This window comes from Seriola dumerili, unplaced genomic scaffold, assembly GCF_002260705.1.
Source record: "Seriola dumerili isolate Sdu_G_001 unplaced genomic scaffold, Sdu_1.0 BDQW01000309.1, whole genome shotgun sequence".
Lineage (NCBI taxonomy): Eukaryota > Metazoa > Chordata > Actinopteri > Carangiformes > Carangidae > Seriola > Seriola dumerili.
This window is the reverse complement of record NW_019174564.1, coordinates 1,740,756-1,812,844: the sequence shown is the minus strand read 5'-3', so window position 1 is coordinate 1,812,844 and position 72,089 is coordinate 1,740,756. Positions and strand designations below refer to the sequence as shown.

The 72,089-nt window shown below is 39.6% G+C and overlaps 1 long non-coding RNA gene across 1 annotated transcript; it reads left to right on the top strand.

The window, feature by feature from the left end:
* Positions 1–22,377: 22,377 nt before the first annotated feature.
* LOC111231640 lies at positions 22,378–54,575 on the top strand. The gene is made up of 4 exons (XR_002665504.1): positions 22,378–22,452; positions 26,059–26,168; positions 35,878–35,921; positions 54,551–54,575. It is a non-coding gene; the product is annotated as an uncharacterized LOC111231640 (long non-coding RNA).
* The last annotated feature ends 17,514 nt before the right edge of the window (positions 54,576–72,089 follow it).

Sequence of the window (72,089 nt, the reverse complement as noted above, 5' to 3'; positions counted from 1 at the left end):
AATAAAAGGGAAAATAAATGGTCTCTTTGCTCAGAGGGGAAGTTTTGTAATATCCATTTGGGTGTTTAAACAAAAAATTCCACTTGATGTTTAATAGCTTGAAATGTCTACACCACATTAGGAAATCAAAATATTTACTCAAACCTTTTGTAACTCAACATCAATTGACGAAAAAACAAGAGGTGTTTGGATTAAATGAAAGCATACTTGATTTGGTGATATAAACATCTTTTCCTATGTAAGAACTGAAGCCGACCACGTTGCAGTCGGTATCAGCTAGTCAGAAGAGAAGGAGGTGAACCCGCATCCTCTTTTTAAGTGCTGGGCATAATGGTTGTACCTGCCTCATCTGTGTGATATATCCACATCGGCTAACTCAAAGCAAGGCCTTGAACTCAGTCAATGCCATTTTTCAAACCTGTGGCTTTTTAAGCAAACGAAGTGCCACAGGGACATGAGGAGAGTTCCTATGGGACAGGTTGTCCGTGACAACTGTCAAATGACTCTCCAGCCGATCAAAAGTAGAGTTCTGCATCCTGGTGGACATAATGTATCCTCTTTTTTTTTTTTTTTTTTTATGAAGGTGGAATATACAGATGTGGAGTCAGAAGTGGTGGATGAGTGTGTAGTTCATCCGACTTCATGCAGGAGACTGGAATTCGCAACCATTCATAAAGCAGATGTTGTAGAAATATATATTATACAGCCACTTCTTTAGGTAAGATGTAGGCTGCAGATACTAGAACTGATTATTTTGATGGCATCGCTAGTGTATTTTCCAGGGGTAATAATATCATAAACTGTCAACAGTCTCTGCAATGTTGTCCCTATAACTGTTATTGTTTTAATCTTGGCAACACAACACACTCTCTGAGGTGAAATTAGTAGAATATACTGTGTTATACGTGACTTTATGGAGACCTCTTTAACTGATTAGCTCTCATCAGCTACAAGTATGATACTATGTAAAATCTGAGTAATGGATACTATTATACCGAGCGAGGTGCCAACAAATTTTAATGAATGCCATTATCTCCAGATTAACCGTGTTAACACAGAGGGCGAAAGCAAACAGCTAGTAGACTTCCAAGCATGAATTCTGTGCTTCTGCTTAACCACTGCTGGGTGTTGAGTCCCTGCACAGGTCTGTGAAGATCTAGTCTCAGAGGTGTATTATTCACATAGAAATGGGGCTTAATACCACAGCCCTCATCCAACACTCACTTTAAAAGGTGTGTGCTCATGGTGTAGTGTTCCCTCCTGCTCTAATGCTTACCCTCATACTCTCTCCCACCCTCTCACCGTCTGTCTTATAGTATATTTTTCCCCACTTCTTGTCTCTCATCTTATTCTCATTGGTTGCGATTCTTTCATTGCTATTTTTACTGTGAGTCTCAGACAAGGCTTTTCTATAATAAAATGCCACCCAATCAAATCATTATTATTCCCTGATTAAACTTGGAAAAAAAAAACAACAAAAAAAACAAAAACACCCCAGTCACTCAAGCTCTATTAATAAGATTGAGTATCCATGTTTAACACAACCTAATGGATGAGTGAAATAAGCCCCTGCTATTAATGTTTAATGTATAATTGAATGTTCTACATGGCCAAACTTGTTTACTGGAATAATTGATTCTGATTTCCCATTTTCCCTGCAATACAAGAAGGGACTCAGACAGTGGGGGGAAGAGACAGAAACAAAGAGAGAGAGACCCACTTGGCTTACCCTCTGCAATTGGTGGTGAGGTCAAGCCACAGATGTTAGCAGTAATTATCACACTTACAGCAGGGCACATTTGATGATCTCTCAAAAGCTTGCGACAGATCTTTTATTTCAACAGCAAGCTGCCGTCTAAAAAAAAATAAAACCTCAATGGACAAATTTGTGTTACACAACTTATAAACTCCTCGACCACCAGTAAAAGAAAAACAAATGCACCTTCCTGTTGTTTCCTTCCCCACATCTGCAAAAGGCCTCCACGAAGGCTCTGAACTACAGCGTGAAAGGTGCTCGGTTTATATTTTTGGATGTGTGTGTGTGTGTGTTTGTGTGTGTGTTTTCCCATTTCATCCATCGGGTTTAGTTTGCGTGTTTACCTGAGAAGAACAGCAGGGTGTGACTGAGGTGGAGAGAGCAGTCTCATGGTCCGGTGCACATTAGACAAAGCAGTCTCTAGAGTGAGCCTTCAAGCTTTCACTCTTTCTTTCTTGATTTTTCTCTGAACAAGCCTGAGTGATTTGAGGAATATATCTGATTGTGATTATTCTGATCAATAATGCGGTTTTGTTTAGCTGTATTTCAGCTGTGACCTTTTCCACAACTTTTTTTCACCCACTGTTTTGTCTTTTGGCGTTGTGGCTGTAGCCATAGGATTCTAATCATCTTTGTATAGCCGTTAAAAGTAAGATCCTTCAAAAATAAAAGTTGTTTTTCATCATTTCATTTCCCAAGTGGATGCCTTGGATAAAGAATTTTGGATCAAAATTAATTTAATTTCCTTTTTAGTATCCTGCCAGAACCCCTGCAGCTTTGGACAGGCCCGTAATGCGTGTGAAAGGTCAGCTCTCTGGCCACAGCCACTCCAACACAATCCTGAAGAGTTTCCATGTTTAGTCAGTATGGCAGGAGTTCTGAAATATCTGTTTCTGACCTCCCAGTCAAACTCCCTCCAATTTGGACGAGTCGATAATTTATGGCCAGACAAGCATGTTTCTTCCCATTCGTTTTCAGAAATGACAGTATTCATTTCTAGTTCCCATTTTTCTTTACTTTGTGAATCTTTATGATTGAAATCATGTTGCAATCCTGTTTAAAACTCAACTTTTCATCCTCATGTCTTATGAAAGGCCAGTTACAGTATGTTAATGATTATAAACTGCTGGTAAGTCAAGTCTCACAATGTTTTGATGTCAGACTGATGACACCTAAAGTGACTGATGACAGCTCTGCACTGTAGCTGCTAACGCTAACATTAGCTCCACAGACTGACACGACAGGACGAGCTGCTTCGATCCTCAGAGACTCGTTTCAAAAACATTTACGGTTATAAAATTAAAACGATATGTTGTGCTTAAAAAGTTTAACAGGGAGGATCCGGAAACTCTGCGCACCAGCTGTCTGACATTTACATTCAACAACTGCAAAGCTACCTGCTGGCAACCTGTCATGTGGTGTGCCAGCAAAGGCAGTGAAGAAGAAGGCTGCAAGATAGTAAAGATTGATGGAAACCATGTCTAGTTAAACAGCTGTCCTTGCAAATATTTAATGGAGAAAGGAAATACATTCAGGTTGCTTGTTAGACCTCATGTATACGCACAATGCATTTTGGTGAGTAAAACTGAAGATAAATACACTGTAGCTAACTTTTGTTTGTTCTCAGGAAACACTCACAGTAACTTAGCAACAGTCAGGCTTTCTTTTTTATGTTTATTTAGGTTATTTATTGCCAACTCACAAAATTAATTTTCATTTGAACATTAATTTAACATTAATTTTAATAGTAGCTGTTAAATTTGCAGGCGACAAGTGTCATAGCCGATAAAATCAACGGTCTCCAACTTAAACTTGATACAGCTTGTTAACACGCTGTTAACGAAGCAAGTTACAATTAAAATCATGGCTTTTTTCAAATTGTGATTTTGATATAAAAACAATTCACCTTTCAGCCCTAGTTTTCTGTCTAGTTATCAATGTAGTTTAATGTACCGTTTCACTGAGCTCTTTCATGTTTTTTCCTCTCCTCCCCTCTTTCCATTCCCTCACACACTTCCACTCACATCACTCTAAGCAATCAATAATCAATGTGCGTGGCCTGCCAAAGACAACTCACCTGTAACACTGTTTACAGTGGATGGACTACAGCCAAGCCTTGATCAACACACACAGAAGCGCTCTAGCCTGCTGGTGTGGCAGAGCCTCACACTTGGGGGGGCCACTCTCCTCTCTCCTGCCATTCCTTTCCCCTCCTTGCACAATCCTTCGACGCCGGCTGCTTAACCATGCAGCCTTCGAGTCATTTAGATTTCTCCCAGGTGGTTCAAATTTAGTTTGAACTTACAGGCGGGTTTAAGCTGATGAATAGCTTTTATTGAACATGAATAAATTTAAGGATTGAGATTAGTCAGCTCCTTCTCTCTGATGATCTGAGTCCACTAGAGGATGTGCTCAGCATTAAAAAACTGCACAGAAGGAAACAAAAATTGGCGCAGCTTTCATTGAGCAAATGAGAGGGAGGGAAGGCTCGTCCTGTTCTATGTGAGCTGATAGCTGATGATCATGTACACCTGCTTGTGAAAACACTATTGCATGACTAAGGTATCCCAGAGAATTTTGTTACCATGTTGATGCAGAGCTCAAAACTGTTCTTGGGTCAGCACTCACTCTTCCAGCTCTTAATCTCTTGCGCTTGTGCCGTCTTATCGCTGGTGTCGATCTACCCCAACCTTGTCCATAAACTATCCCTATTATTTAGCCTCTTCAAAATTAAAGCCCCTGACACCAGATCTCCCCCAACGTGAGTAATATCACAGCCATTGACCTTCCCATCCTTCAAGCAGCCACCGGCCGGCGCATTGATCGATCCTGCTGATGGCCTTGGTGCTAATCTTCCAAGGGACCGACAGGAGGTGACGGTATTTCACTGTTCAATCTGATGCAATTACCCTCAAAATAAACACATTTTGGATAGCAGCTGACCTTTCAATGAAGCAAGGTGTGTGGGCGGGGATGCCTGTGTGCTTGTACATGCCTGTGTGAGTGTTGTTATTTATCAATCAAGCTGCATCGTAAACAAAACATATCCTGAGTAAGGTGTCAGAGATAAGTAAAGAATAGTGGGGTCAGGTCTGTTGGTAATGAAGCTCCTCTTCCTCTAAAGCCTTTAATGTCCCGCAAGGTTAAACACGCTCAGTGCAATTTCACCTGCCGCCATTTCACCACTTATTTCCTAATTTTATTTCTGACTCTAGGTAAGACCCTTCAGCCCATTTCACAATAACATGAAGCATTTAACTTATGAAGTTAAATCCCCTCTGGGAAGATTATTACAGAGGTTAAAATGAAAGTGATGTGATGAGATCACATGTGCTAAATTGAATAATGAAATGCGCCGTAATCACTATGGGTTTAAGCAGCAGTAATTACAGTAGATATGATTCTTTACGTACATACTAACACTGATAACAGCACTGTTCGACCTAGGTCTTGTCTTTGCCATAGGGCAAAGCAGACTGGCCTGTAAATACTACATCGCTGAAGGATGAACCATCCGAGCATGGAAAGACATGCATCACTTCTCTTTTAAGTATTCCACAACTGACTTTCTACAAAGATATCCCTCTGAGCTGATCTCTTATATTTACCCGTAAAAGCATCAGCACAACAAACACCAGCAAGCAAAATCAATAGTTAACAATAAGGGTATAGAAATGCATTTTCTGTGTGCGAGTTTTAGTGCTCCTGAGGGCCCAAAAGTACAGCAAGTGTTTATTTGGGAAATCTGTCAGGTAGTTTATTCAAAAAGTGTCAGTGATCAATGCTTATGTTTAAATTCTACAATTTAGTATTTCACTTCTATGTAGTTGTGGGACTCATAAAAAAAAAAACAGTGCAGGCAGATATCCTGACTTGTAGTCGCTATTGTACACAAACACATTTCCCATAATGCAGCTGGATAGCGTCTTTAATTACATCCTCCCTTTCAAATCCTCCAGTTTGTAGCACAGAGTCTCTGTCAAACATTTCAAGTCTCTGCTCCAGGCCGAGGTCACCAACATGACATCATCAGTTATTTTTTCAAACTTTTTCAAAAGCTCCCTACAGAACCGCAACAGACATTATACAGCTGTTTTAACAATCCTCGTGATAAGTAAACTGAACTTCATGTGTAGAAATTGTCGAGTGCCCCAAAATAATATAGGATCATACTTGATGGGTTACTTTAGTGAACTTGCACAGACTGTTCTCACAGGATATCATCCGAAGAGTTCACAGGGACTGAGTGCATTGCTCAAGGACACTCCAGCAGGACAGAGGTTAGCCCACATACGGGCATGAACCTGACTGTTCTTGTTGATGGACACTCTCTCTAACCGCTTATTCTACCCGCCACTTCCATGAGATAAAAATTCTTAAGTGAGACAACTGAAGCGCAATTCCCTTCCAAACTTTATACACACTTTCATCAACCTTGCTCTCCAACTACCCATTTGGGAATGAACCCCATACACAGCTGATTGTAACGAGATGGGCATCTGCCTGTCCAGATGCACTATAGCCGCCTGCTGTTGGAAAGCCAAAGGGACAGCGACAAGCACTTAGCTGGTCCCTCAGCAACCAGTCCCATTTCCTTCCTCTTATCTAAAGTGACAAGAGGAGTCTTCCAGCCCTCCTATGCCTGAGGCTCATCCTGCATTATCTCCCAGTGTACCAGCACCACTAGCTATCTTGTGTCCCTGATTCCCTCCGTCTAAAAATATGCTAAAAATGGTGATGGCATTGCTAGAAATTCAGAAGTGTGAACAAGTTGTGCTGCTCGGATGTTTTTCACCGATCATATCGCGGAGTGATGGACTCGGAGCAAGTGTGTGGAGAGCATGTGGAGATCAGCGCAGGTCCATTTTCCTGTATCTTGTGCCATGTACTGCATTGCCCTTCCCACCAAATGGCTGTAGTTACTGATCCGATAAAGTGTGCGTGGAGAATGCAAAGCGACAAAACATGAACTAAAGCAGACACCCTAATGAGATATTGATTGCCCACACTGATGTTTACACTTTTGCCTGTCTAATACTCTCCAAGTCCACTATAAACAATCAGCCATCTGTTCAAGCACATTCTGAGCTCTACATACATCTGATGATTGAGTGAATTTACTGGAAGTTTTCATACGTAGTGCAGCTGATATAACTCATACACATAATTAATACATTTTTACATACATTTCATACTTTTATATACTCCCACTGCACGCAGTGGACCTAGAGTGAACCCAAAATAACTAAATGAATATGCATCCTTTTTAAGCAGTTTCATGCTGAATGACTTCACCGTAGCAGACTCACACAACTAAATTTGACACTTCACATATACAGCACAAACAGCACCCGAACAAAGCACATGAAAATGCAAGATTTTTAGCTGTTTTGACAAATCTAAAGACTCAAAGGCTACACGCAGAAAAACAGTTTCTCCTTGAGAGACAAGCTTGAGAAAACCTCAGCAATTACATCTTGGCCCCATCCTCCTTTTCTTTTTTTCTTTTTTTTCCTTACTGCTAAGCACCAAATGGTCCAATTTTTCTGTGCTCAATTAAAATGTGTATTAATTGTGAAAAAGCCCCAGGCTCTGGAGTCATTCTGATAGTATTCATTAGCCATGGCTTATACTTTATAGCCAGTGAATGCAAAACAGCAAATTATTGAAAGACAGTTTTTGTTCTAAACAACAAAGCAACGCTCACCCCGAGCTCCCTGTTGTTTGTGCAGTGGCCCCCGCTGCCTAAAGTAAGGGCTGAAAGCTTCCATATAATAAACCTGGGAAGCTACTCTTCGTGTAAAATCAATAGTGACGAGCTCCTTTAAAATTCTCAACTTTGAGCCTTTGATGCCCAAGAATACATTACCGCCGTTAACTAGGGCTCCCGTCCAGGCAATAAGCATGCAGCTCACTCTGCAGGCTCCATTTGCCCCCCTCCACACACAGACTTGCACCATTGCTATTACAATTACAGTGTATACCAAAGCTGTCGTCTACTAGTAGCTTTATTTATCACCCTGATCATTCCCACTCAGCAAATTTATCAAATGTTACAGTTTTATTAAGGGTCATCGATAAATCTATGGACTGGGCATGACAGTAGCTATGAAGTAAAAAGCCGTTGGGGAAGGTCTGACGTGTGTGTTACGCTCTGTGCATTCTGAGCACTTCATCTCTACACAAACCCTGCTCATTCTATAACCCCTTCAAACTATATCATGCATGTAAACCACACACAATCATCATGAAGCCTTCACTTTTCATTTAAAGCAGCTTTCCACATCGGTATTTCAGTGATTACAATGGTAATCATGCAGGAAAATACATGTTTGTGAACACTTTTGTGTGCCTTGAACTGCACTCTATGTGTGGAAATGTGTGTGTGTGTGTGTGTGTGTGTGTGTGTGTGTGTGTGTGTGTGTGTGTGTGTGTGTGTGCATTTACAGAAATGTAAAGAAGAAATAATATGCCTCTGAATAGTTTTGGCCCTGTCCACAAAAGCATCAAAGCGACCATGAATTAAGATACATCCTGCCATATGCTCCCCCATTTGCTGCTGTGCTCATTTCCACAGTCACACTGCATCGCTTTGGCTGTCAAGTGCAGGTGAATCTGCTTTCAAGTGTTTGCACATATGTGTATGTGTGGTATGGTTTGAACAAGCAGTGCCTTCCATGCTACCCATCACTGTCATATGCTGGGCCGTAATCATATATGTGACAGACTTGTTAAGTTCTTTCCCACTTTCTGTGCAGACTTGAATTGCAAATGTGAAGAATTAAATCTGAAGCAAAAGGTTGGATCTAGGCTTACTGTCCGCCATTAACTAATTGGCAGCAGTGTGCGCATAGCGAGGACAAAGAAAAAAAAAAAAAAAAAAAAAATGAAGAAAAGGAAACAGTCATCTCCAGAGCGTGAGAGTGAACCAAACTCTGAGTAAGACAAGCCGACACTGAAGAGAGAATTCCCATGTGTCTACGCTCACATTTTTTGCTTTAATTTAGTGATGCAAAGCTTTAAATGGTGTACTGAATCACTTTTATGAACAAAAGGATGGTAATTTTAGCAACAAGATGATGGAGGCAGCTGAAACTGGCACATGGATATGTGAAATAGCCTGTTCCATTAAACACGTGTGGGGCGGTACACCTACACTGTGGTAACAGACTGATACGTAGCATGCATAGATTATAGCTCTATTATATGGTAAATCTGTCTGTGCATTCACACATTAGAATTGCAAAAATGCAATTGTGTAGGTCGCAAGCCTTTACATATTTAGAGATGCATGGAGCTCATGGCCTGTTGATTGCATAAAGGGAAGCTTGTCCCCAGCAGTGATATGTGTGAGATTATGTCTGTGCTGCAGAGCCCTTAAGTGTAAGAGAATTATGCGTGTCGGATCTCATGTGGGAGGACACAGGAGCTGAAGGCTATTTATACAGATTATAACAGTGAATAAGGTGTAGAAGGGGATATACTGAATGTAAGAGTGAATAAAGTGACACCGTCCGAAAAAAATCCAGGGTTAAAATAAAAATCCAGGTTTAATTTATGACATTTTTTAAGCAGAAAATTATTGATAACGAAAGTAATCAATAGTTGCAGGCCCTAAGTGATGCGTTTTTTTTGTGTAATTAAACTGGTGAACCTTTCTGTCACTTCTTGAACCCAGTCCATTGGTTTCATCCTGATATTTATCTTAAAATAGTGCAGTAGAGGACCTTATCTTTGAATACTGGAGCATAGTAGAAAAGTACACCTCAGTCAGGAATGTGCTGCTGTAGAATGACCTCATATTACCGACATGTCACACTACAACTGTGCTGAGAAATTGCTGGGTTTAATAACACCCACTAGATGGCTGCCAATACCTTTAAAGCATTACTGTCATGGGCAAGAACTAGAAAAGCATGTTGTGTGTTAAAGGCAACCTTTGGGTGCAGCTCTCTGGGTGAGGGAAAGCAGTGCAGTGGTGTATATCAAAAGTCTTCCTATGATCCTGCAGGGAGTTATTTGTGCATGCAGGTTAATGTTTATTCTGCACAGGCCTTGGAGACAATTTCTGAGTAGTAGCCTGCGCACCTCCTAGCATACTGCACTTGTTAAGATGATGTATAACTGGCTGCGTTAAGCGACTGCAAATGCCTGGTGGTCAGTTTTACACACCGTTTTAATTTCACAATGGTATTTGCAATTTGTGAGCACACTATGCAGCGTCTTGGTACTCAGCTAGATGCATTTCATGGCTTTGAACACTTCTGAAAAAGAGGTGATAGTCATACCTCTCTTCATGCTGACACGCTGCTAATGGGGATTTAATTTAGCATAACTTACTTTTGCATAAGCAGATGCAAAATGTTTTTGGTGACCTTCATGTTAAAGTCTGCTTTCTGTCTTCTAGGAGCATCGTTGACCAAGACAGTTAATATATCTCAGCTGAGCTATCATAACTTTTATTATGCATTATTGTCATTATTGCTATATTTGTTATTATCCTGAACTAACGAACTGAGAAGGCATTAAGGATGCCACAATGAACGATGAACACAATGAAAAGCTGTTATTGGTCTGTAAACTAAGGTATGAACTCATCAGTAGTAGTAATGATGAATAGTATGTTATGCTTGACAGAGAGAAGTAGGCCTCTCCTTTTTACATTTTCTCAAGCCCAGTCACTGTGCCAGTACTGGTTACAGTCATACTTGTCATTTATCTCATAGATAGTGACACTGTAAATCAGCAATTACAAACTGTCAGTAATCAGAGCAGAAATTATGTTTGTCACAGGCTTTCAAAATACAGAGTGTTTTGGAGAAACATGGCGCTTCCTTTTTTCAAGTTCAAGTGTGGCCTTTTAAAACACATTTAAGCAGCAAGCTTCTACTGGACGGAGCTAATGCATCACTACATCATTATTTTCCTGTTTGCACAGTTTCCATATACATTTTCCCCCCATATCCTCTCACCTTCTCTGTATCTGTTCTGTATCATTACTAAAATACTTTGGAGACATGTGTACTTGAAAAAGCATGACCTATTCAGTGACTTTTGCATCTGTTAAAATCTACAATATATCTCAGATTACAAATGAATGGACTCACAACCTGCTCTTTGAAGTTTATGGTTCAGCCGGAATGACTCTGTGGGGCCTTTCCTTTTTAATGTTTCACATCTGTTGTGGTATTTAAGCCCAATTTAAATAATTTATTCCATATTTGCTCAATACTGTGGTGTTCAAATTATCCAAGGGATGTTTTGCACGTATTGGTGCATAAAACACTTGCAAAAATAACTTTTTTGGATTTAACAGTTTAACAGTAAGATGGCTTTACATGCTAAAGTAATAATTTGACATTTTAGGAAAGATGTAAAGATACTAATTCACTTTATTGCAGAGAGTTAGATGGGACACCAGCACTTCTAAAGCTCACTTGGTAACATGTTGTACAGGGTTGGTTTGAATTTTTACAGAATGTAAAATTAAAGATGCATATTTTTAAACTTTGGACAGAGCCAGGCTCACTGTAGCCCCCATCCCCCCTTTTTTATGCTAAGCTAGGCTAATCTCCTGCTGGCATTAGATTCATATTTAATGTACAGACATGAGAGAAGTATAGATCTTCTCATCTAGCTCTTGGAAAGAGAAACATAAATTACAAAAATGTCAATATATTCCTTTAAGATGCTACTTCATCTACAGACTTGACTTAAAGTCCCTGATGACTCTTGTGTTAACACTCCAGCTATCTCAGAACACACTGCTCTTTGTTCAGCAGCAAACACTTCTTTCCCTGACAATGTGAGAATAGCATGTTCTCCACCATAAAAAGGGCACTTAGTTTGGTTATGTTTGGTTTGTTGGAAGACACTTGCCTCCAGGAAGGAAATGTATTATGCAACTGCCTGTTCTGGTTCATCTCCCTCCTGTAACTCCCCTTCACCTATTGTTCTTTTGATGTTAAGTAAATATTACATACACTCGAACCTTGCTCAAGATGTGATATCTCTGTCACTGCCAATCCGGCCATGTTTTTTCTGGCTCCAAGTAGCCACATCCTTGTGTTCTCAGGCCTGTTCCCTAATGAAATGCAGTGTCAAATCTAAACAGGGCAAAACTCTGGTGCAAAACTTTGCAGTAAAAGCAACATTTTGTCTTTATACTACATGCTGAATCACCACACCACTCCCCCTAACAGCACCTGGGAAACTCTTGACCAGACACAACACATCCCTCTTCACTAACAAAAAAAAAAGAAAAAAAGAAGTAACAGCAGCAGCACAATCAGCAAAGCCATTTTTAATGAGCTTCTTCCCCTCTCCATCTATCAGAATGGAATTAGGACAGCACTCAGCGACTGAGGGGAGGGAAGCTGCTAGAATGGGGGCACATGGCAGAAGGAAAAAGTCTTCATTAAGGACAGTGAAGTGGAGGTAGGAGGAGAGAAAGAGGGAGAAAAAAGAGAGGAAGAGAGACTTAAGTGATCCAGAAATGCTTCTCTCCTCCTCTCTCTGCCACCTAATCAGGGAGACAAAGTTATGCCGGTCAGAGCGTTTGTTATTCCAGCTAATCCCTCATCACGGTATTTCATCAGGTTTGGCATTTGGCTATCTGCATTAATTAGATATTCGACTGGACACTGCGTTAATAACTGACGCACGGCAGATAATGAGAAATTGTCTGCGCGGCTGTATCCTCTCACCATCACACTCCCTTGTCAGCACTGGTACCTCTGTGCTTGAAACACTGCGTCGTGTTTACCTGCACCGGATTTCATTTATTGATGATTCGGGCTGTTTTTAGTGCCAGTGGTGATAATGTACTGTCTGCACTTTGGGAGATAAGTGTGTTTTTTTGGCGCGATAGTTCGGACTTGTTCGAAATGTCTCTCCTTCTGTCTCCTTCGCTATTTTTATCTCGGCTCTCCTTCCCAAAATTTTTCTTCTGGTCTCTTCCTTTCTTTTATCCCACATTTCTCCTTAGTCTCCTCCCCATTCGCTCCCATTCACTCTTCCTCTATCTCACCTGTCTTTCTCATTTTTTTTCACAGCTTCCCAGAGGACAGTAAGAACCCCTATCTCTCTTTTGCACACTCTCCTCACTCTTAGACCGTCTCCTCCCTCCCCACCTCCCCTCCCTCCCTCCTTCCTGCCTTCATCCATATCAACACTGGGTGAATAGCCCCTCTTCCTAATATCCATTCACACTGTTTCCCTTCTTCTTCTTGACTGCCTCTCCTTCTCTGGCTGTGTTTCTGTCTCGCTGTACCACTTTCAGGTTACACCCTGCGCTTTAATATTCTTCCATCCATCCTCATGCTGCCTCTCGACACTTTGTCTCTCCACCCCGCCTTCCTTCTCTTCCTCCCTCCTTCCAGTGACGCGACTTTCTCTTTAGTATTCAGTCAGTTGCTGGCGAGTGTATGTTGATGCGCCTCACTTGGTCACAGGTCTCAGATCAGCTGCAATCATGGAAGGCATAATGTCCTTGGCCTTACCATCCTGTCTGATGTAAATGCATGTTGCTTACTGTATCTCAAGCTAAAACGATATCACGTTCTTTGTTACTTTCTCTATTTCCTCATTTTTTAAGTGATTTATTTTGCTGTCGTTTCTGCACTCCACTGCTCTCACTCCATCTTTCCAGCTCTGAGTTGCTCTCTTTAAAGCTTAATCATTTATCAGACAAGGCATGTTGACTAAGAAAACACTCTTATTTACTGGAACAGCCTTGGGGAGTAGTTGCAAAGAGAGAAAGGGGTCGTACTCATTCACACCTTCACACATGGGAGCAGCGCAGCAGTGCACTGTTTGCCACTCGGCAGCTTCATTGGAGCGGTCAGAGTGCCTTGCTAAAGGGCATATGAGTAAACGTGGAAGAATTCTGAGGCCATGTGGACACTCTGTCCGTTTACTGCTTTCCTCTCACACCTTTTCCTCCTATATGCCTCCCTCAAACAGTTCGTCTCTTCCTTTATCCTCCCTCTCCTTTCGTCTTTACATTTATTTCTCCCTTTGCTTTTTCCATCTGTCCCTCGCTGTCACACATCAGGAGTGTGTCAGCGAAGATTCAGAATATGTCAGCCCACCGTCTGGTCATTCTCAGGGTTTTTTGAACCTTCCCTCATATGTGAAGGTTTCTCTCCGTCTCCTTCCTCCTCTTCCACCCTACCCTGCAATTGTAAACAACTTATTACGCTTTTTGACTTATTCCATCTGCTTTTTTTTTTTTTTTTTGTAGCCTAATGATTCTTGTCATGGCACAGAGCTGGAAATTGAGGCACTCATAGATCCTCAGTGTAACAGTCTTTATCTTTCAACTTCCAAATCCCAGAAGCTCCTTAAGTCCTGTCTTTGGAGAGTCAGCACCAAAACCCAAATCTCGCAGTCAATTTACCAGGCGGCCAAGTCGTCATTATTTTGTGCATACTGCCATGATCTTACCATCATTAAAATTCATCCCTTACATAACCACCAAGGACGCAATGTGTCTTGCTGAGAAGGACAGAATACACCATGCGTGCATATACAAGCACCCACACGAACACACTCAGAGTCTATTTATTTATATGCTTTCATATACAGTACGTATTTACTTTCCTCTCTCCATTTTGGAAGGAGCGACAATTCAAAAGGAATGAATGCTCACTAAGCACAAGCCGTGTGTGAAATATTCAAATGGTGCCCTATTTACAAAGGCTGGAGAGTTTCTCTCCTACTGCCGTCACATGTTTGTTATGTGATATAAAAAGAGAGGAAGCAGCAACTCCAGAGACCTCATCCACAGAAATTATGCACCAAGTGGAGTCTTTTTATAGCGAGTGTAAACACATTAGTTTTTCCACATTAAAATCTACTCAAAATGTAGGCAGTTGTCAAGGTTTGGACAAGAGATACGCCATGTCTTCATTTAACAGAAGTTGGAGGACGCCTTTGCGTGTGTATGCGGGTCTTTTGGGTTAAGGATAGGACATTTGGCGAGTGTGGTGAAAGAGGGTTTGTGTGTACTTATGCAAAATCCAGCGTGCTCCCACACCTGTGTGCAAAGGAGCGCAGCTGTGTGTGTGTGTGTGCGTGTGTGTGTTGTCGGCCAAGCTGCCAGACGGCTGCTATCTTTGCGAGTCAGACGGGCAGGGAAGCTGGCGAGGCACGCCGATCGTTTGAAGTGCTATTCTCTCCCGGAAGTTCGATCCGCCCCGAGGAAATTTGTCATCTTGTTCCACCTTTCTGATTCCCGTATGGTAGGGGTGAGGGGAAGGGTATTTGTTCTAATTTGCTGTTGACATCTCAATACACACACTCTTGTGTGTAACAGACCGGTAAAGGTAACTAAGAAATTTGTTTGGCCTTGCTCTGAAATCCTCTTATCTGCCCTTTCTCTGTCTGGTTTGGGACAGAAGTGGGCCAAACAGTTGTTCTGCAATTCATGACAGCACATACTTCATCTATCCACCCATCCCTTGGCTATACACTGAAGTGTTCTGCCTTTTGCCAAATCTCTGATTTTGTCTCATTCTCTCGTTCAAACTAAATCTGCCTATCATTCATTCTAGCTTTTTTTCCTCCACCAGATCCACATCCCACTGCCTCTGAAACCTGATATGTCTGTGCACCTCCTCATCAGCTTATCTCTACACATTCTCCCCCCTGATTTCTCCCCCCTTCTACTCAACAATATCCACTCAAGGCGTACAGTATAGCTATGCTGAGGGAAGCTCTTGTCATTCCATCTGAATTGAATACCTTTTCTTTCACTGGTTAATTAAAGCCACTCTCTCTCACATTATTAACATGACTCCTCTAAGACCCATCAAATCCCCTGGCCAGTAAGTGAAAATGAGGCCGAAGGGGGAAGATAGAAGGAGAGAGAGAGGAAGAAGGTGAGAGAGCATATTGTGTAGAGACAGAGAGCCTCAAGAGTGATTCAGCCATTGTTACTCATCCCCTCCTTTTTGCAAGAGGACTCATGTCATGAGTATTTTAAGTGCTCTCCATTCCGTTGTTCTCCTTTAATCCTGTTAGATAACTCTCTTCCTCCCTCCTCCTTCTGCGTCTTTCTTTCTATTTCTCTTCTTTCCTCCTCCGCTCCCCGCTGCCCACTCAGCAAGCGGTGAGTCTTATGCTCTCTGCCACAAGAAAGGCTAGAGTGTGCCTAAACAAGGTAGAAAAAAAGGGAAAAAAAAATGAAGCGAGAGGGAGAGGGGGGGAGAGAAGATGACAAAGATGTGGCAGTACTGGTAGGTGTTGGAGAAATCTGCTAGCCAGAGCGGGCTCATTTGTTATGAGGAGGGATGAGTGTGGATGAGAGCCAAGACAGTGGCGAGTGAGTTGTGAAGTGGAGCCCGCACACGGCTTGTAGTTAAGACACAGATGGGAAAAAAAAAAAGAAAAAAAGAAGGAGTTTGGTTTGTTTTGAAATGCATGTGATACAGGAGGTATTGTAACATCCCAATTTCAATATCTGAAAAAGCTGCCAAACAGAGGAACATACTTTGTATTTTAGTCTATATTCTGTCAGGTGTCCAAACAAACTTACACTCAAGGCTTATGCACACACACAACTTACAGAAAGAATGAGTGTTCTGACATAAAAGTGCATTTTGTAGCCTCAGAACAGAGTCTCCTTTCCCCATTCCTTGCTTTTTATAGCGTCTGATGATAAGAGGTTGAATCACACTGGATTCACACTTGTATGCCAAACAAAACGTGATGCAATGTTTCAAACCTGCCTTGTAACAGCTATGCAAAACAAGCAACACTCCATCAACCTCACTGAAGCCGCGTCTACTTCACAAGAAATACATTTCCCACAAGCCCACATGCCCAGCCCGTCATTTACATGAGGACAATTACAAATGAGGGAGTTGTAGAGCAGGAGCCTGGCACGGTAGTCCCTTTGTCAAGCCACTTAGTGCAGGTGAGGTGGGGCAGCCACATTCCTGCAGCTTACATGGAAAAAATGGGTCACAAGAGCAGAGGAGGAATTTGCTAGACCAATAGCACAGACTAGTGGTGAAAACTTATGATTGCATAAAAGCGTTCAAGGCATGTCTTAGGTTTGTGCTCTGGATTTCAGAGTCTGTTTGAGGAACATTCTGTCAAATCCAACAATCAAAACATCTGCCATCTCTGAAAGTGGATAATCCCCTCTGATGCATGGCCAGTGCATTTACGCAGCACCATCATTACCCCTCTCTTAGACAAGCGTGACCGTCTCATTCACTCTCCAACCACCTGATTTACTTACAAATTCCACTCTCCCTCTCACTGCCAAAGAAATTAATTCAACACAGAGAGGAGGGAGGAGGGGCAGGTACTTGTGCCGAGAAGAATTTGCATGACCCAAAAATGCCCTGCCTCTCTTCCCACTCCATAAATCAAAGGGATAGGGAGAATCCCCCGGTGCCTCCATTCTTTGTCCTCAAAGGTGATAAATTGATCCCTGGTTGGCTAATAAGCAGAGGCACAGGGCAGCCCAAACTTCCCAAAGATTTATTCGGAGACAAGTGGATTTATAGAGGAGGAAATGTGAGCAATCTGGAGAACAAAATCTATTTACTTTATTTATTCTCCAAGTACTCATGAGATTCCAGATGGGAAGTCCTTAGGGAAACCCGGGGGTGTGAGCATCAAAGAAGTAATGCATCAGGACAGTAGAAATAGAATATCTGTCATGGAGGAAATGAATGTGATGGAATTACCTGGTTTTGATTGATGAACATGTGTTTCCAATTACAAAGAATCTCAATCCATGTGAATACGCCCACCACCTTTGGATGGGTCATTCATTTTGTTGCCAGACTTTGCTCCCCTTTTATTGAATCTGATCTAAAAACAGAGCCGATTGCTAAAAAATCAATATGACGGACACTTAAGCAGTCTTAGGTTTGTCAGCAGTCTTACCAAATGAAGGGAGGCAAGAATGTGGAAGGCAATCTAACAGCTTGCAGCCTTTGCCAGACATAAGAGAAACCTTTTGAGGCAACCCAACCAGTCATCTTAATGACGTGAGGTGATATGGCGACAGGAAAAGCGGTCTTTTAAGAAGATGATCAATGCTATCATCTTTTCCGAAGCTGACTGGAAAAAGGGACAGAATATAGTGGCGTAGAGTTTCCTAAGAGTGCCAAAGGCAGATGGAGCTACGCTCCTTTCCCTTCTTTTCCTCCCTCCTTCTCTTTATCTAATCCTCCTTTTTAGCCTTAATGTGCTTTCCCTCTTCCCATCCTTCCTCACTGCATCTTCCTGTTCCGTACTCAGTTTCATCATCTCATCTGATCTCTCACCCTTTACCCTCTTCATCACCTTGCCCCTTCCTTCTTTTCTACTGTACATCCTCTCGTTTTCTGTCTGCCACACACTATCTCACTCACTCCCCCTCTGCACTGACAGCATGCTTATCCTGTTGTGTTGATGAGATATTTGAACGATTAACATTATGCATGCTGAGCAGATTATGATAGCCTTCGGGGAGGACCAGTTTCAGCTTGATGGAAAGTTTTCAGCACGGTAGAAACCTCTGCTGATAAAAGAGAGAGGTACCATACAAAGATGAAGTCTGTACTTACCTTTTCTTCACCACCAAGGCAGTAGCCTTCCACGTTCTTCATTCTAGGAGAAAGATGGACAAGAAAACTAGCTTGCTTTAAAACTGTCAATAGTACTTGTATGCAGAGGAATACAAAAAATTGCATTAAAGGAGGCATCACTGGTCAGTTTTAGTAATAACGCACGTCTACTTTTCATGACAAATAGGCACATAACTCATAAATGAAAGTTGCTGCTTTATGAAGTGATTTTTAGAATTTGTATCTTTGAGTTTGGATGAAAACATTTCTCCCTGTGACAGCTCACATGGCATGTGTGATATGCCGTCAACATCAGCCTGACTATTGCAAACCTATGCAAATGTGTCTAAAATATCAAACCGCCTCTCACCCAAAGCGTGTCTTTTTGGGGTTTGCATGACGCCAATTCTAAATAGACATATGACGTACTATATAACTAATTCCATCTATGTCTGACAGTGACGCTACCCTGTGCCACTGAGGCAGCTGTGGGTACTGAGAGAGAGAGGGATGCGAAAGGCAGATCACTTCCCAAATGCTCATTTTTAGCTGGCTTGTTTGGGCACAGCGCACCAGAGCTGACGAGCTGAGCACAGAGTTTTTGACACAATGGTGTCAAACTCGGGACTATGATGTTCAGCTCGCACAAGTGAATAGCATCGCACCTGCTGGCAACATGCAGACACAGACATAAACAGACTGTTATCAAGTCTCTGTGTGCAATTAGTGTGTTTGGGAGTGCTGTGAATCTTAATGACACATTTGCCTTACATTGTTTTCATTAAAGAGGCTTTCAGGGAGATGGCATATGGATTGTGGAACTGCTGAAACAATTTGGAAATGGCAGAGCTGTGTATTGTTGTTTAATTCTGGTATATTATATTACTTCAGTAACTTTTAACTATGACTAAATACTAATGCTTGAAACAAGTAGCAAAGTAAAGTAAGTCTGCTGATTTATACTGAGCACCTGCGTAATTTGAGACTTGCTGTCTTGGGAGTTTTGTTTCACCTCTTCGCACCCACTCTTTTAAATGATCTAACAAATGTAGGGCTCACTGTTTTCTGTGCCATGCTGTCTCAGCAGCGCTGTCATGAAGTCTCTTCATCCTTTTTAATTTAGCTTCAATAATAAAGTTTTTTCAAACTGTTCCTAGTAGTGATGAACTCACAGCCAATTATCACCTGACTTTGCAGGTTCCCTAAGCTCTATGCAGCATTTTAGCATCTTTCAGCTCATTGTTTTGATTTTATGGCAACTTTACTGTTGGCTCACTCTCACTGTTCTGATCATCCTTGTTTCTAGTCACAGCAGGCAGCTGCTTTCAGTGCAAAAGAATGAACCCACCCCTATCTGCTTGCCACCAAACTAAAAGTACACTAAGCTGGCAACTAGCTGCTAAACTCAAGAGTGGAGCAATTAGCAGCTAAACCAAAACAGAATAAAAAGGACTGTGAATACTGGGCTTTTGCTAACTGGTAACCAGACACACGACTCTCTTTTGTGTCTGTTGGATATACTGAATAGTCAACTATTTGCTAACCATTCATCATTAAGGTGATGATGTTAACACCTTGTTTCTGCTGATCCCAAGTGGCAAACAAAGGAAGTTAGTTGATGTAGGTTTAATTTCAGCCTTAGTCCCTCTTACTGAAATATTTCATTGATTTTTATTATTTTGTCAATAACAAAATTAGGTTCAGTATAATGTTTATAATCAGGCAGGATTTACATGATTGAATTTAATCACTTCAAAAGAATGAATGAACAACTGAAGTGCTATCCCAACTAGTATTTACACTAGCTTTCAGTATTCAGTGCTAGACTGCATTCCTAACCAGATAGTATTTTAGTTGACATTTCTAAAGTATCAAACCAACCCAGGCTTGGAGCTGGTTTTTACAGTAGTCTTGCAATAAACACTGAACCATCTCTCCATACCACAGTCCATTTCCTGTGCTGTTTGTACAAGCCCAATGGTGCCATAATTCCTATGCTTTGTCAGCAACAAAGTGCGTAGTAAATTACAAGTCATTTATGACTGGGTGTGATCTTTGCAGCATTCAATCACAGTACTAAAAAAAAATAAACAAATAAGGATTAGATTTTTTTCTAACTGCTCCCACTTGACTGCTGTTTTAGAAGTCATGTATGGATAAGTAATATCTTCACTTCCAACTCAACATCCTGCTGGTTTTATGAGTCGAGCTTGTGTCTCTGTTGGTTACTGTTCAGGGTAAGGTCATAAACGGGCGATTAATGTATGAAGCGCGGCCAGGATTGCTGATGCTACAGTCAGAGAGCAGAGATATGGTCTGGTTCGACTCACATTTAATGGAAACTGTAAAGTCTACAGCAGCACGTTCTAACTCATGCACTTTACAGTATGTGCTCACTCAGAGGAGTTAACATAACTGGCGGTGAGAAGATATATCAAATGGAATAATAAGATAGATGGAAGATGAATTTGCTCCTTGTGACACTAAAATCAGGTTTCACACTTTCAGCATCTTACATCATATTTCAAGTCTAATTTGAGGTCTAAGTGCACCAAGCATGCCGCCAGCTCTAAAGTTAATCGTCATAGTGAGAAATAAGAACACTTCATTAGTGCTCGTCCTGCCAGTGGTGTCTGCACTTCTGAAATATATTATTTAATACCAACACATGACTTACAACTCAGTCTCACAATGTGATTAGTACAACATTGTTCATAAACACAATACCAGCTAATATGATGCTACATCGATAACTGTACCACCTACTTTTTTCACAGCAGTTATCTGGACTTCTTAGCAACCATTGTTAAGTTATGGGCATTTTAATTGCCATAGACAGGGGTCCATTAGCATAGCTTCTTGGGTGGCCATGGCCATGTTTCTCTAAATCATTAAGCTAATTATACAAGCTAATTAATCAGTATGCTTGGAATGGGCTCCGTGAGCAGACGCCGCTCTTTGTTGGCTTGCATAATGAAAGGAGTCCATTTTTAGATGGGGAAAATGAAGAAGGGGTTGGGAGAGAGAAACTTTGATCTTGAAAGTAAACATGTGATTTTTGCATATCAAGTGCTTCAGCAAAGTAGAAAAAAAAATGTGAAGTAGGATTAGAGATGCAAAAAGTCAAGCTAAATTCACATTTGTAGTGCTTTGAAGATGCAGAATATTGCATGAGGACAGTAGATGGGAGAGGTAGTGTGTGCCACGGTGTCCAACATCTAATTATCAGTGTCATGCAAGACAAACACATTTCAGGGATCTGCCAACCACCAGAGCCACTGTGGTGTTCGAGGATAGTCAGACATTTTCAAGCATGTGCTCTACTTCCATTGCTGACACTAGCTTGGTCTTAGCAATTTGTGAAGCAAACATGGAAGGCCATTAATAGTGATGTGTGTGCATCTTTGTCAAAGCCTGTTTGTGTGCTTTCAAGAATATGGAGGGCTGCTGTGCTCATCGGACATCATTTAGGGTCCCTTGCCACCCTATTATTTTCCAGTCATCAATCTGAACCCAGCAGCTGACAAAATCAATTAGGGTTCCATGTATGTGCAGTGTATGGTTTTAACTGGGCGTGTGTGTGTGTATCAGTGTGTGTGCATGTAGATCAGGCACATACGTATTCATGCTTTCTTGCACACAAGTAAGGGTGTATGAGAGACAGTCACTGTCAGAAATTATTACTTACAAGCCGACATAACCAAACATCCTGCTATCCTGTCTAGAGTATGTGGTGGAGGCACTTTCAGCATTCATGCAGGAGTCTATTTTTAGCAGTTCTCTTTATGCACAACGGAAAATCACCTCCTCAAACTACATGAAGCATGTTTGCGAACCTAATGGAACTACTGCATGGTGGTAACTCAGTAATTCATAGAGGCTACAGTGTATGTTAGTTTGTGCTCGTCTCCATACGTCTCAATATGCGATTATGTATGCCAACTTGGCAACGATCTACAGTACAGTGATCTAAGTGTTGTAGTGGTGAATGGACAATGGTACAATACACTAAAGCATGACACATCCTGACCTCTCTATCTCTTTCCCTCCAGGGAGATTCTGAGGAGTTCTCTTCTTTCATCACTCTGGTCTGAGGCAGCAGTCGCAATTGATTATTCCAAACGGGTAAGATACACATTTTGTAATCCAGAAAAAAAAAAAAAAAACTTCCTTGAAATTGTATTATTTAATAAAGCAATCCATCTATGACAATCACCTGTGACCAAAATCCTGCTTTTGTTGTTCAAATATCAATGCCCTTGGTTAATAATGACAGCCCATAGAAATCAAACAGCAAGAACTAAATGTTGTTAGTATAGATGAATGTATACATGTCTGCACATGATCTATTGTTTAGCCGCAGTAAACTGGTTTCTTGACTGTCTGACTTCTATTATGTGATATGAAATACTACTTTAGCTTGGCAAACAAGTTAAGTTTGATTTCCTTTTTTGAACCAGGCTGAATGTTCTACAAACTGTAGAACAATAAATTCATTTATCACTAGCTGTGTTTACAGTATTACACAGTAAATTGTCCTGCTATAATGACAATCTAGAAATATTTGAGCAGTATTCTACTCACAGACATTTACAGATCAGTCCTGGTGATGCTGTTGTTTGGCTACCGTATTGGACTGATGCCTAATAGCTTGAAAGATATCTGGTAGTGCTGTGTATAGCATAATGGCACACATAAAGCATGCTAATGGTGCCCTCTGGAGTACAGGAATCTCTACTGCTGCTGCTGCACCTCTACTGTTTTTAGAGGGGCTCTGTTTCAATGTTAAGACTGTGTAGGTGAGGCACCGACTCACAGTTCTCTCACAGTGATTAGACAGAAGACTGAATGGTGTTTTTAGCACACTGTGGAGGCTTGAGCACACATGCAAAAATACAGGGACAACAACAAGAGGCTTTTCTGAGAATAATCAGTAATAAGCTAGTTACAGTAAGTGACCTAAATAGAAAGGCAGTGAATCTGCAGAATCAGTCACAGGAATATAATACAACCATTTACATTCTACTGCACCCATCAAATATAAAGGAAAATACTTGACCAACATGTTCACATTATCACAAATGCTCAACTATAATGCAATAATTCAATATAGCATTAATTAAATAAATTACTTCCAGTGCTAACTAATCACTATCCTCATTATAATGTTCTAGTTGGGATAATTAAAAGCACAGTTCATGTTCTTTGCAACCAGAGTCTATCACAGTGCTGTTTTTCAGATCAATGAGTAGTGCTGTGGTTATCCCCCAGAGGACTTGTGGGTGCAGCTGTAATTGGAGCGCTTGTGTTGCTGCAAGTTACTGCTCCCTGGGCAGAGGCCAGTGTACACCAGAACATTCCTCTACATGTCCATAGGATTTCCAATGAACTTATCAAATGCACCTTCAGGGAAAAGTTTTGCTGTTTGCTATTTCGAGATCAAATTATGGCAGGGCTGTTCTAAGCCAAACTCTCCTATGTCCGTTAGATATAAAGCGAGTGTGTAGATGTTAGGAGGCTATAATACTTTTCATTCTTAGCATTTCACACATATGATCCCCTTTGTGCCTTGTGACAATTACTGCGAAAATCTGTTGGAGGCTCAGGTGGTAAAGTGATTTAAATTAAAGACGACAGCGACAAATGTAGCTTCAGTGGCAAGGCAAGACAAAAACAGTTAAGTACAGACGAGTGAGTTAGACTAACTTTGTGGCTGAAGTATTGTAAATGACAGCGGCAAAATTGTCACTATTGCATACTCTGTTGGAGGCCATTTGAATGTCTTGTTCAAGAACCATTAAGGCATTAAAGTTAAATTGAATCTGCTGTTTTTTTCTCAGAGAAGAAAAGCCTTAAAGACACTTGTTAAATGATGATGTTGAGCATTTTTACCAAGAACTGTGGGTACACAGGTGCCCTACACCAGTCAGATGGAGTTGTTATATAAAGGAGAACTCACAGCAGTAGCAGTTGACCTGGTTTAGAATAGCAATGAGTCCAGCAGCCAAAAAACTTTCCAAAGTCTACTTCCCAATACTGCTTACACCAAATGAGAAGTGAACGGTTAAAAAATTGGAGAAAAGCCACAGTGCATTACTGCTGTGTTGACAGATGGCTCTTAATTTTAAGGAAGTATTATATATTTTTAATTAACTTTGAGGGATACATTTCCATTTAATCTCTCGTCTGTCTTGTGGTTGAGGCATAGATGTCCCCAGGTAAAAGTTGCTTTGGTGTAGGTTAGGGGTTAACTAAAGTTCAAAGATACAACAGTGGTTAGTCATCCATGGTGTTAAATGTAGGCCTTCCACTGGGGATGTGTGGTATGACCTAACTGATTACTGGTCCATCCTGCTACCTCAAAGGGTCAGGGTACTTGATGTGATCGTGTTTCTATTAAATTTGTTATATTGTGTTATGGCGAGCAAAAATTGTGTGTATTTGTGTGTGCACCTAAGCGTGTGTTGTGGACCAGCCCCGTCTGCAATGATTTATTATAGCCCTTGGAGGGACTTGTACTTTCATGAGGTCACATGAGCAACATGGCACATGAGTCAGGCATGGCACAGTGCACTCTTTGGCCCTGCAGGCGACGGGGGGAGGCATGCCAAAACAGCTAGAACAGATTCCAGTTTGCACACATTCAGGTACACAGCTAAGTATATATTCATTGCACATACCCACATGCACACATGCAGACACACACACACACACACACACACATACAAAATCAAATGCTGTAATCCAGGCTTAATACTGCTTTATCACCTGCACAGGAGGCGAACGTTATGCAAATGCACATAAGCTATTCCAAAGGCACGTCAGATTTGGGCCTGTCTTTAATATGTCTTTTTTGAAAGGTTAATTCTATGCAAATGCAGCCTCATGAGTTGGAAATTGCAAAGGATATGTTTCTAATAACACTAAGGGGATGCCACTGAGTCTTTTAGATTGACCTTGGGCGATTATTTTCAGCTAGGTTTTCATCACAATATTTTTTTATTTCTTTATTTTTGCCAACACAAGTCTGCAGTCTGAAAAAATAGTTATGGTCAAATGCATGTTCAAACTTGCCATGAATTCATACAGCTAAAGTAGGTGTGCCCTGTCTGTCACTGACAAAAAATACAGTCACCTTAAATTTGCCAAATGAAAGTATGAAAATGGAGTGCGGCTGAAGTGTGCGGGTGATGAGCTACATATTAATTACAGCGTTGGTTTTCTTATATTCACGCTCATGTGTCTTTTGGCATATGCTGTAAAACATCAAAAGACAGTGAAGAAAATGGAAGCTGGTTGCTTGAGAGGCACAATAAACCAACCCAATAAAAAGATGAAGAAGAAGAAAAAAAAAAGGACAAACTGAACATATCAAATCTGACATTTGTTTGTGCTTTCTCCGATGCTCTCTACCAAAGGAAATAACTAAGTGCATTGTTGAAAATAGTCCACGAAAAACATGCTAATATTAGAAATACATTTCATCCACGGATTTCTTTTGCTTTCAAATGATGGATTAAGCCTCCCTCTCAGGCAAGCAGTGTATTGATGTTAGTTGATTTTGATGCTGTTATCAACAGAACAGTTGAAACTCATGGCTGTATTTCAGTCTTTTCAGTCTGTATTCTTAACATATTTACTTTTTAAGATCAAGCTTTTTGTCACATTTTGTGTTCAATTGTATGAATTGAAAAGCTCATCCTGCTGCCCTTTTTTTTCCTAATCTTCTAGGTGGGGGCAAAGGGGGCAGTCATTTCAGTGGTGTATCGGCGAGGTAAAACTGCAGCATCAGGCAGCATGTTGGCACCTGCATGAACCCAAAAGAGGAGCCTCATTTCTTGGTGAGTGGGACAAGTATTCTTTCAAATTCAGCAAACCACACAATCCAAAGAGCAGCTGTTTTCCCAGACAAGGTTTTCGATATTAAACCTAACATTTTGGTAGCTAATTCAGTTATGGCAGAGAAAGAGCTTAATTGCAAAATAAGCTGCATCATTTTTCCCTTCACTTTAAGCTTTTAATATGAGAAAAGCTGCTTTCAGAATAAATTGGAATAATATTTTCATTGAAAAACCAAACAATAGTGTAGCAGAGTCTGAATATTTAAATTGTGCTGTAGCTTTATATTTTATATATGGTATAATTTTGTGTATGACCCTAAACATTTGTATTAACATTTTGTAAAATTGTTTGTAATTTATCACACTTTCTCTATGACCCATTCACAAGATAATTTAGTTTTAGTATATTAAAAGTTAGGTCAGGTCAAAGTTAAGTTAAACTAAGTTACTGTTAGAATTCAAAATCCTTTCTCATTCAATTTTAATTTTAGAATCTAGCAATTTTAGCTTTTATTTTTGATAGAAAACCTAAAAGTCAATAGGTAGTCTTATCAGGATTTTACAACTCTTTAATACAGAATAATTAGTACAAATACTCACTTGTAATGGAAAGCCATTGGACCTACCCCAAAATATTTAAAACAATTTAAAACAAAACCTCGGCGCTGGATTTTTTTTCATAACATTTAAACTATCGACAACACTTTAATCCCACGTTAGGATAAATTGGAACTCATTCACTCACAAGGTAACTGATCAACCGCTCCTATAAGTTGATAAAAGCCTAAACTGAACTACTGAGGTAAGATGTGTCTTGTCAAAAATTACTTAATCCCTCTGGGTCTTAAAGAGTTATTTGACTCATTGGGACAACAGCTAATTATGGTATTAAAGTGGACCAAATACAATGACATATATTTGAAGCTGAGAAAGTACATAGTTGGATGGCATCAGCATAGCTGGTTAAGTCAGTGTTGTTGAGTTTCATGGAATGTGGGAATATTAGGGGGAGGACTAATAGAAAAGCCCTGTTGGATACACTTAATGTTAACTCTCTCCTGTATTGACATAGAAACATGACGCCCACCCAGTTTTATTGGAGTAACAGAATCATAGACTGAATCCTTCATGAGTGATGAGTGAGAATTCAGAATTGGCTGGGATTCACAGACAAAACATGTTTAATATTGACAAAGAAAACTCCCTCATGTATTAAAAACTCAACGTTATATTAATCAAGGTTATAGTGCTATGATTAACATTGTACTGTTTTCATTAAATGGCTGCCATCATTAAGACAGCACCATCATTAGCAATAATGTAATGAATTGAAAAAAACATTTTTCTTCTCAACACTCGTCTGCTTTAGAGATTTTTAAACTAAATTTTGAAGCATTTGCATTTCATGTGAAGCTTCTCTGAGGAAGCAGGAAATACATTAGTAATGAAACAACGCCAACAAAGATGATAGGGAAGGGAAACAAAGACGAAGAAAGGGGTAATCAACAACAAACAAAAAACAGACAAACTCCACTGAGAGTTCAGACTGGATTAGAGGGGTAGTTTGGATAGAGTAATAGAAAATATCAGAATATGCCTGTACAGACACCGCTCTATGGCCATGTTTGAGTAAATAATCACTTAAGATATAGCACTTTCATACACTTATCATCACTTTATTTGAGTTTTCCTGTCAGAGGAATAAACTAGATAGCTGAAAATGTAGACATGGGACTAGATTTAGGCATTAAACACATTATCAAATTTAAAAAGTTTAAAAACAGGTATTGGCACTGCAGCCACATAGAGTACATAGTTCTAAGCAGACAGAATGTGATCATGGGAAAAATTTATTGAATTGTTTCCCAGATTTAAATAAGGTCTGAAATACTAAAACTCTTTGCAGAAGAGAAAATCCCTGCCCTGGGCCTGTGCGGTGGTGTAGCAGGAAAAAATACATTCAGTGGGGTATAAATATTGCAGGGTGAGTACATGGAGGGCTTTTTTGCCGATGAATTATTACAAAGTGTTGTGGCTTTATGCCAGCTTCAGAGTATATCTCGCTCAGCTTCAACCTGCAATAAGCTGTGGCGAGGAAATTGTGGTTATAGACACGCCACAAATAACTACCAACGATACCAGGAATCCATCAAACTCATCCCACATGTTGTGCGCTTACACTTGAGTGCTCTCAACAACAGTTGGTTAGCAAAACACACATACACACACACACAGACACACAGCTTAGGAGTAGGAATTGCCTGCGAGGCCCGAGTCTGGGAAAGAATGCTTGCAAACATGTCTAATATCTTATATACATATATAGTCAAGAAGAAAAACATGCTAAATTATGAAGTACATATTTTTTTTTACAACATAATTCCCTCAATGAGGACATGTAGTAGAGTATGGCCTGGTATTTTCCATGTGTGGAAGTTCTGTCAGGAGGCAGGACTGAGTGGGAAAATGTTTACCGGAACATTCACCTCCAGGATGCTTTGATAGATGGTTTATCCCCCCAACAGAGTGAACTGTGCCAACTTCTCGTGCTCACTCTTAGAGGAGCAAATGTGGATGAATAATGCTGAGTCTATTCACTCAACATCAGCAGAACAAGGTTGTGAAATTAGTCCATCTTCTGCTTTTTTTCCCATGCTAAAACACTTTTCATTTTCACAAGACAATCATGTAACTCAGTGAAGCATGAAGTTAATGGTTAATACATCTGATTGTACCAATACAATGAGAATAAAAGAAGATCAAAATAAGCATCTAAATGGAAAAAGACTTTTGCTCGGTGCGCTGCGTTGTCGAGGCAAAGAAATGTCGGGCAGGTTGGGTCTTTTGGTGATTAGCAAAAAAGCATAATCCCCACACTGCTGACATATTTCTTTTGAAAACAGCCTGTCTGAAAAAGACAGATATGCTCTGGAAAATGGATCAAATCTGTTTCATGTCAGATAGTAGCTATAGCAGTTTTCCCAGGGTGAATCTCTACTGAGCCACAGACAGACAGGATTAGAGATTGAAGTACTGGCCATAGTACTATAGATCAGGAAAATACAAAAAAAAAAAAAAAAAAAAAAAAAAAAAAAAAAAAGGGACGATATTAAATGATTAGTGACACCTTATAACCTCCAAATTACTTACTTAAACACAGCACATTATTCTACAGTGTGTGCTTTGTGACTTTGAGTCAGCAGGGTTGTTCAGAGGATGGGTTGTGGGCTCAAACGTAAAGCCTTCCCTAATTTCTTGTAATAAAAGTGCTAATTCTTTAACATTACATTCCCATTGTGATTATGAGGAAACAAGCATAGAAAATTCATTTTATTTCCTCTGCAAAGGAGGAATAATTTTGCACCAGAGCCGTGCCACTGTGTGTGTGTGTGTGTGTGTGTGTGTGTATGTGTGTGTGTTTAATGAAATGCAGGGATTTGTCTCAAGGCACTATGGATGGGGTATTTAAGTCTGGTGCATATTTCATGACCGTTAACTGCACAGCGGCTGCTCATTAGTCATGTGACAGGTAATGGTTGTGGTGGTCTTTTGAAATGCATTATAAGATCTCACTCTCAGGCACACGTGTATGCAGGCATACAGAAAAATAAACACAAACAATGCACTAATGGAGCAAATGTAATATTGTTTTTTGCCTATAGACATGATTAACTGCATTATTCCTTCCTCCTCATCTTAGTGCTAATATTCATGGCTAAAGCAAGCTGATCCACACAATTAAAACCTCTGCAAAGTTAATCTGATTACAATCCCCAAAAGGAATGAAGGAGAAATAATAATATGAATCTTTTTTTTTATATTTTAGGGTTTAGGATTTAATCATCAAATTTATATATTTGGCTATTTTTCCAGACAGATGGTTGTGTTATGCCAACCTTTATCCAGCATAACACAACCACCAGATGGTGCTGTACATCACCATTTGACCTCCAAGACTAAACTGAGTGACTTCATCTGAGGCAGTGTGACTCACCTCCATCATCAACGTGATTGGCTTCCATTTGCTTTGATGTGCTGTACTGCAGCCTTATAGATGCATAGATACATGCAAAATGTCATTAAACAGCGAGTCTTTATCAATGGCTTCTGATTTTTTGTACTCCGAACTAAGTGAATTCTCTTAATCGTTTTCAGGTTGCAGTAATTCAGCTGATTTGATGTCATCTGAGAATACATCAATTCAGTTGGTATGCAAATACTTAAAAAAAAAGTATTATTTGCATTATATGATAAATACACTGATGAATTTCTTAACCATGTCCATGTACTGAAAGAGATTAATGGTTATTTTTTCTCCAGACCAAACTGCCTGTTTTCTAAAATATATGTTAAAAATAAGGAGAAATGTACTACAAACATTCAGTGTAAATTAGTTGCTGCTCTCTGTCAATGAAGATTTGGGTATCTGTATAAAGCAGCTATTGTTACAGTAGTTCACAATCATTCAAGGAAAATACACGAATGCATATACTGTATGCACAAGGAGTTCTGATGAAAAAAAAAAAGTGTGTATTGAAATTATAGTAAAATCCAGTAGATGGCAGTCTGTCAATACAGAATCTTTCCACCCATATCCTCCACACACCCACAGCTCTTCTAGTAGGCGTGCCTCTTCTCATCAGGAGGGGTCCCTATGTGCAATGTCTTCCCTGCGCAGTATGACAGGTGAACGCAAAGTGACAGCGCAAATGAACTTTTATTGCTGCTGTAATGAAGTACACAAGCTATTTGGATGTGGAATAATAAAAAAAAAGCACATGGATTAATGCTTGCTTTAGAAAGTCACTGCCCTCTCTCTCTCTCTCACACACACACACACCTCTGCAGTGTTTTTCCCTCCTTCATTTTCTCCCCTTACATCTCTCGCGCTCCATCTCTCATACTTGTACAAAGCCGAATGGCGTCACCACCCACCACTCACATACATGCGCATGCACACACACACACACACACACACACACACACACACACACACACACACACACACCCCTACACCCCTCATCTCTCTCACACACACACCTCCTCGCCATCTGTCTGTGCAGCGGCCCGTGTCTCTGGCACTGGGAGCAGTTGGGAGCAAGAGAGTGAAAGAGAAAGTGTCTCTTGGCTCTGTAGTCCTGAATCCCACTTCCTCTCTTTTTTTCTCCTGCTGTGCTGTTGTCTATCAAATGGTCTCACAACATCACGCTGTCTGCCGATGGGCTCCCCCTACTATCGTAACACCTATTCTTGATGCCATCTGGAGAAAAATCAAATTCCCTCTTGCTGGAACCTCATGAGCGAGAGAGATGGAGAATATGTGCTCAGTGTTTTTCGGTGATTTCACTTCACAGTTATGAAAGCTCATTTCAGCTTAGTTCATTAACTACAGGGTACTTATTTCCTCGCAAATGTTAAAGCCTACAACTCAGCAAGAGGAAAAATAAACATGCTTGATTAGCTTATGTATTAGGCGTTTCAAATTAATACCGCAGATGGCAGAATTACGCTCACCATTTCTTTAGAGGCAGACATTTGAAGTAAAAGAAAACGGGATGGAAGGAGCCAATTCATGTGCCCTGTGACGGAGTGATTGCAAAAGGAATCTGCACATTGCAGATATTATTTAATGACATTACCTCCCTGAGGTTGTACAGAAGCTGAGTGAATTTGTCCGCATGCTTCCTGATTATATCTGACAGCATGGATTTACTGTATGTGCAAATCAAAATACACACAAACCCAGGATTCACAGTATTTACACACCACTGAAGGAGTAAACTCCACAGGAATATAGGTGATTCACTGTGTTCACTGTACAAGATTTCCTTTTCTTTTCAGTGAATTTTCATAACCAAGCCGTTCTTCAAAGAGCTTTGTAGTCAGCTTCAGTAATTTGAACAAAAAAATGCATTCCCTCTCTTTCAGTCACCTCCAGTTAACAGCAAGCAGAAGTGCCTTCATAACGGTGCTATATTCAACTGGAGTGATAAGAAATGGCAGCTATCAGCAGGCGGTTTGGAAGCCGCATATAACAGTTATTGTGTGTGTATATATAAAAATTGATTTATGCGGCCTATCACTTAGCAGCCGCAATATGTGGATGAATATGGGCTAATATAATATTATGGAATGAGTGAGAGGGTTAAGGAAAGGGCCAGGTGCTGCCTCAAGGTGAAGAAAGCCCAAAGACATAGGAATATATCTTTTTTAATATCTGAAATAATGTAAGACTGTCCAGTCAGAAGTAATGCAATACCATTTTATTCTGTCTAATTATCCTTAATGGATTGTACATATTACTTTTAATTTTCAAATAAATATAAGGATAGTTTTTTTTTTTTTTTTTTTTTAGAATAAGGGACTGTATGGAAATAATTGTGGTGAGGAGGGGGCTGAACCTTATGTCAGTGTTTTTTTTTGTGGTTTTCTTTAGAAAAGAAAGGCTTTTCTATTTTCGTTGGACCTTGTGACACCCCCCTCCCACCATGTCAAAATAATACAGCAGTATTAAACTGGTTGAACTCATTTCATCATGAACTACAAGAGACAAAGCACAACGGATTTATGTTGGTGTACCCAAATTTAAACCATAATATCTTAATGTAACGGTAATTTTCACATAGCATCCATTGCACATTAAAATGTAATTATTAATTGTCACATTTATGGAAAACAACAAAATGGTGAATATTCTACTCGTTCCATTTTTTTTCATTACTACTGCCACGATTGAGTTAACTGGGCCCAAATGTACCATGCTGAATTTGAATTAGGCTAACTTACTATGGCACATTTAACACTACACACTGACATCCACCATCATTTGTTACCTTTTTTTTTTATTTTTAAAAAATATATCTTGCAAGGTAAGGCTGAAATTAAATATAAGTATAGGGTGAGAAAACAAAAGACCATCTGCCACTCCCCTCAAAAAATTCATACCACACTGCCTCCATAAAAAAAACTCCACCACTGACTTAATTAAAAGTTAATGGTTTGAACCTAATAAATGCATGCATTCGTGTATACACATTTAACTGCAAGTGACGCTTATATGTAGCATTTTGAACAACACTTTGTAAGGGTTTTATTTGCAACCTTGTCTACAAATCATAGATCTGAAAAGCTACTTTTCTGTTCTGAATATTGGTCTCTCCTCCCTGTTAAATGCAGTAGGGAGAAATAGGCTTGGCGGTAGCAAACGGCCTCATGTTTACCCCTTGGCACAGAGCTGGTGCCATGTCCAGACTTGTAAATCAGGCCCATTGAGGTAGCATAATGCTGATGATTATGACAGCCAGTCGCAGGGGAGTGATAGAGAGACATTGAGTTATGGGCTTGGGGAGGATGCCCAGAACTGAAGAGTCTCACAAATAGAGAAGCACTTTCACCAAAACACAAGTCCCCAGATGGGGACTAATGCTGCAGTTGGCGGCAGTGCCACCCAAATGACTGCACATTAGCTGCTCAAAACCCACAGAATAGTAAAGTATGTTTGTTTTTTTATTTCACAATTCTCCTGTTTCACTCTATTACTGCTAGATAACATTTCAAAAAAACACACTGAATAAAAGAGCAAGAAACAGCCAAAGTATTTTGAAAGTGCTTTGTGTTACACTGGCATGCAATGCATCACTTATCTAGATGACTTAAGGAGGGGAAATGCATTTTCATTCACCGTATTACTAAAGAGTGTACTGTTTGCATTCTGGTGTATTCATTCTACTCCCCTTTGCAGATGAACGATCATTCATTCGCATTGATCGTCAGCCATGATAATATAATCAGACGTAAAGCCTGACAAGGCTGACCGGTCCGATAGATCAGAGCTGCTGACAGCAGAGCTATGCACAGGTCATAAACCCTCACCTTCCCTGTTTGACCCCGCATCAATTTGGCTCTTTCCAATATGAATGCAAATAACAATGCATTTTTGGTGACATGTTTATGGTTATCTCTGTATCTCAACTCGCTCCGCCTGCTGCTCCTAAATGTGCTGATGTTACCAAGCTAATGGGATTGAAAAAGGTAACCTATTGCTCACTAGCGGTCAGCTCGCTGCTCCCCTCCCCTCCAGCCCCTCCCTAAAACATAAACACAAGCGTTGCCGCGTGCTCACGCTCACACACACACACATACACAAACACACACACATATGCACACCTACATGTCCTCCACCCCAGTCACTTGTGTATGCATTGAGCTGATAAGTACTGCGGTTCATTTTCCCCATGGCAAAGCACAGTAAAAAACTGGGGAGTAATAATTGCTTTGGGGGGGGCGAGACGAGGATGGCTAAATATGCTTGATTGCCTCCTAAGCTTCGCTGCTGTGTAATGAAATATGGCTGCTGCAGACAGGGGCTCCCGTGCGATAGCTTTCTTGTCACTTTCTCACTTGCTTTTTTTTTACCCTTTCACTCTTCTGTTCTGGCATTTTCGTCTTTGCTCACCCGTTGCCTTTGTTACAGAATGGAGTCCATCAAAGCATTTGTTGCCATTGAACACTTATCTTAGCTATAATGTAATAATTACGGAGGCCAAATCCAGCCTAATTGAGTATTCCTCACCACATCAAAACGGCAGGCGCCCTAATATTCCTCTGTTCTACAATTTAATTTGTGGATTCATTAGCATGAACAGGGTGTATAGAGAGAACCCAGATAACAAGGAACTCAGCAAAACACACTGTTGGTGAAGTCAAGTTGAAGGAGCTAGGAGCCAGCCATTTCCTCACCTGGGTTACATGTTTCCCTGTCATTTACATGTTAGGACCTTAAAACTCTATATAAATGATTTAGTTTCCACTAATATCTGCGAGGGCCTTTTAATAAATATGCTTCCATTTCTCCTCTTAAATAAAAATCGGCTGACTACAGTCACACAGATAACTAACTCTGAATTAACATGGATGAGCAGTTTGAGCAGAGACTACTGTAATCATGACATTCATAATCATCACTGCTAATCATGTCATTTGACTGCCATAAAGCCCTACAATAACATTTTAAAAGATAATGAGTCAAATTAAAGCTCAGTGTAGCTAAAAAAAAAAAAAGTTTATCCCCAACTCATTTTTGTTGTAACCACCCAAAGTACATTTCTCCCCGTTGGTTAAATAAGTAGCTAATCATTTACAAGAATATTAGTCCACAGGCTTGCATGGGCACAGCAGCATCTGCTAATGCATTTTAGCAAGAAAACAGCCTGAGAAAATCTTCCCAGCACATTAAATGCAGGACTTTTTTTTTTTTCTCTTCTTTTGCTTCCAGAATAACTCACAAGCCTAATTTGTTGTGCTACTTAAAGGAAAATGTAATTACACTTGTTTTCATTATAATTCACAAAGCCAATCGATAACTCTGGTTAAGTCATTCTCTGCTGCACATGCAATTTTCTGTTCTTTCAACTGGAATTTGGTTGCAAAACAAGCATTCTGTGTGTCCTTACTATTATATTATATATATATACTATATTATTATATTTTGGACATAACTGTGCCAAATATATGAACGTCTTAAATTAACAATATAACAAAAACAGTCTTTTGACAATGAAAACTGTACAATATACTTGCTTTATTTTATTAAGTGTTCCTTGTTGTCTGTAATAAATGCAGAGAAATGCCTGGTCTTTACTTCACATAGACAGGTTGATTAAACTATTCATCCCTATCCTGTTCCTCTCTGTCTTTCTCATTTATGCAGTTCTCTTTCCTGAGACATCAACCACAGGATGAGGCCTGCGGCAGGTAAGAAACTCAAAAGAATAGCTGAATAGCTGATGAGCTGAGGACAAGAATGTTCTGACCTCCGTTTTGAATCATTTCCCTGCTGCTTAAATTCCACGCGATCAAAATGCTGTTTTCTCTATGTTTTCAAATTTATCAACTAAGGGTTCAAGCTGATTATGTGCCTTTGTTTCAAAGAGGAATTGCTTGCTCTGAGTGCCAAGACAGGCCACAGAATACGTCAAGCGATATCACATCAAGCGCTAAGCTGAATCTCGACTCCAGCTCAATCCCTCCCATCTCCTGACCTGCAAGGGGGCGGGGGGAAACAGACTATATCTGGCAACCTAAACCTTTTTAAAGTGACTGAGAGAGTGACGGAGACTGACTGGCACTGATGGGACCAGACTAGGACTATGCAATGCTGTGCTGCACAGCGCCCAGTCCTCACAAGCCTGATTGATAGAGTGTGATGAGACTGTCACTGAGCAAGGAGAGCTGCAGAGAGATAGACTAGATGGAGGGAGGAAAGTGGGCTGACCAGGAGAGAGAGATAGAGAAATAAATTTGAGAACATGTGAAGGATGAAGTGGGGGGAATGAAGTGGCTGGATGGAATGTGTTTCGGACACAATGAAGGATGGGAGGGGTGCAGGGGTAGGGGAGCACTACCGGATAGGTGAGTCAGATAGTGGAAGGCTGAAGGCTCCACTTTTATGCAAGTTAAGTTTGGCATAGACGGATATAACTGACTTGACATATTTGAGAAAGCAACAGAAAATCTTTAAATGAATAAAAATATGCAAAATTAAAAGCAACCATATGATAAATTAAAGTCGCACATTTAAAAAGGGTCTGTCCAGCTAAATTACAGTAAAAAAACAAACAGTATTTATAGTCTCTACTGTCACTGACATTTCAACTCAGATACAGATGTATAATAATGGTGTATATTGATTTAGTATTACAGATTTTGAATTTTTAAAATGCTGTGAGCACTACAAAGAAAATCCCATTCACCCGCCATTACTCAGTCTTTAAATTAAATGTATATACTATAAATTTGCTACACGAAATACACTTATATCCGTTCTTGAACAACAGTATCCACTTGTAGCAACTTCAACAGGGAAATAATGACTGATGCGGATACCTACTATATGTTTTAGCATATAGTATTTAATATTTTTGGCCCTGATCACGATCCGTGTCCTTTATCATTATCTGCCAATACTGCGTCTCACCTTATGTTTTTTATGAACTTCTTGATACAAAAATATTATATAAAATATTGGAAATAAGGCAAAATTGTCCCATTCACATTTGAGTACATGTTGAACATTTAATCTTGCTGTAATTGATAGTTTAATTTAAAAGACGCAGTCCATATTTATATGCAAATGACCCAAGTTATTCAGCTACAAGTCTTTTGATCTACAAAGCTACACATTTCCCTTATTGTATGTTGTTCACGTGAATGTCATAAATAGTTTTCTGGCTTGTTTATCAGTCCATCAGCACCTGCTTTGGACACATTATTAGATCTTGTGGACACATGGCATCTTGGCAGTGAATGGAATACAGGCTGAGCTAAAGCCCTGTTCTGGGAATTCCACAGTTAGTGATTTCAGACTCAATAAAGGCACCATGTTTTACTTTTATCCTTGCCTGAGGAAAGACGGCTGACTCACCAGAACGCCAAAGTTATTATTAGTGCCTCACATGTGTGGAGAAACGCTATGTGTATGTGTGTGCGAGTATGTGAAAGACAGAGAGAGAGGCTGAGCTCTAGCAGCAGTGGTAAGTGCATGCAGGAGCAGCATGAGAAGCTCTTATCTGCCGCCTGCCAAGCCCTGACCAGGGCCCTGACTCCTGCACTCCCTCCCTCTGTCTCTCTCCAGCGGGGCTTCCCACTAGTCTGCTATGGGCAAGGCAGCCAGGTAAAATGAGCAATTCCCATTCAGGGACAGGAGCGCCGCGCAGACTCGCCCTGTGAAATGGCTGCTCACTTTGGCAGATCAATGCACTCTCTTTCCCCCGTGCACTGTCGCTGAGTGATAGCCAGGAAGAAAAAGAAGGGGGAAAATGAGTATGGGTAGAGAGAAGGGAGAGGTGGTTTTGTATGTGTGTTTGTTTGTTTGTGTATGTGTGTGTGTATGTGTGTGTGTGTGTGTGTGTGTTTGTGTGTGTATGTGTGTGTGTGTGTGTGTGTGTTTGTGTGTGTATGTGTGTGTGTGTGTGTGTGTGTTTGTGTGTGTATGTGTGTGTGTGTGTGTGTGTGTTTGTGTGTGTATGTGTGTGTGTGTGTGTGTGTGTTTGTGTGTGTATGTGTGTGTGTGTGTGTGTGTGTAGAGGGGGGAGGGTGTTAGCAGGGCATTTAATGATATTTTCCATGGCTGCTCTGAGTGAGTGCTGTTGGAGGAAAATGGGAGATGCTTTGCATAAACTCAAAAGACATGCAATATTGCTACAGAAAAAAAGTGCTGTTCCCAGCCCCACCGGATATGAGAATATTCAGCCACTGAACTGGAAATTTTGCCAATATGAATGATATTAGTGACAATCATATTAAAAGGCTTAGTTGTGCCAAAATGAATTCCATATCTATACAGTGATGAGACTCATATGTCAGACATTTATTGTATAGGCATGGATTGAACATATAGTTTCAAGGGTGAACTGTGAGATAAAATGTGCATAATCTAGGTTAATTCTACATACAGACTCAATAACCTGTGGATTTCTTTTTTTATAATGTATATGCACGTTGTGTCCTGTGTCTTTGTTCTTACTAACTAGTATTGAAAATTCCTATAATACATTGCATATTGTAAAAGACCTATAATTATTCCCAATTCAGCTCTTTCTAGTGGTTCCCTCTGAATATTACTGAGGTGCAAACACTGTCTGAATAACTATCCAACTGTCCGCTCTTAGCGATCTGTTATACAAATCATCCCCATAGAAAATATAAAATATCTGGTAGATGAATCATTTCCAAAATTCACACACTCTGGCCGTATTCAGTGACCCTGAATCATCTTTGGCTACAGATTTCAACAATGCACTTTGCTGATTGGATATTGGTTACATCATTGGTTTGTGGTGGCATGAGTGCCAAGTGATTCATGGTCAAATCTATTATTCAAATCTCAAAACTCATTCATAAATCTACCATTTGCATGATTAACACTCACAGCATTTGCCCCTCATTAAAGAAATACATGATGACTTTTACAAAACTTCCATGAACTGCACATCTGAATAAAGATATCAGATTTCTACTGTATATAATGTAAGGAACATACTTGCAGCATGGTTAGTGTTTGACTACTGACATATTACAGTCTTAATTGCTAGTGATAATTATACTGTATGTTGTGGTGTTGTATGTATATTTTTAATGAGTGTATAGACCATTTAGAAGTCTAATATCTATGGTTAATAATCTGTACCAAAAGAAAAAAAAGATCTAATTGCAATATCCAGGTATCAAATGTCTCTTCTTAGTGGTAAAATTAAATTAGGTTGAAAATCAATGTGCAAACCAAGGGGAGATGTGTTACAATTAATGTATGAGCATTTACAATATGAAAATTATTAAATACCGAGTACAACCACTGTCACAACAGTCTCTTTTGTGCAAACTAAATGAAAATTACAATTTTTTTGTACAGAGACTGCACAGGTCTACTACTTTTGGACTAGTGGCTATTTAGCAATCGTCCCCCCCATTGTTCAATTCTGACCACTTCAATTATTTTCCTGCACCATCTGTTCCTTTCTGGTAATAGGAAAACCACAAGGCAGAATAGTGGGTCCTTTAAATTTTCTTTTGTATACATGTAATGCTGTCTTTGCATTATGTAGATGGAAGTTAATTTACAGTCATTTTTTCTGACTCATATTTTCTACCATGTCTCAATTTAGTCTCAAATTAGGAATTTTAGAACCAATCTCATTAAACCGTTCCTAAAATCTCATTTGCTTGTGGGATAATTTGGTCATGTTTTGTAGTCTACAGTGTTCCTGTAAGCGTAAACAGCCGAGCACCTCAGTGCAGGGGCAGTGAAATTTGTAAGAAAATGAAATCATCTCACTCCCTCTTGTAAGTCACGAAGGAGTAATGGTCTCTAAGCAATCCAGACCATTTCAGACTCATTAAAGTCTGTTTGCCAAATCTATGCTGGCTTGAAATGACATACTGAGCAAACTGAAAAAAGCAATGCTTTAATGAATGAACAATGAATCAGAGATCCAGTTTGAATAAGGAAATAGAGAAGCACTTGACCTGAAGCTACAATTTATTCTTGTGTATAATATGAGAATGAGCCTTTTACAGCCATGTCATAATTGCAGCTGCAGTCTTAATCATTTGGTAGAACACATACTCCAATGTGGAGATATTAAATTATTTTTTTACAGTTTTACTATTTAATTTTACAAGTTCATGAAACATTTCCAAGTGAATTCAAATGGAAAGCTTCCTGATAGGCCCAAAATGAATGACTCATCCTTAAACCTCTTTTGCTTTGACAGGAAAATCAGACTTGATGATGCTAACCTTATACTGGAGGATATATATTTCAGTGACAAATATGATTTAACCTTTATTGCTACTGTTCAGAGAACTCCCTTATTACAAAACTCCACGGCTACAAGTCAGACTCATAAACTATTTATTTAGCCATTCTCTTTTTTCTAAAAGTCATTAATCTATCATCTTTTTGCTATCATCTTGAGGTTAGAAAGTCTTGTTTGTGTGCAGGCTTGGCAGAGGAAGGTGCAGGAGGGTGAATCTTGGTCATCAGCTGTCAAGGCAGTAATGAACAGTGTTTACTAGTAATACCATGCGCTGCCACATTTCAGGGTGTGAAATGTCAAAGTGTCCATTTTCCCCAAGCTAGTCAGAAGCAACACTGTCAGGGCTTCGGCTGTAAACAATAAGAAAAGAGAGGCAAGACAGCAACAAGGAGCTCTCTCTGTTTCACCCATTACAGTCAGAGTGAGTGGGAAAAGAGTGGTAGAATGTCAAGCCTAGAAAAATAGAGGTACTCACAAAAGGGTAGAAAAAGTGGATTCCAAGTGGATTCCATTTGGCAGACACATAATGACAGCTGTTAAACAAAACTAGGGGAAGCCAAGCAAGAGAGACTGAGAGAGAGGCACAAAGACACTGGAAAGACAGACAGAGGATACGAGACAGACAGGTAGAGAGACACCTGCTGTTGCATCACCTGCTGTAATAATAGTGTTGACATTCAAATAGAAAGCTCTGACAATAGGAGCTGGCTGAGGCAGCACGCGGTATGCAAATAAAAAAGAACACATCAGGAAATATTAGCTAGCGTCAGGACTTTTCATAGCCCACATTGAAAACCACTTGACCCTTGGTATCCCACAAGTGCTTATGTATTATGTGTGTGTGTGTGTGTGTGTGCGCGCGTGTTCGTGCAAGCAAATGAGCTGATTTCCCCAACTTCAGTCGACTCATTCCATACTAACTGTGCATCTAAGGCTATACTGGTATTGTATCTTTGTTTATAATGCATGTCAACACAGTTCGAATGTAGTGAGGATAATTATTTCTCTGCCTTCCAGTGCAATTAGTTAAACTTGTGCTATGGTGTATAGGGTTTGTTTTCCTTGATTGGAATTCCACTCACACTTCCACTCTTTCATTCTCGCTGTCACGGTATATTGAATACGCGGGTTAAACATAATTCAAAAACGGAAAGGATCATTAGTTGGCAAATTCATTCTTGACTCTCTCTTTCATGCACCCCATGCAACCCCCAAAGGCCCTATCAATCAAAATCAGATTCAGCTAATATCACATTCACCATTGCACATATTTTATTCCCTTTTAAGTGCTCAGCAGTCTTTTGTATCAATGTAGACCTGTGGTGATTGGAGTAGAAACTTTTCATGTTTGAACTCAGTGGGGTTTGAAGGACTGCAGATCTCAGCAGATCCTCGCTGATGCAGAGGTCAATACCTATTATAGTAAAAGCAATATTCAATATGGTGCTCTCACATCACCAGCTGTAGATGTGGTTGCTTTCAAAAGCTGTGACCCTTTCTACAGCACTTTGATGACAAATTTAATGGTTTAACAACACTGTGATTGATTCTTTTTCTGCATTATGAGAAGAGAAAATAAAAGGGATGGACTTTGATAGAGGGGGCGTTATATCTCAACTATACAGTAAAGCAAGTAGAGTAAACTATTTTATGGCTGGCTGTTCTAATGTCTAGATAGGCTGGGTGATGGTCTTTGGACAGGCCTGTGCATGCAGCCTAGGCTTGCCAAACCCACCTTCATTAACTTCCTTTTATATAATTATCTTGAACAAATTGCTCTTCAATCCTTTCTTAATGCAGTACTATTCCTCTATCAGCCTGCATTTTACAACGCTTGAAGAAATAATTGTCTATTAATATACTGCTCTTCTTTATTGAGCAGTGCAATGCCTGCATTAAGGTGAAAATGTAAATGTTAACTGTGAAATGTTAGCTGTCATGTTTCACACAACTCATATTCACCCCACATTCAAAAGAAATTCCATGACATCCTCACTGTGATCAATATGCATGGCCTCTTTTCATACAGGTATAGATGGCAATAGACATATGTATTTTTTTCCCTTTATAAATAAATATATATGCTGCAATCAGCTAACAAAGAGCAGAAACAAAATATGAAATAAACAAGGCCCTAATCTGGAACTTTGTGGCACTCCAAATGTTAAATCATTAAAATTCTCTCTACTCCTACAGTATGAGACCTCCGAATACCAACAACCACATGCTGTCTCCTTTACAGGCCATTTAATATGTGAATAAACTGTGTTTTAATTCACTTAACATTGTGATTTCGGTTACATCTATATCACTAAAAGCAGATGCATAAGTTACAGACCAGTCTCTGTAACAATCATGTTCATATTGGTTGTTTCTTCTGCAATTATACACTGAATGCCATTTTTAGTGCCAATGAAGGGAATATTGTGGTTTACATTGGCTTTTTTTTTAAACCATACATACAATTTTCAGATTTTGCTTCCTAACTGGAACCAAACCTATTTTGGAAATAATCAATTTGAAAAAATGCTGTGCATGAAGCAAAAGACAACCATTGTCATTAAATGCCAGGTTTAGCAGGATTGGCCAATAGCAGAGCTCTGTCTGGTGACATGGTTATTACATTAATATCATCATAAAAGTGCAATTATTGCTATTGCGCTTGTCACTTTATAAATCATTGTCATACATGAAGGGAAATAAAAAGAACAAGACTGAAGAACATCTTGAATGTTGAATATGAATAGATTTATGTAAGGGAGCAGATGAGAGCAGACAAGCTTGACCGACTTTAAAGTTTTCTATGGGAAATGAGATTTGGAATATGACAGAGCTCCTAATATCCTTATGCACAGCTTTCCAGCATGTATGCTAATGCCCTGTCCTGACCACTAATACACAACAGGAAAAGTGGGCTAAATAAAATGAAGGAGGAAGCTGTGAAATATAATTCTGAATGCCTATAACTACTACAGTATCAGCCGTCTTGGATCTGTACTTCCTCATTCGGATGTTCTCATTTGTATCCACACCTGTGTCATTCACAGCCTTACGTCTTAACCTAATTTCATGGTCTACGGGTTTGGATGGATGGCTCTGCCTCAACTTGTACACTGAGGGGAGGAGAGAGAGTAGCATGAGTGTGCGTGTGTGCATCTGTGTGAGTGTGCACTCACACAATAACACAATTGTGAAGAGCGAATGAGAGAGAGAGAGAGAGAGTGAGAGAGGGGATGCGCTGCTACAATAGCGTAGAGAATTGTAGTCACTGCCAGATATTAACCTTTTAACCTTGTACTTTTCTGTTAACAAAAATACATTAAGCTCCTCTGGATAGCTGACAGTGAATTGGGGTTTTACAGACTTTCACTGAGCGTGACTGAATGATCAGAGGTGAACCCATTTTGTGGTAATGCGCTTCAATTACAGTAAAAGTCTACTAAAAACACATAAGTTAAAGCGAGATGATATATTGCAGAATTTAGTAACAGCAAATATTATTGCCATCCATGATCTGAATGTCATATGAGCCATGCACAACTGGAAAAGCGAGACCAGACCAGAGAAAAATAATACTACTGAAAGCCAGTAACATGGTCGACATTGTATACGAAGCACCAAGTAACCTTAAAATTACACACAAAAGAAACTGTTGATTAGATAATTGACATTTCTTGACTAAGTGTGAATAATTCCCATTAATACTGCTACAAGTTGCTCTAAGAGCTTTGTACATCAAAATGCCCCCCCAAATTTTTTGTTAGTGTAATTGCTCGACATATTCTTAAGCAAAGTGTCAACATTGCCCTTTTAGTCTGCCAGAATATCTTCTGGTGTAAGGGCTTATTTAGCCAAACCAGGCATGACACCAATTATACTGGAGGGAAATCGATTCCAACAAAGCACTCTGCTGGGACAAACAATAAAATGATCAAAGTGACTGGATGTTTTGCTGGCGACAAGCAGCAAAATTAGTTTGTACTTTAAACTTGGTTTTTAACCCAGTCAAAATCTATAATTCTTGAAGCTATTAGGATAATTCTCCAGCGTGACATGAATACATGGATACAAAGACAGACAGAAAAATAAGCAAGAAAAAATCAACAAAGACTAAAAGATGAAACTATAACAGCTTCAACAATTGTTACCACAACACATGGACCATTAAGGCTTTTCTTTTTAACTGAAGTCCACTGAGTTCTACCAAAGTCAGAATTCAAGATAATTGCTTTTCCACACATTCATTGATACATTTGGCAACATTTTATAAAGAAACTGTGGCTCAAAATGCAGATTTACGTCCAGTGTACAACCTCTGTTATTTTCATCAATTGCTTATTTTCATACATCTTCAAATGGAATACAAGAAAACTCGATGAAAATGTTTTGCCAGAAAAAAATAACAGTAATAAACTTACTTGTAACCTCGTCTTACCAATAACTTTTGATTTTCCCTTGTTAAATAAAGTGTTTCAATGGACTTCCATGAATTTGAATTGAGGCATTACAATAAAAGTGGTTGCAAGTAGGTGATTATTGGTGTACTAGGTCAGGCAGCAACATCCCTTGCCAGTAATTTTGTCCTTTTTAATTCATGTACACATTCTATACACTATGTACACAGAGAGAATACCCAACTTTACATTAATTATTAGGTTACCTGTCTGGCACAGTGTCATGAAGGACCACCGACGCAGTATTTCATTAACTCTCACCCTGCCTCTGAGGCATTTAATTTTCCATGTTGTCATTGTACATGTGAATTTTAAAGTTCAGAAGGAGGAAAAAAGCAGAGCATCACAGTTTGCGCTGAGATTTTTTCAATTACTGTAGTATCTCAGTGCCGTGTACAGTACCGTGAAAGATATTAAAATCATAATGAATATGCTAATTATCCTTTTTTAGACTCAGAAGCCTACAAAGGTTTTATATTCTAATGACAATTGCACCATTTTATGTAGGCTATAATGAGTGCATGTAATTAGGGATTATAATAATGGTTGCATGCCATAATACAGTAGTCTAAAGTACTGAACTAAGGTACAGATCTACAATATTATTAACATCGGTAAACAATAACTTTAAGTCATGAAGGCCCACATATGAAGTGCTCGTGACTGTTCTTGTGCAGTTCATTTTTAGGCTGTCTGCCGCCTGGTGTCAATCTTCATTCCTGCTTCCAGACGCTAGTCTGTCGAAGATAGATCCCTCATATGTCAGAACCACACAGACCATTTCCTGGAGTCCGCTGTAACTGTCAGGCTCCGTGGACCATGAAAGCCGTATATGTGATGCCCGAAATTACCTCATCGCAGAATACCACAGACTCCCACATTGGCATGGTCACAACTATCCCTTCAAGAGACACTACGTGATCTCACTGACACTTTTAGGCACTTCTTTGCCAACAAATATAGTGGGAACTATTTCAAGCAGGCATTCTCAGGCAGAAACATAAAATATATCCATTTTACAGTATGTGTGTAGAAATTGGGTTCAACATATATTATCAGGTTAATGGTGTCTAGGACATTCAGTAGGTTAAATTAAAGATTTTGCTATAAAGGATGATGTGTTTTTGACATTTTAATAAGACACTAAGGCACCCACAAAACACAGAATCAAAAACACTGTAAATCTGTGTGAATATTTGCTACGTAGTCTATAATATAAGCACTCAGTGTTATAATCTGTCTCCTGTCTTAACAAGACGTGTCTGAGGCAAGAGTGGGGAAGAAACCCAACTCTCTCTGGTACAATTATAGAAATGCACTGAAGTCACTTAGCCTGCTAATACACGGTGTGATATTAATTACTGTTTGTAAACAATGCACTTTGCAGAGATTATTGCATGCACTCGGCGTCCTCCATTTGTGTTTGGTAATTCTCACAAGTGATTAAGTGGTGAAGCTAGGACAGCTGTTCAAGATGAGTTCATTGGCATGTTTAATTAATTGCACTTGAGATAATTATTCAATCATTACTTTGATTAATTTTCTGCGTCCCAGATAATGCATCAAACGTCTGCTTGATGTCAATAGTTTTGAAAAGCGCAAGTAGAACAAGGCTAACCATTTTTTTTGGAAGCTTGATTTAGGGCTAAACTCTACTTTGTGGAGGAAAGAAAGCCAATGTCAGCCGGCCATGATGGGAAGTCATTATTATGACTGCATGGCTGTTTTAAATAATGCTATTGCTTACTTAACAGCGATAACACCTGTCAGAGCAACATTGTTTCCTTGTGTTTCGAACACATCAACAGCGACCTGTCACTGCTCACTTCAACGTTTTGAGTCGACTCCGGCCGCATTACGTTTGAAACATGCTTGTTCTTCACCCCCTCAGATATGCAGGGTAGTGGCAACATCCAACTGAAGGAAAGCCAAGCAAATCGTTTGTGAGAGATCTTGTCAAACAGATTAATTCCCAACCTGGGCCTCAGGGTTCTGGACCGTTTTTCTGTCATGCTGCTTCGCCAGGCTCCCTCTTGATAATACCCCAAAGATAAAATTAATTGTGCAGGGAGATGTGGGATGGGGAGTATCTAAAAGGACCTTGAGCAACACATGAAGCTCTCTTTTTCTCTCCGCTCCTCTGCATGTGAAAACACAGTAACAATCAAACCGTCAGATGCATGACACATTGCACCAATGATCACTAACTTTGTTAGGAAGTTTCTGGAAGTGAGGAGTTTTGAGAGAGATATGAAGGGACAGAATCAACCCTCATGAAATATTCTTGTCTAAGAATGTCTGTGCTCAAATTACCATCAAAGTGGAATCCCTCACTTCATCAGCAGTATAAAAAGAGGGTTGACACACTAATATTTGTCTACAACTGTTAGATGTACATCTCCAGTTTTGAAAAACATGCTCTTCTCTCAGAGATATATGAGCAAAAAGCAGCTGTATCAAGCTCTGCACCGAAATAAGTTCACTGAGTCTACAGCTTTATGCTAGTAGCTCTGCAAAGCTGTATTTAGGCACAGTCGTGCTTCGAGCTAAACGCTAGCGTCAGCATGCTAAAATGTTCACAATAACGATGATGTCAGTGTCATTATTTTTTGGAGGTATTTAGTCATACATTTAAATACCAGATGTCAAAAGAAAAGAGCCAGTGGATCATTAAGATTCATCCTGTTGGGGCAATGAATGCCTGTGAAAAAATGTTTACGTCAATCCAGCTAATAGTTGTTGAGATATTTCATCCACATCGCTAGCATTGGTAAAAACCATTCCTTCTTATATTACTGCCCATCTAGCATTACTATACAGTATAGCAGTCAAATGGAGTCACACTCTAAATGAAGCAGACCTTTCCCACAACCTCCTGTCAACTCAAACAGCTCACAACATTAGCTAACAAGCGCTAATCCCTGCTGTGACAGTGTGGGAGCACACAATGTCTCACTCTTTCATCACCACTGGCTTTTAAAAGCCACCGAAAGACCAATTTAACCAAGAAATATTCCATACAGCAGAGGAGCAGGTAGATTGTGGAAGCTGTACTGTTTTTTTCAATAGCCCCTTGGCACTTGAGTTGCTTCTGTCACCTCCACTGGCAGATGGTGCAAATGAGCCTTTATATGCTGCTGTTAGACAACATGGATAGGCCGCCAAAGTGCAATCACAAGAGATCTATGTTTGTATGGGTAGGAAGACTGAAACAAAAGTGTTGCTTTTAGTACTGTCAGAGTCAAAACACATCAGCGACTGCTTCGGAAGAGGCTAATGCTTGTATTACTACTAACACTTAAATCAGTGTTTTGTCAGTTCTCATCTTTTTTGCTGTGACAAATGCAGAATAAAATGACTTCGCTGTTTTGTTTTTTTTCTAGCACATACTGAGACGTTGGCGGTGTCAAGATTTATACTGCTGTATGAATAAGAGATGAGATCATTGAATTGTTTGTTGGTACAGAATGCACATTAAGTTCTTTGTGCAAGGATTCACAATGTGGTCAAAAGTGTAGTCCAAGAATGTGTCTGTGCTTACAGCTAAACAGTCCTTGTAAAGAGTATTATGTTTGGCACTTTTCCTGGATATACATTTGGATCTCGTTTTAGTGGGTGTCACACACACACATACTCATGCACACACACAATGGTCCACTCACATTCCCAGGGCAGTCCACATACAATAGTTTTTAGCTCAAGTAGTCACCGCTGTCACAGTGTGACATCATCAGCTGGGCTGGCAGTGTCCCAGTGGTGTCCTCCATTGGAGCCAGAGATATCGTTCAACGGAGCTCATCCTGTGATGCTGCTGTGTCACTCAGGGGTCCATACAGGCAGTGCAGCAAGGATGACAGCCCAGCGAATAAGAGCTCAAGAGCAGGTAGAAATTATTGACAGGACCCCGGGGGAGCAATTATGAGTGAAGCCCAAGGGCTTGCTCAAAAGAACCTACGACTTGTTTAAGTCAATTAAAAATACAACTGAGATCCCTGTTAAGGGATGAAAATTCTTGCTAGTTAGTTAGTCAAAAATATAAGTTTGAAGCTCACCTGGTGACAGATTAATCACATAAACTCCACAGGGCTGTCAAACTCTAGAGTTTAGCTTAAAAGTAAATTAAACAATTTGGCTTTTGTGTCAGCGAAATCTTGTCAGTCATAATCGGTGAATCCGTGAAACAGTAAATGTAGCGACGTGATTAACAAGCCGACCTTTTGTGAGCTTTTTCACTCCTCAGCATTTGTGTTTTTAAGCCTATACAAATCCAATGGGAATAAATTCAATAGGTACCGTTGACACTCAGCTCATCACTCTCCATAAAATACCTGCAAATGATCAAGGCAGACAGATAATGGCTTGGAAGAGGACTCGGCTTGCTGCCCTGTGACAGACATTTCCAATTAAAAAGGGTAAATAACTTGAGATTCATCTATTTCACCCTGTCCCAAGATTTATCAATCCATCGTGCTGTAAATCCATTCACCCCTGAAATGGTAATATTACAGATTTGGATTTCCTAGGCAAAGAAAAATGTCATATAGTTCCAATCCTCATACTCTATTTAAATCTTCCTACCCTGTCTGTGTGAGAGCTTTCATGAGGGAACCCAAGCGTGGGGGGAATTCAGTGATATTAGTATACCAGCATCACAGGAACAGTTGCAGGACTGTTGGATTTAACTTTGTACTTAAGCAGCATACTAAGGCTGTTTCATTCTACGTTGTGGTTATTTGTCTCCAGGCAGGAACGGGATCTAACATTTAACCTTTTGCCACCCATTGTTTCATGTGGGGCTATGGCATTATGTGTAATTTATGAACTGCTACTATTAGCTATTCAATGAACTACTATTTGTTCCATGAACATAAACATGTAATACATGTCAATGGATTACACTCATCATATCAGTCAATGAGGTCATTAAAAAAATAAAAAAAACTGTAGTAGAACATATCCAGGTACAATTAACAGCAGAGCATACACCTCTTACAAAATGCAACAGCCTCTTGAAAATGTCAAAAAAAAAAAAAAAAACTGTAAGTCCACATTAAGTGCATCTACCAATCAAAGATATGACATTTGTCTTAATTTAAGTGGACTTACTTCATTCAGGCAGAGCACTGAAGGTGTGCATCCATTAGCTGATTGCCATCAGCTGTTTGATCCATGCTTCACAATCACTGGCTCACTCACAGCTGTTTGGCCATCAGCTAACTAGTACCAACCAGTCACATTCATATTGGTGTACAGTATGGCCAATATAACCTGAAACTTCTCACTATTACTCTGTCAATATGCACATGGCCTGTGCAACAGCTCGCTTCACCATCCCAGCCTCTAACTTATCCTTATATTGATTTAATTAAGACGTAATATTCATCTGTTTATTAAAGGTGATCAGTTCTCTAACTCTTGTACCTGCACAACACAAATAATTCAGACAGCAGTAGTTTTGTGCATATGCCAAACACCCAGAGACTTTTACTTTCCACAAGTTAGCCAAAATTGTCTGGCTTAGACCTGACCTAAATCTGGCACAGCTGGTTGCACAGACTAATGCTGCAGGTGTGATGAATGGTCCGCCTTTGGCCCAAAGCTTGCCCAAGTGCTAATACCTGGAGGTGATTCCAAGCCCAAATTGCCCTAAGTCTGCATCCCAAAAATCCTGCAAATTTTGGGCATTTGTTGTCAGAATACAACTGGGCGCGGTGATATTCAGCTGCAATCAGCCTGACTTGGCTGGCTACCTGGGCTACTGTAGATTACATTGCCTTATTCGATTAACTTCAGCCAACATTAACAGAATGCCACATCATGATAGTGGGGGCCATCCAATGGTTAAAAAAAAAAAAAAAAAAAAAGTCCTTTTTTGTAAATAAAGTGACATGACTCATTAATGTGATGAATGACCATGCAATTCCCTGGAACCTCAGCATCAGGTCCCCTACCCCACCCCCCAACTCCCCCCTCAGACGTCCCTCTTGTGGGCCATTCCGGGTGAAAGCCGAACATTTAAACGTGTGCCTCTAAGTGCTGAGGCAAGCAGGTCCGCCAGCCAAATGGTTGCTCTTTTCAGCTGTTCAAGCTCCCAAGGACCCATTCCACTGTTAACATCAAATCATTAAATTCACCCCATACTCAGTCACTTAGAGTTATAGAGAGATAGATAGAAAGACAAACACAGAGGGTAAAGTTAAAGAAGAAAGAAAAAAGGTCATTTTCAGCTGTAAAGGCTAAATAGGCCACATTATTAGACTGGCAATAAATGAAATCAAAACTGACAGCTCTCTCTGGTCTTAATTCCATCTTGTCGACCACAAATGCAAATTACTATGTGAAATTTTAGTTCATAAAGGAGGGGATCAATAAAATATGATTTAGCTAATGTGTCACTGTCAAAGCACGAGACTTGAGATTATCCTGCTGTATTAAAAATGTAATTGCATCTCCAGTCATGTCCTAAAACTCTCTGATAGCACGGTACCTTGAACTTGTATGAATACACATTCAGAAGTAAGCTGGAAATCAAATTTTTCTGGCAGATTTTTGAATGGTTCCAACAAGTTTGCTTGTTCTATACAACTTTTATGAAATAGCAAAGCAGAAAAGGTGAAACGTGTATGAATGGTCATTTATATATAAAAGAAATTTTGCAGAGGCAAACTATCCACAAGAGATGTTGTAGTCCTTCAGATGTTCAGTACCTTGATGTACACAAATGTCTTCGAGTTCAGCCATTTAATTCTCTCACACCACCTCAAGCAATTACAGTCTTCAGCTGTTTCTCTCAGTACACTGAGTACATTTGGTGTTTAAGGAGAACTCCTGCATCTGATGCATGCCACCTCAGGGTACAAAACAACTAACTGTACACAATTATCTCCCATCTTTTGCAAGAAAGTGGATTATGATCTCTTAAGTATGTAATTTGAAATGTTTATCAGTGTGGTGTACAGCAATTCCTTGAGAAATCATGTGTTTAGATTCACACAATAAAAATATGCACTTTCAGTCTTTCTGTGCATTGTTTGTGCCTCTGGCTATACTTTTCTATGGCACAAAATGTTCCCAGGTCCACACAAATCTCTTGATACACGACATCTAAATCTGGCAGCATCACTCAGGCAGTTTCACTGGCCGTACCGCATAAAACACTACCTAAGTACTGATCACTTGCAATTTTGTCCAAACAGAGACTGCTTATACGATAGATTGCATTCTAACCTAACCAATTCAAAGACACTTACATAAGTGTTCTATCCTCACCACCATTGGGTGATGGTGTTTAGAAAGAGAATCTGATCTGAATGATCAGTCACTAAAAGAGGCAGACATTGAAAGAAAGAGGAGCAGATTTCTTTTAAAAGAGAGAAAACAATCAGTTCCAATTGTTTTTTAAAAACAACAACAAAAAATGCCTCATGCATGTTTTGCAGCTGGGGATAGGAAAATACCAGTGCATGGCACAGTGCACCCGAGGGGTGTTTGACTTTCCCACTTTCATTACTTGAGCTCTGTAATCTTGATGTTCAAGGGAAGTACACAGATAGCAGATGGAGACCATCATGTCTGAACTCATCTTAGCTGGGTACAGTATGAATTTACAGCTGCACTGTGAGTTTTGCATCACTCAGGTACAATAGTCTGTGCCTCTAGAAGGATGAAAGGAATCACTTTCTAACTGTCTGCCTCCTTTGTATTCAGTACTTGCATCCACTGGCAATCCACTTCTAAATCAATCACCTAAATACACAAAGAGCAATTTCTTCTTTTGCGGGATTGTTTGCAGAATCTGCGTGAGCCTTCATAGTTGAGTGGTCATTTAGATAGTGATTATTACAATGTAAAGATGACTGATTTGATGAACTGTCAGCCCTCGTATAGTCTAGCCTACAAATACTGTGATTGACTAAAAGATTATGTGAACTGCACCTGCACTTATTAATAAGCAGCGTGTGGCACAGTGCATGCTGCGTATTAATTAGTAACTCCAGTGAAACATGGTGCCAGATTCCCAGTCAAGACACCATTCAGTTCCCCACTGCCTGAGTCAAGTAGCCAACGTCTGTAAAGATTTCTCTTCCATGTCTTTGCTGTCAAAATACATGCTTTTTTTTCATGGAACCTGTGAATGTCTGTGTGTATTAATCAATTTGTGCATGTTTGCATGTGCCCTCAAGCTTTGGCGAGCATGCGTGTGTGTGTGTGTGTGTGCGCATGCATGTATTGTAAATTTTGGAGAAGAAAAAAAAGTAAAGCACCAGTCAGATGCCTCCCTCAAAGGGCCTGGCTGTTTTTGGCAAGCACCCTCCTCACCCGCGTACAATGCATGAATAGAACATAAAGCAAATGTGTCCCTCCTTATGGTAGGTCAGACCATAAGGCAGTCCAGATTTTCCTGGGAGTTTATTACAGGGCTAAATCAAAAACTGAATTTCAACTCAGTGGCATATGAAGCTTTTGCCTCAAGGGCCTGATTTCCTCGTTCTCTGGTGTTTTAACAATGAGGCTGTTCTTGACAGTCCAACTGAGGCAGTCGTGCTTAAGTGGCCCTTGAGTTCAGCCTGTTTTGTGTAACAGAGTTAAAAGCGCCACAGAGGATCAGCTTGGAACTTATAGGCGTAATAAATGCCTATCAGACCAGTCCTTATCAGACGCATCAAAAGTCAACCACAAAAAGAAATTGAAACCCATTTTTGTAAACTTACAGATTGCTTACCCTGCAAAAACACATAACTATATATATATGACAGTTATCTATAGTTGTGCTTTTCTTGTATACTCTTGTATAGTTGTATAGCTTCTGCAGTGAAAATTGAGCAGTGGATGGTTAACCTTTCCATGCTAAAAAAGGAGCCACAGCTTTGTGTCCAAGTAAGACTTGTGCCCTTATCTGTACTTACTGCCATGTCACTCAATGGGGTATTATGCTGTGCCTACACTGTGTAAAAGTCATTGGTTCATTAAGAAACTCAAAATTAAACCAGCGTTAAACAACTTTGCGTACGTAAAGTGCACTCAGGCATAGTATTGTCGGTAAACATTTTAATTTCAACCCAGTAAACAGCCTACAGGATGATACCAACCCAGCCATTCTGCATTTCTTTTTAATATTTAAAGAAGAAAAAAGATTAAAAAACAAAACAACAATCTTTACATTACTCGATAACACTACTAATGAACAAAAAATCCACAGGATACCTTAAGGATAGGGATACAAGATACACGATTTTAATCTTTAGGTGTGGTGGGATATCAAAGGAAATATAGGAAACTGTGGCCATAGTGGACAAAACCAACCTCTAACTTTTAAATGTCTTGACATTACTTTAGTTAACTTCTGTTCAAACTGTATGAAATCAGACACGCACCTGCATGCTGTATTTCTGCCACCAAAGTGCTCCTGCAGACGGGATGATCCTCTTAGTGCCTTAGCAATCTGGGACACTATTCCCACTACTTACTTTTGCCAATTTGCTCCTGGGAGCCCCTGAGTCCTTGTCTTCATTAAGGGAGTTCCTCATTGATCAATCACTGTCAGAGAAGCTGCTCTGTAATTGCACTGTGGCCTAATCATGACTGACGTCTCATCCCCCCCACTCTGTCACAGGTCTCAGGAGAGAGAATGTTCCTTGACTTTCACACCTTCGACCTCAAGGTAGGCCTCTTTTTTTTAATCTTCCCTCTGTGGTTTATTTTTAGAGCTATATGGTTTTATAATGGACATTATAACTCAATTTTGAATATTGGTGGAAGTGCTGAGGACAGGTAAGTTAAGAAGAGTTATTTCAGAAGGATATCTTAAATATTCAAATGCCGTGATGACATCGCTACACTGTTTTTCTGTCAGGTATTCAGCAAACTGTTTTGAGAAATTGTGAAAATCAACTTCTGCTTATTATCACATGCAACCCAATATGCAATATATAATCACTGATTGACTATTATAGAACTATGAACAATACATCTCAACACTGGAAAAACTTGTAAAATATATTAAATGTACAATATGGTTCCAGTTGCAAGGCTGCAGCTCCTGGCTTGAGTTCCTAATACGCATCAATCATGCCACATTTTCATTATGAACTGACTGATATTTACTGCAGGACTTGTACTCTGTTTGTCACATACAGTGAATAGGTCCTTACATCTTTCCAATGTATTACAGTCAGTGTAAAACAAAACACAAGTCATAACTGCAACAAATTAACAGCCCTTGACATGTTCACTGAGGCACGTACAGCGTCCGACTAGAAAACTAATAAGTGCAGTTGCCTATATAACAAATTAAATGTTTTGTTATATTGCCCTTGTTAAAACTAATGGCTGATTTTCTGCTGTTGTTTTGTTGATATATGCACAGAGTACATTTGCATATTTTACAACTCTTTATGTTTTCAAGCCAATTTTGGAACACCACACACTTTGCACCACTAAAACTAAGCACCACTATAAGTACCACTATGCGTGTGCTGTTATTTAACACAGTACCCGGACATGCACTTTAGGATAAAAACATGCACGGTACGAAGGTATTCACAAACACATATATCATATTAACCTTGTGGCCTATAACTTTGCTTTAATAATTTTGCATCTCCATGTTAGCTAGACTTGTTTTGCATCAATGTTGACTCCGACTCTGTAACCAGTGCAGTTCAAGTTGAGGTGAATTGGATCATCTTTCCTTATATCAATGTAGCATTATGAGCTGTTGCCATCACCTCAAAAGGTCATGTTCAACAACAGAACACGTAAAAGGCTTTTCTCGTCTAAACTTGACAACAAATGAAGATATGTGAACTAGCAGTCTCTCATGACTTTGCAAAACACTGGGAGACTGGTTGTGATTAAGCTCACACAGTGAAATGTCTCTGCTCTGACACTGATCTCCAACTACTGTACTTGTCTCCCTCCTCTCCACAGTTATGCAGAGAGAGTTGGAGAGGAACAGCTTTGAACAGTAGTAGCAATACACTGATAAAGCCAGCTAGCGAGAGTTTGGATCCAAGCCAGTGCATGCTCATAAGATGACTTTATGACCATTTACACTCAATATCAACCCACGTGACACAGACAATCTGCTGCAGGGCTGCACAAATCCAACCTACAGTATTAAATGCCATAGTATTGGATGTTTTTTTTTGTTTTGTTTTTTTTAATAGAACTGTGCTGTTCTGCTCTAATAATATGGCTAGAATGATCTGTGAGAATCTGGTCAAGGGACATAAGCAAGATCCATCAGGTGATATCGTTTCTCATGACCCGTGCTTTAAGCAAAAATACAAGTTCATAGGGGATGGCATTAAAATATTCCTGCTCGCATTTAAATTTTCACAACGGCAGCACATTGTCAGAAAGACGGCGAGCGAGTTTGCTGTCAGCTCCTTTAATCTGTGGTGTCACACCAACACACAGATCTTTGGAGAACGAATTGGAAAAGATGCAAAATGATGTAAAAAAGATCAAGAGCGATTTTCCGCATTGAAATTGATATCTCTGCCATGATATTAAACCCACTGGGATACAAAAGTTCAGAAAACTTGATGTGATTTTGTAAAATGATTTGGGAGTCTTACATTTTTGTGACTGAAAGAGGTTTCACATTAGTTTGATATCACAGATTAGTCTCAGTCCTCTTGTGATCTTTTATTAGCACAAGGTTATTCATGCTTATAAACGGTGATTGGACTGAATGCCTACTAGACCTGCATTAAGTACTGTGTATGTGTATGATTCTGCACGTAACACATTAATATTTCCTTATTTTTTAAATTCTTTATATTTTTGAATTGGAGAGCTTTATGTATGTCTGTCATCTCCAAAAGAAGGCATGGACACAATTGCAAATACCCCCTCCCAATATGCTAATACTTTATCCTGTGCCGTATTTCATGCAAATACCTTTCATCGTATATTTTCAAATGTCATTTATATGACAGCTGTAGCACAAGCATCCATAATGTTTTGACTAGAGGGAAAATTGCAACATGGATCTCAGTCATTGTAAATACTGCCCACAGTCAGAATAAGAGAAGGTCAGAAATGCTGAACTCTTCCTCCTACAGAACATGATTGTTTTATTTAACTTTGAAAACATGTTGATGATTAATGCTGCTGTTGCAATACACAAACAGGATAATATGAAAATTGCTTTTCCCTGACAAAATAATGCAGCAATTTCAGCTTTGGGATCTGGTGGGAATAATTCAGTGTTAGTTTATACATTTTACCAATGACAGGGGTAAGGAGTTGGTCAAGTAGGAAAATAGCTATGAATACATCTACTTTTAGTGCTAACAACACAAAAAGAATCATTGTGAGGAGATTTTTTGTTTGGTTTTCCATGTGTGTTGCCCCGCACGGTCACATATCTTCAACTTCAATTGAACTAAAGTAAAAATAGAAGTGTGGTATTTCCCTAACAGTGTGAGATTGCAGGGACCTTGGCATTTACTAAGCTTGCTATGTCATTGTCAGGACCATGTACAAGGAGGAAAGTTTTAAATTTAAAATGTAATCAGCACAATCACCACGAGCAATCAGTTCCTCTTCATTTCACCTGATCGAGCCCCCCGCTAAAACGAGCCTGTTAAATAGAGCATCTTATCAGGCCTGGATTAAGTTTTGACTTTGATTAAGATCTGTAGTTGGAGTTTAGAATGTCAAAGTTCACGTCTGCGAAAATATAGTTTTTAAAAATGCAAAAGCACTAGGTGCCATTATCAAGCAAGACTTCTATTTGGAATCAAAAGAAAAGTGAATTACATTATGACAAGCTTTTGGTTTTTAAATAAGTGGAGAAAACGGAGCCATAAAACAACTCTGGTAACACTAAATAGCAAAAATCGAGATTTTTCAGTTTCAGGAATAGTTTGACGTTTTCAGAACTACGCGTATTCATTTTCTCACCACGAAAGATTGAAGATTGACACCACTCTCACGTCTGTACAGTAAATATGAAGCAATGTGAGCACCTGTAAACTCATTAACACATTACACAGTCTCATTTGTTTAATTTATACAAAAACTTAAGTGTAATTGTGTGTTTAGACAGATTGCAAAACACATTTTAGTGGTGGCATGTTTACATACAAAGTCGATGTGAAAATGCAATTAAATGCAAATTTACAGAGGGCAGCACGAATTGACATGAAGATGCATCTGCACGAATTGAAACTGTTTTAACAGCCGGGAAAGAGTGAGTCTCACTCTCCTCTCATCTAACTCTCGGCAAGGCAGCAAATGAGTGTATCTCCCAAAATGTTCTTTAAAATCTCCAAATTGCCATTATGATTCACAGCAAAATCCCAGTTTCAAAATCAAATAATTTATGTTTGTAGCAGTTGTAGTGAGCACTCTAACATGACTGGGAACAAATGGCTTCAAGAGACCAACATACTGTGACACAAACTAACACAGGTGCAGTTGCAGGTGCTCCTGCCACCTGCCCACTGCTGAGAGAAGATGGCGAGAGATGCAGAATCACACAAAACAGCGGCGGTGGTGACAACAATGAGTACCACCCAGCATTTGTACTGAAAAAGGTTTTTTGCAGTGTCAATAGCAAACCTGCCATGAAATTAATCCTTAATTTACCAGAGACTTAAATTTATAAGCAATTTGTAATTTGAGACCATTAACTCATTCACATTGTTTGTCCACACTGCTTTGACGGGACATCAATTTAATTGTCTGTTTTCTATCGGCTGCAGGAGTTCTGCCATTTTTTGGTGGCACTGTCTAATGAATGAATCACAAACTGCAAAAATATTGCTTTCCTATTTCTCTGGGTAATTGTTTTCAGATAAAAAGTTCTAATACAGCACGGCGAGGCAATCAACTACTTTAAGAAAGGACTTGATGATTCAAATTTGCAAAAATTAAAACACATTAAAGTACTGCATTTGCAGTTATGCAGAGTTCATATGACATCAGTGCTGACCGACTGACAATGAACATTTTATGAAATTCAATATCACTGTGGCTGAGCTCATTTGGGGAAAGGCAAACCAAGCAAACAGAGGCCACATCCAGACATAATAAACTGTCACCCTGTTCACAGAGGTGTGGAGAGGTGAGAACGCCTCCAAAGTACATCCTCAGACCCATCTGTGCCCATGCCCCTAAAATTATGTTTCGTTTGTGGAGGAAATAGGTCAGCCATGAATACCTGGCTCCTTCCATCTCAAAAAGGCCTTCAGCACACTTAATCAAGGGTGTAAACTGTGTGGATTTCTTGAGTGTGTTGACTTTTTGTTTTGCTGAGATTCTAACATGTTGTTGAGGAGATGTACGATTCATACGATAAGGATGCCATTTTTCATAATTTCATTTTTCCTTAAAACTTAAAATTTTAGAAGCAGCTTCATCACAAACTGTTAAGCCACCATAGTGCCAACTCGGCCCACATTTAGACACTGCCAACTTGGCCCTCATTTAGACACTGAATCATTCAGATTGCACCACTGTGATTGCTTAATTAAATGCTCGGCTGTGTAATGACTTTGCTTGAAAGGGAATTAAATGTCTAAATGCTGCAGAATCTGCGTTGAGCTGAATAGAAATCAATGGGACATAGTGCTGGAACCCAAGGTGTTTTCCGACTTGTTTAGGGTGAACGTTTTGTATTGATGCCGTCCCTCAGTCACTGAGTCAAAAGCTCATTCCTCTTGGTCCAGAGCATTGATTGGTGGCCTACAAACAGTGTGCTTACTTTGTGCTTTCTGGAGAGGTCTAGGAAAGTAGTTTACAATGCCTTACACGTCAGCAGTAAACCCGCATTTATATTTAAAGAGGTTAAACTACAACCACAATTATTTATTATAAAGGGACTACAAAAGCAAAAAAGACATCATCAAAACAAATTTTCTTGGTACTCCCCATATTAAGTACGTTAAAATGTTTTTTTACCACTTTAATACACATCATCATCTGAGATCCAAACCATGTGTGTTTATGTTACTGTTACATTTCACAATTAGAACCATTAAATGGCAGCAAAGCATGGCCACATTTTTTTTCAAAAATAACTTTAAGAGTCCAAAATGATCGGTTTTGGAGCATGTTTTACCATGAAAGTCCAAAGGCAAACATTAAAACCCAACCCACATGAAAACAGTTCTTGAAAGGAGTGCAGCCAACTAATCTCACAAACATTTGATTGAACCAAAGACCTTTAGAAAACCGCCAAAGCTGGGAAAGGCATGCAACTCCTAAAATGACAACCGATTATCAAACTGCCTCTGGCTCGAGACACTGTAATCCCCCAGATGTTGCAGTCTATGAAATATGAGAGTCTGAATTAGATCTCTCAAACAATGTCAGCTTGTCTGCATTCGTAAACCCTCAGCATTTAAGTCACAAAATTAAGTTGACCCCGTCAGAAAGCTTAAGGACATGTAACAAAGCCCCGGGCAGTCTTATTACTTCATCTGCTTTCGTCTCATCTCCTCTGTGTAATAAGTTCCCACTCTAGCAAGACCAGTGGGGCTAATAAGGGTTTTATCTGCTTTTGATATTAGATATTAACACCTCATCAAAGTTAAGCCAGCGGTAGACTCTCGTCCTCCCTCCAAATTTACATTAGCCTAACAATGTCTCAAAAAGAAATCTTATCAAATTCAAATTAAGGGCGAGTTGAATAGCCAGAAGGATACTGCTACCCATCACTCAAGGAACATGTAATTTGGTTCTCCTTGCAAAGAATACAGGCCCACTTTGTAAATCACTGAGATCATAGTTTTCATGCAATAACATTAATACTTTGATTTTGCCCCTCATAATCCTGAGTCAAAACAGAGCACATTTCCAGCATATGAATGATGAATGTTTAGCTGCTGGGTATGAAAATAGGTCTGAGTGACACAATCAGGATTTGCTGTTTTCGAGACACTATAAATAGAGACTCTAGTCAGCCAGTCTGTGTGATCTTTACCAGAGGGGAAACACATTTGTAGCATATGTGTTTTTGTTTTGTTCTCACCAGATATTCAATGCAGGTTGTAACCCTGTCGTTAGTTGCAGTCATCTATGAATTAAATGTGCATGAAAACTCCTATGAAAGAGGAATTACAAATGTTTCACAGCTAACTATTGAAAGAAGACAATGTGTAGCTTGTAGTTGAGCTAAAAAAAAACACACGAATGTTGTTATAAGTGTCTCGGTTAGTTTAGAAGTCTTTTTTCTTCGAAAAATTCTCAAGGTAAATCCTGTATCTAGAGTGAGAGTGCAAAGGTTTCAGAATTCTTATCATCCCTTGTGGCATCCTTTGTCAGGTTGTATGAAAAAAAATGAAATATTAACTGGAAAATATAGCTTGGAGAGATAGAAAATAAATTACTTCAGTGTGGCAAGGAAAAGAAGATTGTGAGATTTATCAAGTCAAGATGGAAATGCCTGCTAAGTCTGTGCCCCTACCTTGAAAAATTAAAGAGAAATCAAATGCCTTACAGTACACAGCGATGCATGCGTAAAGGGGTGTGTGTGTGTGTGTGTGTGTGTGTGTGCGTGTGTGTGTGTGCGTGTATGTGTGTGCGTGTGTATCGGCCCATCTTATTATCTCAGTAATTTATTGTTGAAATGTTATTGCTCAATATGAGCCATTTCATTTCTGTTGTGATATGTGCCAAAAGCCTCTGTAAGACTGTAATGCTGATGCGTAGACACAACTTTACATTTCCTACAGTAAGGATCTTTTCATTCTACTAGAGAGACAAACTTAAACACAGTCCACAATTACCCTAGTTAATGCTACACTCCAGTCTTTTAACACTCAACAGAATTTCCAAGAAACAGCTTGACTGGCAAAATCTATAATTGTACAGATAAGTGAACATGTTAGCTAGATAAAGGTTAAACTATCAGGGATATGTTCTCCATCCGTCTAAAGCCAATTTTACACATTCAGCTCAACTTATAGTGGGTGGGGAAGGGGGGAAAAAGAAAAAAAACTGGCAAGTCAATATTGATTGATCTGGAGCCTTAGCAATTACCTCCATGTGCAGACGACCATGTTAAGGTCAGTATTATCTTAGCTCATTTTATGGGTCAGCGCTCTGGCTTCAGCTGAAATAAATTAATGGGGTAAACACTTTAGCTCACCTTGATGAAATTTACAGCAAGTGTAAAAGCTTTGCATAGGTGCAAGGTACAGTGCAAGAGACTGACCCTTGATATTTTACTGAAATCCTCATGAATTTAGGTGGTAAAATGCAGTCTATAAATGATGCTGAAGTCCCTGCAATGAGACTGTAAGAGTACAATAATATACTGTATAAATGTAATGAGCCTATGAAATCAATGCATAGCTAAATCCATTCTGCTTCTGCTTCTAACCCCTGCCAAATGCAGTAACCCTCACATACACAAATGCTGTTATAAAGCAATGGCTACTTGGGCGTGTCAACAACTCTTAATGTGTTCTATATGTAACTGTGCACTCAGAGTTGTCTACTGTAAAGCACAACTGTAGCACACTCTAGCCAATAATAAAAGAAGAGTGCTTAACTTTGCATGTTTTATCTTGACACCTGTACGTATTTCACTGGAGGGAACAGGGGGAGCGTTATTAGTCAACCAAAACATTCCATCAGCTCTTGGTGTATCGGCATTCTGCTGTGGCCTTCAGGCTGACTTGCAACCAGCTCTGTTATGTTCTTAAGAAAATAAATTCAGTTTCCAATGCAGTGATCTCCTTAATGAAAAGTCAATGTCCCTCACTCATTGGCAAGCTCCCACGGGGACAGTCAGAAAGATGAATTTATCAGCAGGCCGGAGACTGCGCCCTAGGGGACACCACCCCTTATGATCAAACAGAATGCTACAGAGTGTGTCCAACCAGTCCTCCATTATTACCCAGCTTGTGCTCTTAATGTGAGCCGACGGAGGAGGGATGACAGTATTGATCTAATGAAAGTGCTATTTATATTCTCACAAATCCTCTCACCAGTGATTACAAAAGCACTCCACTATTGCGGCCAGCTTGTTCTCAATTTGTTAAATGTAGAGGGTGACAGTTTGTTTGCCTCATATGCATGCAGTGTTATCTTAGCATGCTCATCTTGCAGCATTTCCTATCAGACTCAAAGTAACAGTGTCAAAACATGCTCCCACCATATCTCAGCTGTCAAATTAATGTCTCTTTCTGAACTAATCAAAACATAAACACACTTTCACTTAATATTAAAAACATTTTTTACATTTGCTGTGCAGCAGAGTTTTTTAAAATATAATTTCAGCGGACGTTCTGCATTGTTGGGCTGCATCTCTGTGAACAGTTCAGAGGTTTTTGATTATTAATAACACCATGTCTTGTCAGCAGCTAACTCTCTGATAAGGGGGACACGAGGTTGTTGTCACGGCATATGGTTAACAGTACTATAGATAAGCTTTAATCCCCACTAGGCTCGATGTAATGCATAGCAAAAGTGATGGGAGCACAGAACATACACATGTGTAAACATCAGCCACAGGATAAAATAGCAGTGTGCTGAAATTACACGCAGCACAGAGACGAACACGGAATAGGTTGCTTGTAACGCGGATGTAATTCATGCTCATCACACTGATTATTCCATAAGTGCAGCTCTTGTGTAACTTTCCCTCACGTGACTCGTGTATTTTAACATGCATGAACATATTCTTCCCGTGGCTATGCACTCATGAATAAAACACTGAAAACTGGATAATTATTGACCTCATGTTTAACCGTTGACCTGCACCCAGCAGAAAATCTGTACATTTGAACATCACCGATGACTCGATACCATGCTGTGCATTCTCATGAACTCTATGGGAATGGATGTTGACTAAGAAAAGATCAAACTTGTCAAAAAGGAGTTGCAAACTCTTGAGAGTTTGAGGGGAACATGTACATGTTATCATACAGCAATCTGATGTGAAAGAAAAAATGCCAGTACTCCAAGGCAGCAACTGCATATAGTTTTAATCAGTAAGCAATATTTTTCTGTACTTTGCATAGCTGATTAGCTATGTTGTTAAATGCTAAATGTTATTTAGATTATCCAATTATAGTCAGAGCATATCAATTTACATGAATTTGCATGGTAATATGTTGCAGTCATTTAGTTTATATTAATATGAGGAACAAAATACCCATATCTCAGCCTTTTATTATGAACTAGAGTTATTATAAGATGTGTGCACTTTGTCTTCCATCCACTGGTTGTGGTACAATATTTTTTAATCATGACGAGATCAATAGTTGTCTGTTAAGAGAAACTATGTTAGCCAAGATTAACAAGCAGTAGGCTGATGACATAAGGACTAAGCCATAGCTGCATACGTTTACAATGATAAAATGTGAATATGGGACTGAAAATTACGTTATGCATTTATGTAAGAAAGTTGTTTTTTTTTGCATCTCATACATGTAATACAGGGCATTGCATGTTCCTTTTTTAATGTTTAATTCATTTAATATTTATTTCAAATAATACATAGATATGTTATTTGAAAGTATATACAAGTTCATACAGTATAATATAATGTAACTTGTGTTTTCTTAAGGTTTTCTATATGCATTTGCAGATGCAGGTTAGATTTTTTTTTTCTTCATGTTTGATAAATAGCATAAAAAGAAAAGTAAATGTGTAATTCTGTTGCAGTTCTTTGTGCCAGTTGTAACAGGCAGTATCATAGGTATCTTGAATCCATAACATTCAAAGGAAGGATTTGAATACCTAGATATATCAGTAGGTGTCAATATCCAATAATGTGTAACAGTATGCAGTTGGGCAAATGAACAGTACAAATTTCTCAGTAAAATTGTGTATAACTGTCTGAAACTGTAGTTGAAACACAAAGTATCCGAAGAGTTTAGATGTATGTGTTAATTATCTACAGTCCACAGAGGGGACATGTTGGTCATGTAAAATGTTTGCAGATTGCTGCAGATATAGGTGGTGCGAGTCTGCCAACATCTAGAATCTTAGACTATAATTTACCGTATGTAACATGAATAGGATTATGTGGTCAGATTATCTTTATATCCCTAGAGAATATGCATACTCTCCATTGAGAAGGGGGCCTAATTTATTGGATTCTTTACAGATAGAGGATCTCTGTTCATCTCAGCTCCCACTGTGTGAGTCTCTAATGTGGCTGTACTGCCCATAAACAGACAGTGAGTGATTAGCACTGCTCTGCCATTGACATCATTTGCATTTTAATAGACCATAATTACAACTCAGGGAAAATAAATTGCAGTTTGAAGAATGTTTGAATTACTCCAACTCTCCGGCTCTCCTTGTGAGATAGCAGTGAGCATATGCAAGAGCTGCCTGGATGGTTAATATGAGGTTCAGAAATGTACAGAGAAGCAGGATTGCTTCCTCTGCTGAAAAGAGAAGAAGACGACGGTGTGGGCTGCGTTACTGTCATTCATAGCATAAATGAGAGATTTAGATATTGAACATTGTCTATAATTTAAGCTTGAAACCCACTGCAAGTGAGGTTACAGTGTGTTTTACAAAGTCAAATGAAAACTTAATACTAAAAGGGAACATGCAAATATTAGTTCAGTGTCTTGCTTGAGGATACTTTGCAGTTCAAACAGCTGTTGATAGACACACATTCACTATTTCTTGGATCATATCTGTGACCTTTCAGGTACAGAACGTGTCTCTAATCACAAAGCCACCCTTCCGCCCTCCTGTAGTTTTTTCTTTTTTTGGTTTCTCATTAATGCCTGTGATAATTGCTGTTTGTCCATTTAATGTCCCCAAGTCTGTCTTATCGCCGCACCTCACCTGCTGAGATGTGACACCTTTCTAGGATTTGCCGAGGGATGTCTAACCCTGGCAGCGAAAGCCCATGTGACCCTGTAAGCAAGAGTGACAACACAATAATACTCCCCGCGCCTAATCTTTCATTGGTGGATTATCAGATTAGAGGCCCCAGTTGTTTATGGGCTCGGTGACTATCGAAAAAGTTGATCTGTCAAGTTTATCTTACACTTGTCGTATCAAGGCAGTGTTGGACCATACAGTTGGCTGTGGATGGAAGATAAGGCTGACATAGCTGAATGGAACCTCCGGAAAATGAGAAACAAGGCGTTTCTTTTTACTCCGACGATACACTTTATCTAGTTTAAGAAATGGACCCCACCAAAAGCATTACTGCTCTTTTGGATTCACTTGATTTCTTTGACCTCTTTGGTGTGACAGAGCTGCCCTTTTTTTTTTATTTTCAAAAGGAGATATCAGAAATCATCCACCAGTTTAAGACTCAGGTTAGTGGTGTGGAATCACAAGTTTCAACAAGGACATAATCCATCCTCTTTCAAGCTGCCCCTTTGTGGCGCTTCAAAGACGGGAACCAATATAGCTTTCCTATCAATCTGTTGTTTTGACAAAGTAACAGGGTGGAGGGAGTCCATTATTGAACCTTTGAATGTGGTTCACTAATTCAGGCTAACTGGTTTCTTTCCGTTACAAAGCAGTGACTTTGAAGGTCGTGGCCTCTTCAAATGCTACTATCAGAAGATATCTGTGAATAACAGTCAGAGATGAGATCTCTATCTTTATAAATCTGGTTTTATCGGATTTGCAATCCAAGGTGTAAATGTGTTGACATCGCCCCTGGTAGGATGGGAAGTTGAATTTCCAATTAATGGAGAATCCTCCATTATAAGAGCGGAATGATAAACCAGGATTGAAACCCTAATCATAGAATATTACTCAGACCAATTGCGAGAATTTTAACATTCTATTGTTAGCATTTAGCCTAAAGCCCTGTTGTCTAGCCGCACAGAGCCACGGGCATAGCTGTAAGACTGTTAGCCTCATTATTAGTATGCAGGTCTGAATACCATTGATAGGTTTTGGAGCAGAAAGTGAAGCAGTGACATGTGTTTTAGCTTTTAGTATAGAGAAATAGTTGAATTTACTCCAACAGAATCCTCTGTCAGCTATCCTCTGCCAACTATATTCCACATTCACTGCATTTAGTGGATCACATTTATCAAACAGTGGCTTAACTGTTTAGGGACGCATGTCATCACAGTTGTGATTCATCTAAAGCTCCTTTGAGTTTTGGAGCACTGGATAGTGCTAAATAGCCTTAGTTTGAATTTATATGTATAAGAACTAGCTTTATATTTTAGTATAGTAACAGCAGAACACTCTCCTAAAGGGATAATAATAATTTTCCTCTCTCCCATTCCCATCTTATTTATGGCACAGTACACTGGTTTGTCACTTCCAGCCACTATGATTATTCACCTGGCGAGCATATTATTCCAGCAAATAACACAGCTATATATTTTTTTCCCCCTTCATATTTCATTCCAGGGGTTTGATGAGAATGCGCTGAATCCCATTTTCCAAAATATTGGGTATTCTGTGCGACAAGAATATGGCTTCCCTGATTACATTATGCCTCTGAGCTGTGTTTAGCCAAATGTGCATGACTTGCAAGTGGAATGTACAATAGGCTAGTGCTGGTGTGACACATTAAGAAAAAAAAATGGAAAAAAAGGCAGAACATAGAGGTCCCCTTTCAGACTATTTACATGCAGATTAAATCCTTCAAGTTGAATTTGTTCGTCACTGGAAATTAAAACTCAGTTACGGTCATGTCTCTGGTTAGTACAGGGTGACTGCAGGTCTTTAAAGTACATGAATGTCTTTAATTATATTATTGTAACTCGTGGCCTTGAAAGAATTCACTGTTTTAGAAATTAAATTAAATTCTGGAGGTTAAAAGAGATGTTTCAGTTCCTTGGTGCAACCTGGTAAGAAACACCAGTCACACTTTCTCATATGATTACACTCATTATGATTTACTCTTGTACTCTATATTGATAACATGAAAACAGTTATAGGTCACTTCATTCAACAAACATGCACGGGCACACACACACTGCTTCACAAAAAATAATCCTCACCCCACCAGCTAAACATCTTGCTATTTCAAAAGCAGACGATATTCGACATTTGAGAACAAAATCATTCCTTGATACTAAAACAAAAGGACCAAAGCCACAACTAGAGGCAGTCTATAGCACAGATGTCCACCACATGGAGTGGACGCAACTCATTTGTTGTATTTTGCAGTTATTTATTTATATCCTAGGTCTGATATAGGGAAACATCTGTCACCTTTGCCTAAGTGCCTGCTTGCATGATCCATGCTCTATGTTTCAGAATAAAACACTCCCATATTGTTTGGCTCTGCAGTCCTGAGCTCAGGTGCAGAATCCTGTTAGGCATTTGGAATGCCCTGCTGTTGCAATAGAGGCAGGCAAGACACAAACACCTGGAGACTTCATGTGTTCCACCAGAATTAGCAGTCATTGCCAAGCTATCGCATGGCTCTGCTTTGTTTTCCAGTGACATCATACCTGCTTTTGAAATTAAATTAAAATTGTGGCACAACAGTCAAGTAGGTTATAAATCCAAAGCTCCAATTCAATGTGCATTTATGATATTTAATATTTGAGCTAGACTACTCTGTTAGACTGGAAATCATACATAAAGAAAGATGGGTTGTATTATGATATAAAAAACTAGTTTCTTTTGTGAAATAAAGACACTCATCAGTTAATTTTTTCAACAAACGGAGGATGACTGGATTTGTTATCCAGCATGGTCAGTGCTGTAAAGCCCTCGATTGCTCCTGTACCCCTTTCCATAGTGCTTTTCCTAATGGCAGTCAGCCCAGCACCAAAGTAAATTAAGTAAATGGACATAGTGCTACAGTTGTGGAACAAAATCTGACACGCGTGTCTGAAGTATTTGAAGTATCACCCAAGATAAAAGATGTCAGAGAGGTTTTTCTAATTCTCAGAGCCCAGCCCCAAATAGCACCAATCGCCATCTGTATTCTTGTTTCTGCAGCACTCACTAAATCAACACACTCGACACCACAAGCCTGAGGATGCCTCGGCACAATCATGCATGACAACATCAAAGCTTTTCTTTATTGCCTCCCTTCTTCATTTTTCCCCTCCTCAGCCCCGCTTAACTGCTATTTGGAGCTAAAAGCAGTGGTACCATTTGCAAATATCATTTGTGGGGTTAGTGCAAATACTGGAAATCCTAGCTGTCTCTTGTCAGTGGCTTCAGTCACAGCCGATAGCCGTGTTCAAGGATGATTTTATCCTTGCGCAGGTGGAAATTTAACAAGTGAACCTGCGTGCACATGGATTACCAGGGAAGGGTTGTAGCCTGATCTGTGAATCTGTTGGCTTCGAAAGGACTCGCCAGCTTAAAAACAAATCCTTAGTAATAGACTGTTCAGCATTCCTCAGGATCTTCCCTTAATTGCCTGTCTTTGTTCCTACCTCAACATATTGACAACCATAAATCTCTAAAATGTCGGATGAGCCAAATCCCCAGATTTCCATGAGCGGGATGTTTCAATGATGAGCTGGATCTGTCATAGGGGAGCCACTCAGCACCCACAAACAGATTGAGCAGGCACCCAAGATGGATCTGTCGACACTTCATTCTGCATATCTCTATTTAATGATATTATATTTCATTTCCCGAGCAAAGAAAACACCATTACCCAAAGCAGTGAGTCGTAACAAGCCATTCTGCAACAGATTCCAGGCCTCCTTGGTGGTACGGTAATTGAATTACAATCGCATATGACACAAAGTTTGGGAATTATTGTATTTGCTTCCATTTGTTTCTTGTTACATACCAAATTCAACTTTGTACACATATGAAAACATTGAAGCATACAGCAGATTGGTACAGTTTTCACCTAAATATGAACGTAGTCGGATGTATTAAGATCTTGAGTGAATGCTTCAGTGATGCCTCAATATGAACAGAAATTATTATGCTACACGTACTGATATGGGTAAAATGAAGGGTAGCTGCTTATAGTGTGCTATATAATCTTCGTAAATCACCATACAGGAAGATGTGGGTGGCCAACCAGCAGAGAGGTCACAAGAAATGGTCCTCAGGCAGTATTTAGGTTGATTTCTGACAGTTCCTATGCCTCGCCCCATATTGATAACTGCCTAGAATTCATTTCCCTGGTAACTGTGGTTAAGTGTTTTGAAAGCCATTGGGGTTTTGAAAAGTGTGCCCAGTTGTTTTGACCACAGATTGAAAAGCAGTTATCATTTCAATGGGAGCAATATGCTCATAGGGGAAAGGACAAAAAGGTCAGCAGAAGTGGAGTAAGTGCTCCCTCAGGCACAAACACAAGGCCATTCAAAAGGCCCCACAGAGAGACCAGGGGAAATTGATTTCAGCTTTATTCCTGGTCAAATGCATGACTATGCTGGCGGGTGGCCCAATAGTGGACCTGTCCACTCAAATTAGGAAACCATTTGGAAGATATGGCCACATGTGAATGGCCAATCACACTCTATGAAAATTGTACCACAATAACATTATTTCACACATCAAAACATCTAGAGGTCATCCACTGCTCCTGTTTTGTGAGTGATGATCTTTTTGTTGGAGCAGGCCCCCCATCTACTAAAGTAGTTCGATAAGTGCACTGTATGGCCTCCACCGGCAAAACTTAACAGTAACACTGTAAAATGTTTCTGGGGCACTGTCATCGGCACAAATTACATAAAGACATAAAAGCTTTTGCTACCGGCTGCATGCATTTTGACAAAAGTGGGATTGGCACATATTTTTTTCCCCCATTGATAATGGAGAGAGAGAGTGCTTTCAGCTTCACTAAGAGACATTAACCCACCCCCCACCCCCCCAACCCCCCAACCCATCATCAACCCACTGGATAAGGCAAGAGGGGTGAGGGTAGGATGTTGAAACATGCATATGTCATCTATCTGGTACTTTTGACACCAGCTGAGTTGACAGGTTTTGAATGGATACTTATTTATTTAGTCAACTTTTTAGATATTCACAAACAAAGAGGAAGCCATTCAAATATGAGGGTAATGGTTTAATTTGAGTCTCGGTTGAAATTTTCACACAATCTTTGCTTTAATGCAGCAGTAAGTGAGCTAGGAGGCTGTTTTTCAATCCCATGTGGTAAAGAGAGTATATTAACATGGCACACATACAATTTGTCGTCTTTCTAGCATAAGTGGTAGCAGTAAAGAAATAGCTGACTTTGTTCATTCTTATATAGTATAAGCAAAATAGTATTGTGACTTGAGCCTAATGTATGTTTTGAGCCATAGATTTAGTTGTGATCAGTTCAGAAAAGGGTCGGTACACCCAGACTGCCACAAACGTTTTACAGTTTTCATTGGCACTATTTCTTTGGTAGAAAGTAGTTCCAATAAAAACCTCTAACATGAGGCCTGTGATTTATGCAGAGTGACCAGGACAATGTTTCTGGAAAGACACATTGTTGCTGAATTTAGAAGCTCAAATTTCAATACTCTGAGCACAGTAATTGAAATTCCATTCACCAATATTGTGCTGAAATGGCAGCGGAACAAATAAAACCAAAGTTTTCTGCATGGTTCAACAGAGGTACTGTATGTGAGGAAATTTGTAATTGGGGTGAACTGAGCCTTTAAGTGTGCCCCTGTTGCCATATTTTTTGTTTTTGTTCATTTGCAGTTCTTTCATTTCCTTACATTGGCCTGGTTTTCCTCCTTGGCTAGATTATTGTACAGTCAATGTGGAGCTCTGTGGGAGCTCTGTGCTTATAGCCACACACTGTGCACATGCATGATTTATGTATGTTTTCTTTGCTTCGCTCCTTTTATGATGCAGCAAATCAGGTTCGGTTAAGCCCAAAAAGAAAAATGCACTAGTTCCCCCCCACACAACCACCATGTTTATACAATTCACTACAGTATATGAAGCAGGACAGGAGCATTGGTACGGAAAAGAGGGTTGTACCAACCATCACTATGTTGCTTCAACACCACGGACCTCGGGGCTTTGCTGGCTGCCAAGCTGCAGTCAACCACAGAGCTGTGTGCTTATTTTCTCTGCCCTCTTCTTGACCATATGGAGCATGAGGGTCACAGGGACACTGTGTATCACAGATTTGTCTCTGTGTGTGAGAGTGTGTGTATACATGTGCATGTGTATATGTATTGAATGTGTGCGAAATGAGCCAAATCTGCTCGCTAGTGTCTGTGGATTTGGCAGTGGGGTGCACTGATTTTGTCAGCATTTGCATTTTCCTGCCAGCCAAGAATACTTTTATTAGCACTACCAATATA